Source organism: Impatiens glandulifera, chromosome 1 (assembly GCF_907164915.1).
Source record: "Impatiens glandulifera chromosome 1, dImpGla2.1, whole genome shotgun sequence".
Lineage (NCBI taxonomy): Eukaryota > Viridiplantae > Streptophyta > Magnoliopsida > Ericales > Balsaminaceae > Impatiens > Impatiens glandulifera.
This window is the reverse complement of record NC_061862.1, coordinates 156,201,548-156,273,636: the sequence shown is the minus strand read 5'-3', so window position 1 is coordinate 156,273,636 and position 72,089 is coordinate 156,201,548. Positions and strand designations below refer to the sequence as shown.

The window sequence follows — 72,089 nt, the reverse complement described above, 5'->3', positions numbered from 1 at the left end:
TTATTTAATTCATTATAAATAATAAATAAATAAATTGACGGTTTCTACACATAATAATAACCGTTTCATACCATTAATTACGTGACTAACTAAATAATACTTTAATGATCATTTTATTTAATTGAGTTCCGAATAAAAAATAACCAAAACACATTATTTATATATAATAGTTCAATTAAATCCAACAATCTCCCACTTGGACAATATATATAATTATATGTGTTCATCTTTATGCGCAAATAATGTGGCTATCATAATTTAAATCACTTCCAAATCAATCTCGTTCATTAATCATATCAACATTGAACCAAAGCGGTTTTAATTACATTAGTTCGTAATTCAACCCATCAATGATCACGAATATAAATATAATTAAATGACATAGATCATAGTACGGATGTGTATCATAGAAATGACATCTAATGTGTTCCATCATTTCAACTTCTAACTGATCTCTAATGAGATCAAAGTTTTCCATAAACAGAGTAACAACATTCTTTATTATCCATAAACTGTAGTAATCAATAAGTATGTATAACATATATATAGAAACGAACTCTCACTAAATCTGAATATCTTCAAATGACATAATACCCATTTGAGTAGTAAGTTATAAAAAGACTTTGGGTGATAGTCCATTAGTTAATGAATCCACAATCATAGAGTTTGTACCAATATGTTCTCTATATAAATGTCCACTCCGAACTCTTTCTTTAACAACTAGGAATTTGGTATCAATGTGCTTTGACTTAGTTGAACTCATATTGTTGTTCGAATACATGACTGTTGATTTATTGTCATAGAATAATTTTAGTGGTTATTCAATTCCTTTCATAATCTTTAGCCCAATAACAAAATTCTTCAGCCACATTTCATTATTGGATGCCTCATGACATGCTATAAATTCAGTGGCCATAGTGGAGGAAGCAATGAGTGTTTACTTAACAATCTTCCATGAGATTGATCCTCTAGTAAACATGAAGATATAACCTAAAGTGGATCTCCGACTGTCTTGGCATCCAGCAAAATCCGAATCCGAATATCCAACGATCTCTAGTTGGTCCGATTTTCTTACATGTGAACATGTAGTCTTTAGCCCTTTTCAAATAACGCATAACCCGCTTGACTGCTACCCAATGATCCATACTAGGGTTACTCGGATATCTGCCCAACATTCCGACAATGTATGCCAAATCTGGTCGAGTACAGACTTGTGCATACATCAAATTTCCTACCGCATATGAATAAGGAGTTTTCTGTATTTCTTTAACTTCAAGATCATTCTTAGGACATTGTTGAAGACAAAATTTGTCTCCTTTAACAACGGGGGTATTTCCTGATTTACAAATATACATGCCATATCTCTTTAGTACATTTTCAATGTAACTCTTTTGTGACAATCCAAGTATACCTCGAGAACGATCTCGATGTATTTGATTTCTAATACAAAAGAGTCCTCACCAAGATCTTTCATTTCAAACTTAGTTGAAAGAAATCTTTTAGTTTCATGCAGTAAGCCTGTATCATTGCTAACGAGCAATATATCATCAACATATAAAATCAAAACAATATGTCTGCTCCCATAGAACTTATGGTATACACAATCATCAATTACATTACTCTCAAAACCAAATGAGATAATAATTTCATGAAATTTGTGATACCATTGACGAGAAGCTTGCTTGAGACCATATATGGATTTCTTTAGTTTACAAACCATTTTGTTTGGTTCTCCCACCCCAAATTTTTCAGGTTGGTTCATAAAAATTGTTTCATCAATGTTGTCATTCAGACGCAGTCTTAACATCCATTTGGTGCAGCTCAAGATCAAAATGCGCCACTAATGCTATGATCGTCCTAAAAAAGTTCTTTTGTCGAAACAGGGGAAAAGATTTTTGTAAAATCAATACCTTCCCTCTGAGTGAAACCTTTTGCAACAAGACGTGCCTTATATCTTTCTACATCACCCTTTGAATCCCTTTTGGTTTTAAATATCCATTTACAACCAATAGATTTCGCACCTTCAGGTAATGAGACTAGATCCAAACATCATTGTCTTTCATGGACTTAATTTCTTCATTCATGGCAATAATTCATTTATGAGAATTAGAACTATGCATTGCTTGATGTAAGTTGATAGGATCATCTTCCATCATTTCAATGCAATCCTCATGTTTTTGGAGAAATACAATATAGTCATCTAAAATATCATTTCTTCTTTCTCTCATGGATCTCCGTAATGAAATTTGTTCTTGAGGTTGTTGAGTTTGTTCTTCAAGAATGTTTACCTCATTTTCAATGGAAAGTTTTGTATTAATGTCTTGAAGTTTTGGAATTGCTTTTTGATTAATATCATAAATAAATTCATGAACATCATCAATAGCAATTGCAGGAATTTGAACAAATATCTCTTCAAATACAAATTCTTTAGTATTTTTCCCCTCAAACTCAATATCCTCAATGAACATTGCATTTCCCGTCTCAAAAATAGTTTTGTTCGTGGGAACAAAAAACTTATATCCCCTTGATTTCTCAGAATATCCAATAAAGTAACAACTAACTATTTTGGAGTCCAATTTCTTTTCATGAGGCTTATAAGGCCTTGCTTCTGCTGGACATCCCCAAATATGAAAATGCTTTAGGACTGACTTTTTACCGGTCCAAAGATCATAAGGAGTTTTAGTTGTTGCTTTAGTTGAAACTCTATTGAGAATATATATGCTGCAGTCTTTATTGCTTCTCCCTAGAGAAATTTCGGTAATGTAGAATGAGAAATCATGCTTTTTACCATATCTTTAAGAGTTCTGTTTCGTCTCTCAGATACACTATTCATGCGAGGAGAACCTGACATAGTGTATTGAGGTACAATTCCACATCCTCTAGGAATTTAGCAAATGGTCCTGGACGTTGTTCTCCTGATCCATCATATCGACCATAATATTCACCGTCACGATCAGATCTGACAACTTTAATTCTTTTACCAAGCTGATTTTCTACTTCAACTTTTTATGTCTTGAAAACGTCCAGTGCTTGTGACTTCTCATTTATGAGATATAAGTAACCATATCTTGAATAATCGTCTATGAACGAAATAAAATATCGCTGACCATTCCAAGAAGGCGTAGGGACCCACAAATATCAGTATGAATGAGTTCTAAGACGTCTGTAGTTCTGTTGACACCCAATTTTCTTACGTTTGTTTGCTTTCCCTTAGAATTTTTTTTAATCCTTAATTCATGATTCTAATAACATGTTAGATTTCCTTTTGATCTTAATCTACAATCTTATCTAACATACATCATGAATCATAAATATACTACATAAATCTCTATGTCCATAAGTTAATTACATAAGCAGAAGTGTACCTGAATTCATGATAAAAGGCTTTGAGTTTCTGTTGGTTGATCTTCCAATTCTACAAGACGTTCTCTATCTTCTCTCTAACGATGGAAATTATGAGAAATGAAAACTTATTACTTGTGAATCAGGGACCACAACCCCTTTATCTTATATTTTATTTATTATTTAATCCATCACAAATAATAAATAAATTGACGGTTTCTACACATAATAATAAACGTTCCATACTATAATTACGTGACTAACTCAATAAATAAATACTTTAATGATCACTTTATTTAATTGAGTTCCGAATAAAAAAATAACCTAAACACATTATTTATATATATTAGTCTAATAAATCCAACAGTTGTAAGTATAATCTTCTTCCGCCATTTGAATGTCGGAGGGAGGATATAAATCTATTGCAAAATTCTTTACCATTCTCCTGAATTCTGTTTGAGTCTGTCAGCATAAGATTGAGGAGAAACATTGTTCTGGAGTGATGTATGCGTTAATCAGCATTGGTTGTGTTTTTACGGGCAATGAAGAAGGGAGAGGAGACACCATCTTTGTGGTCACTACTTATTTACTTCTGTTTGGCTAGAGGTAGTTTCTCTATCCCTTGATCATATATATCCATGTCTAACAATATTAATTTTTTATTTTGTGTGCAATGTTTATTGTTTTCTATAAAAGAGTTGATTTATTTATCATGAAACTAGCTAAAGCTGAGGTTTTATCCAAGTTGATGAGCTGGTAGGATGATAATGCCATGATTATTTATTTATTTGATGATGACGTGAAGGGGAGGAGGAGTAGTCTGTGTGATAAAAGAACACTATGACTTTAATTGGGTCACTGTTCACCTTACATGCCTTGCAAGATCACATTGATCTGCCTACACTCTCTTATGATAGGGATAAAGAGGTGGTGAGTATGATTTGGATAGACAAAATGACTTCATGTATTTGTTGACCACCTACAAATTGAATGGTGTGGGTTAGCTAAATGTTCACTGCTTTCTTTCTATTTCAGTTTATTTCTCATTAAACTTTAATGTCGACGCACTTTGTAATTTCTGTTTAAACTTCAACAATGACCGTTGAAACAGTTTGTAGATATATAGACTTGAGATAGAAATTTATTATCAACCCTAATAATCAATGATAGTTATTAAACTTTTTATACATATATATTTTTTTTAGCTAATTGAATAGTTACTAGCATATGTTTGGTTATTAAACTAGTTCTAAATTGATCTTTTTAAATTCAAATTCACAAAAATGATTTAAATATTTTGTTAATAAACTAAATGACTTGAATATAAGATAATAAATGAAATAGTTATTTTTTTGTTTGAATTTAAAAAATAAGTCAAAACAATTCCTATTTTGTTGTCCCACATCGAATAAGAATGATCTTGTTTTTTAAAGATGGTGAGAGGGAGTACAAAGTACAACTGAGACGTGATGGTTGGAAATGATGTTATTATAAAATTTTCAATTGATTAACTATCATTTCCTACACTTATTTCTCTTAGTTTTATTTATTTTATGACAAAATGAAAAAGTCAATTAATTTTAATTGATTTAATTATTAAAATAATTTTATATTTAAAATATAATAATATTAAAATATTTTATGGATAAAAAGTGATATGATTATGATAATATGGGATAAAGATAGAATTGATAAAAATAGAGTTATTAGATCTAGAAACTGATTATGTAGAATTATTTAAATCAAATATATATAATTTTAAATTAGTTAATTTTTTATAATATAAAACTTTTATGGTAATTTTATAAAAAATAATTATCTTATGATTATATATATATATATATATATATATATATATATTTAAAAGAGATTAATTTATTTTTTATTAAAAATTCTTAGTTTTTATTTTTTATTAATTTATTTAAAACTAAATTATTTTTAAAATAAATAAGTTATATAATTGGTTTTATAATAATGTTTATATATTTATTAATTATATACTTAATTATATATATAAAATAATATATTTTTAATTATTTATTTTAATTAATTCTCAATTTTAAAAAATGTATTTTATTTTAGTGTATAATATATTATTTTAATTTATAATATTTATTTGAATGGTTTAATTAAGAATATTTAATTTAAATTATATATATTATATTTATTAAAAGAATGTGTTATTTTAATATTTATATAATATATTTTATTTTATTGTTTATATAATATAATATATTTTATTTTAGTACTGTATAATTTTTATTTTTATTTATAATATTTATTTAAATTATTTAATTTGAAATTTTTAATTTTAATTTTAGATATTATATTTATAAAATTAATTAAAATAAAATATATATTATTTTAATATATAACATTAAAAGTTTAAAAGTGTATTAATATGTTTTATTTTAGTTTATAATATTTTATTTTAATTTATTATATTTATAAAATTAAATTCAATAAAAACTTGACTTAAATTCTATATTAATATATAAAAATTATTATATTAATATACAAAAAAATAAAATAATTTGTATGTAAAACAAGAAAATACTTTCTATTTTTTTATTCATTATTATTCTAGACATTATATAATATATAATGGTATAGATTGAAAAATCAAACATATATATAATTTTAAATTATTTAATTTTTTATGAATATATATAAATAATATATATATATATATATATTTAAAATAGATTAATTTATTTTTATTTATAAATTCAAAACTAAATTATTTTTAAAATAAATAAAGTTATATAATTAGTTTTATAATAATAATTATATTTATTAATTTTATATTTAATTATATATATATAATAATATATAACTAATATATTTTACTATTTATAAATAATTAATTATTTCAATAAATTATTCTGAGAATATATTTTATTTTAGTATATAATATTTTATTTAGTTTATAATACTTATTTGAATGTTATAATTTAGAATGTTTAATTTTAATTATATATATATATATATATATATATATATATATATATATATATATATATATATATATATATATACTATATTTATATAATTAAGTAAAAATAAAATAATTGTGTTATTTTAATATTTATGTAATATATTTTATTTTAATATTTATATAATATAATATATTTTAGTTTAGTTTATAATATTTTTTGAATTATTTAATTTAGAATTTTAATTTTATATATTATATTTATAAAATTAAGTAAAATAATATATATATATTATTTTAATATTTATATAATATATTTTATTTTAATATTTATATAATATTAAAGGTTTATATAATATATTTTATTTTATTTTAGTATATAATATTTATTTGAATTGTTTAATTAAGAATGTTTAATTTTATTATATATATTATATTTATATAATTAAATAAAAGTAAAATAAATGTGTTATTTTAATATTTATATAATACATTTATTATATATATTATATTTTAAATATTAATTAAAAAAAATAAATGTGTTATTTTAATATTTATGTAATATATTTAATTTAAATATATAATATTAAAAGTTTATGTAATATATTTTATATATTATATTTATATAATTAAATAAAAGTAAAATAAATATGTTATTTTAAAATTTATTTAATATTTTTTATTTAGTTTATAATATTTTTTGAATTATTTAATTTAATTATATATATTAATAATTAAAAAAACTTTAATATTTTATATTTTCTTGTTCCCACGTTTCTATATAAAAACAACCATTTATATTAATATTGAAAAATAATTTTATATAAATAAAAAAATATTCTTTTGTATTTATTTATTATATTATAGATTGAGAAATCAAATATATATATAATTTTAAATTGTTAATGTTTTATAATGTAAAATTTTTATGGTAATTTATAAAAACAAATTATTTTATTATTATATATAAATAATATATATATATATATTTAAAAGATATTAATTTATTTTTATTTCAAATTCAAAACTAAATTATTTTTAAAATAAATAAATTTATATAATTGGATTTATAATAATATTTATATTTATTAATTTTATAATTTATTATATATAGAATAATATATAACTAATGTATTTTTATGAATTATAAATAATTAATTATTTCAATTAGTTCTCTATTTTAAAAATATATTTTATATTACTTTATAATATTTTATTTCAATTGTTTAATTTAGAGTATTTAGTTTGAATTATATTAATTATATTTATAAAATTAAGTAAAAATAAAATAAATGTGTTATTTTAATGTTTATATAATATAATAAATTTTATTTTAATGTATAAATTTTTATTTTAGATTATTAAAGGTTGATATAATATATTTTATTTTAGTGTATAATATTTATTTGAATTGTTTAATTTAGAATATTTAATTTTAATTATATATATTATATTTAAAATATTAAATAAAAACAAACTAAATGTGTTATTTTAATATTTATATAACATTAAAGGTTTTATAATGTATTTTATTTTAGTGTATAATATTTTATTTTAATTTATAATATTTATTTTAATTAAATAATATTTAATTATTAATTTTAATTATATATATTATATTTGTAAAATTAAGTATAAATAAAATATATATGTTATTTTAATATTTATGTAATATATTTATTATTTTAATATTTATATAATATAATATATTTTGTTTTAATATATAATATTAAATGTTTATGTAATATATTTTATTTTAGTGTATAATATTTTATTTTAGTTTATATATTTATTTGAATTATATATATTTATAAAATTAAGTAAAAATAAAATATATGTGTTATTTTAATATTTATGTAATATATGTGTTATTTTAATATTTATATAATATAATATATTTTATTTTAATATATAATATTAAAAGTTTATGTAATATTTTTTATTTTAGTTTATAATATTTATTTTAATTGTTTAATTTAGAATGTTTAATTATAATTATATATATTATAATTATAAAATTAAGTGAAAATAAAATAAATGTGTTATTTTAATATTTATGTAATATTTTATTTTAATGTTTATATAATATATTTTAATTTAATATATAATATTTTATTTTTTTTATAATATTTATTTGTATTATTTAATTTAAATTATTTAATTTAATTTTATATATTATATTTATAAAATTAAATAATTTGGAAAAATGGGAATATGACCTAGATTCAATAATTTTTATATTAGATAAAATAATTTTTATATTGAATAAAATAATATTATAAATATATATATATATATATATATATATATATATATATTTAAAAGAGAATAATTTATTTTTATTTATAAATTCAAAACTAAATTATTTTTAAGATAAATAAAGTTATATAATTGGTTCTATAATAATAATAATAATAATAATAATAATAATAATAATAATAATAATAATAATAATAATAATAATAATAATTAAGGAGTCTTGAGTTGTTAAAGAGCCTTTTGGATTGTCCAAGACTCTTAATCTTATCTAGTAAATGAGACTCTTCATGTCTCTTAGTTTAATGTTTAAGTTATGCTTTACTTTATTTAAGTTTTGTAATCGTGTTATTTTTATCAAGTTCAATAGACAGATTTTCATTAAGGTGATTTTCATTCTCTAAATTTTCTATTCACTTTCTAATATATTTCTTCACGGTTCGATCATCGAAGTCCTGATTGTGACTTCGTTACATGGTATCAGAGTTTTGGTAACATTGTTGAAGAAGGTATCGTTATTATTCGATATGGAAAGTGGTGGTCGTGTAGCTGGACTCAGTTTGAAGTTGTTAATCCAGTCAAACTACCGGATATGAAAAAACCTATATGGAATTGTACCTAGTTGGGGAAGATTTGTGGGACATCGTCGTAGACGATGATGATGTAGCTTTTGAGGATGTTGCTGAAAATGCAGAAGCATCGAAGAAGCGGAAGAGACTCAACGCGAAGGCAGAATTTATGTTGAAGAGGTCAATCTCCCACAATCTGTTTGAGCACATCATCGGTTGTGGATCTGCTCGTGAGATCTGGGAAACGCTTGATCATCTTTTCAATAAGAAGAACGAGGCTCGTCTCCAGATGCTTGAAAATGAGTTGGCAGCCGCAACGCAAATCAGATTTGTCTCAGAGTTCTTTCTTAAGGTAAAGAACATATGCTCATAATTTTTTTTATTGAACCTAGATGAGAAAATCTCAGAGGCTTGAACAAAGAGACATATTGTTCGAGGACTTTGACCTGAATATACACCATTCATCACATCGATTCAAGGTTGGGCTCAACAATCTTCACTCGAGGAGTTTGAAAATCTCTTGTTATCTCAAGAGTCGTTGGCCGCACAAATGGCTGGAACGAGTATAAAGGAGGAGTCGAACAATGCGTTCTTCGTGAAGAAATCGAGTTGGAAAAAGAGAAAGTCGAAGAAGGAGGAAACATGTCAGGATTCTTCAAATATCCCTAAAAAGCCCCTTAAGTGTTTCAGGTACGGCAAGAATGGACACTTTAAGAGAGATTGTCGAGTAAATTTGAATGGAAATTTCGTTGGTTCAAATCTCGGAGAAAAGTCTGATCAACGTGTTGAGGAGGACTGGGATAAGGCTTTTCATGTCGATGTGACGACTTCGAAGGAAAAGAAAACAGAGGCTTCTCATGGTAAACAGGAGATCGATCAAAGGTGGATCGTCGATTCAGGGTGCGGACATCATGTTACTGGAGATGATTCGGTGTTATCGTCGAGTCGAGTTCATAATGGGGGTGGTGGCATTGTCACGACAGATAACTCGGTTCACGAAGTTAAAAAGGAAGGATCGGTTGTCATTGAAAGCGACAAAGGAGAATCTATTACTCTAAAGAATGTCTACCACTTCCCAAGAATTCAGAAGAATCTCTTCTCGATTGCAAATGCTGTAGACGCTGGAAATCTGGTGTTGTTCGGTCCACATGATGTGAAGTTCTTAAGGAACGTGAAAGAAATCAAGGCGAATGTGGTTCATACTAGAACTCGGGTAAATGATCTCTTTGCCCTTTCAGCTTCAAATTCGTATATAGAAAAAGTGAACGACAAAAGCACCTCTTTTCTATGGCATGCAAGACTTGGGTATGTCAATATGACTAAGCTCAGTGTTATGTCTCGAAAGAAACTTGTCGAAGGTCTACCTGAAGATCTGAGAATTGAAGAGGGCAGTGTGTGTGAATGATGTCAATATGGGAAGGCTCGTCGACTTCCATTCGACAACTCTATATCGAGAAGTAAGGGTCTTTTGGATCGAGTTCATAGTGACTTGATGGGACCAACTCGAACTGCCTCATACTCGGGAAGTAAATATATGTTGTTGTTTGTGAATGATTTCTCCAGGTTCACTTGGGTGTACTTTGTGAAAGAGAAGTCTGAAGTGTTCTCTAAATTTCTCGAGTTCAAGGAGACGGTAGAAGGAGAACAAGAAAGGAAAATTCGAGTATTGCGGACAGATAATGGTGGGGAATTTTGTTCAAAAGAGTTTGAATTGTTTTGTAGGCAAAATGGCATAAAAAGAGAACTCTCCTGTCCCGAGACCTCACAACAGAATGGGATAGCCAAAAGGAAGATTCGACACCTTACAGAGACTTGTAAGTCTTGGCTGCATATGAAAAATATACCAAGGCAGTTATGGGCAGAAGGCATGAGTTGTGCTGCTCATGTCATCAATCGAGTTCCACTTAGCCCAAATGAGTTCAAATCTCAATTCGAGATGCTTTTTGGTTTTAAGACAAATGTTAAATATTTTAGAGTTTTTGGATCTACTTGTTATGTCCATATTCCAGACTCAAGAAGGAGCAAATTGGATGTGAAGGCAGTCAAATACGTGTTTGTCGGCTATGACCAGAGAAGGAAAGGGTGACGGTGTATGGATCCATCAACCCACAAATGCACTGTGTCGAGAGATGTTATTTTCGACGAAATTTCTTCGTACTATATGAAGGATGTTGAAGAAACTATTCAGACTGATCTTCCCATTCGCACGTCTACGGGAAGCTCCTATAGTAGTAATAATAGTGACAGGGGGAGCCTTGACTTAGCTCAAGATACTTTAGTCGATGAAGGAGCCAAAGGTGAAAGGTTACCAAGAAGTCCACATCAAGAAGAATCAAGTCAACAACAGGATGGGGAATCTCGACCAAAAAGGAGCATTGTAAGGCCCTGTCGATTCAGGGATGATAATTTTGTAACAACCTTTTCTTGTTTCTTGGCAAACGCAATAGACGACGAGAAACCCACTTCTTATAATAAAGCAAAAAATGTCAAGGAATGGGTGGCAGCAATGGAGGAGGAAATGCATGCTCTCAAAAAGAATGAGACATGGGACGTTGTTTCGAAGTCTCTTGATACTCAAGCAGTCACATGTAAGTGGGTGTATCGAATCAAGCGAAAGGCTGATGGAAGCATAAATCGATACAAAGCTAGATTGGTCGCTCGAGGATTCTCACAGAAATATGGAGAAGATTACGAGGAGACATTCAACCCAGTTGCGAAGATGACGTCAATTCGCATTGTGTTAGCCTTAGCAGCAAGTTCTCGATGGAAGTTGTGGCAATTGGATGTCAAGAATACATTTCTCTACGGAGAACTTGATCGTCCAATATATATGGAACAACCACCTGGATTCGAGAAGATTGATGGTCCCTAGTTGGTCTGTAGACTTAAGAAGGCACTATATGGATTAAAGCAAGTCCCGCGTGCTTGGTATGGAAAGATTATAGAATATCTTCAATTTTGTGGGTATAAAGCTTCAGAATCCGACTCAAGTCTATTTATAAAGAAAAATCATGGACAGATGGTGGTGGTGCTTCTTTATGTGGATGACATAATCTTGACGGGCAGTAACTATGATGAGGTTGCTCGTCTACAAGATGAGCTCTCACTTCGTTTTGAGATAAAGAAGCTTGGTGAACTTGGAACTTTCCTTGGTCTACAAATCGAAAATTTCGATAAAGGGTTGTTTGTATCGCAGATCAACTACGCAAAGAAGTTGGTAGAAAATTTTGGTATGACTGATGGAAAAAAGAGTTATACTCCTCTCGACGTAAATCCTAGACTTAGTCGAGACGAAGGAACATGTCTACCAAATCCTCGTCCTTATTGTGCTCTTGTGGGAAGTTTGATTTATCTGACTATAACAAGGCCTGACATTTCTTATGTAGTTGGAGTGGTGAGTCGATACATGCAGGAGCCAAGGAAATCACACCTCGAAGAAGCGAATAAAATTTTGAAGTATATTAATACCTCACTAGATATTGGTCTACTATATGAGAAAGATGCGAAATTTGTCTTGCAAGGATATGCAGATGCTGACTTTGCTGGAGATCGAGACGATCGAAGGTCCACATCTGAGTTTGTTTTTCTTTGTGGAAACACTAGCATATCTTGGAGTAGTAGGAAACAAGGATCGATATCCTTGTCTACAACAGAAGTAGAATACAAAGCATCAACTCACGCAGCACATGAGTGCATATGGCTTCGTAGACTCTGGGAGAATTTTTATGTCAAGTTTGATCATCCAGTTCCTATACATGGAGATAATTTGAGTGTTATTAAATTGATTTCAAATCATGTGTTTCATGCGAGAACAAAACACACTGAGTTTGAACATCACTTTATTCGTGAAAAAGTACTAGAGGGAATCATTGAGATGGTTGCAGTAAAGAGTTAAGACAATGTTGTTGATATCTTCAATAAAGCACTTCCTAAAGGTCCTTTCGAAGATCTACGATCTAAGTTGGGACTAGTTTATCGGACATCACTTTAAGGGGGAGTGTTAGAAATTAAAGTAATAATAATAATAATAATTAAGGAGTCTTGGGTTGTTAAAGAAGATTGTCCAAGACTCTTGATCTTATCTAGTAAATGAGACTCTTCATGTCTCTTAGTTTAATGTTTAAGTTATGCTTTACTTTATTTAAGTTTTGTAATCGTGTTATTTTCATCAAGTTTAATAGACAGATTTTCATTAAGGTTATTTTCATTCTTTAATTTTTTTATTCACTTTCTAATATATTTCTTCACGGTTCGATCATCGAAGTCCTGATTGTGACTTCGTTACAATAATAATATTCATATTTATTAATTTTATACTTAATTTTATATATAATAATATGTACCTAATTTATTTTATACTTAATTATTCGGAGGAGATGGTCATGGCCTCGTTGGCATAAAAAAGTTAAGAAACAATACTTTATCCACCATAAATAAATTCCAAAGTGTGAAAAAATGAAATTTAAGAAACAAGTTCACTTCACTATAATGTAATAGAGGTGATAACCAAATCAATTGTATCTATGATTGTATCACCAATATATAATTTTTACATAATTAATATAATAAGAACTATTTGACCTTAAATATTATACTTTTAATAATTTTATTAACATTAATACCTTATTCTTGATAAAGAAATTAATTTTTATACGCTATAATTAGTCTAGAAAATAATGGACTGTCGGGTCTTTCTAACTGTCAGAAGATGAAATTAATTAATAGTGAAAATGATCTTTTATCATTCTTAACTAAACACAATATATTAATTAATTAATAATAATATAAAGCATTAATGGCCTGCCCTGTCTTTGCATGTTTGATCTACTCCCACATTTTTTTTGGGTGTTAATTTCTTATCAATTTTGTTTTATTTGTGATATCAGAGGATAGTGTTTTGTGAATATTATTATTGAAAATATATAATGTTGATAAATATAATTGTTGACAAATATATAATGTTGAATATTATTTGTATTTTATAATTTTATTGTTTGTGTATTTAAAATTTATATGCATATAAAGTTAAGTCAAGTTAAATCAAGGAACTGGATGTGATATTTAGAATAAATAATAAAAGATTTATGTGATTTATTTTTATTATGTGGATGATTTATTTTGTATTATTAGTTAAATCAATTTAGGAAGTGATAACTTAATTTATTATTTAATTTAATATATTAGGAACTTATTTAAAATAAGTAGGTTTGATAATACATATTTATAATCACTTATTTCTATAGACTATAGACTGAATTAAAAACATATTAAAAATAATAAGTTTAGTTATGAAGCTTATTTTAAAAGGATTAAACACACTATTTTACAAAAATATCAAGACCACTTTATTCTTATAAATTTAATAAAATTATTAATATATATATTATATAAAGTCCTATTATTTTTTTATATTTTTTATTATTACAGTACAAGTATATCTTTTCTTTTTTTCTTTTTTATTATAATTTATTTGATTATTTTTAAAGAGAATTAATACTATATATAAACAAACTCGTATTATTTTTCCATATTTTCAACATATTTTCTTCTATTTTTTTATCACAATTAATCTGATTATTTTTTAAAAATTATTTTCAAATATCCTAAAATATAAATATAATTATATATAAATTAATTATAAAATAAAAAACATAAAAGTGTATATATTTCTTATTATCTCTCATTAGTCACATTTATTTATATATAATCAATATCTCTTATTTATTTATATATGTATATGTATAATTTAATATATTATTTAAAAAAAATATTAATTTTATTAAATATTAATATTATTTTTTAAATTTAATAAAATTACTGCTTGATATGAATTGTATTATTTTTTCATTTTTTTCATTATAAATATTTTTTTTCTTTTTTATCATGATTTATTTGATTATTTAAAAATTATATCATAAAATAAAAATATAATTATATATAAATTATTATAAAATAAAAACAGACAAATATTATATAAATATATATATAAATAAATTTGCTAGTCTCATTTATTTATTTATATATACATATATTAATTAACTAATTATAATTTAATATTAAATTTAAAATTTTAATATATCAAATTTATATTTCAATATATTGGGTTTATATATAATTAGTATATAAGGATATAATAGTCTGGATATACTTTTTTAAATATTAATTTTAGATATTATCAAATTAATTAAAATATTGAATAATTAAAAGGTGACCATAATTTGAGTTTACCCAAATCCAACCCTAACCCAAACCCAAAATATTAATTTGGGCTGATTAATTTGGATTGGGTTGAGTATGGGTTGGAGTTACCCAAATTATATAAATTTAATTTAATTATCTATTATTAATCCAATATAAACTAATCATTTCCAACTTTAAGTCGAACACATTTTTGATATGTTTAACACGTTTTCACACTTATAACACGTTTTTCACACGTTTAACGTATTTTCACATTTAACACGTTTTTGACATGTTTAACATATTTTCATACTAATAACATATTTTTCACGTTTTTGTCACGTTTTTTAAACATGTTTAATATATTTAACACGTTTTTGACATATTTAACACATTATTACGTTTTTGATAAGTTTATCATTATTTTCACGTTTTTGGCATGTTTAACACGTTTTTGACATTATAACACTTTTAACACGTTTAAAAAGTTTTTGATATGTTTAACACGTTTTTCACATGTTTCACACGTTTAACATGTTTTCACGTTTTTTGCATGTTTAACACGTTTTTGACACGTTTAACACGTTTAATACGTTTTGGCTCATTTAACCATTTTTAGCACATTTAATATATTTTGGTACGTTTTTGGCATGTTTAACGCGTTTTTGACATTTTAACACGTTTAACACATTTTTGCACATTTAACATATTTTTGACATGTTTAACATGTTGTTTGCACGTTAACACGTTTTGACAAGTTTTAACATATTTTTGACATGTTTAAAAATAATAAGTTTAGTTATGAAGCTTATTTTAAAAGCGTTAAACACACTATTTTAAAAAAATATCAAGACCACTTTATTCTTATAAATTTAATAAAATTATTAATATATATATTATATAAAGTCCTATTATTTTTTTATATTTTTTTATTATTACAGTACAAGTATATCTTTTCTTCTTTTCATTTTTTATTATAATTTATTTTATTATTTTTAAAGAGAATTAATACTATATATAAACTCGTATTATTTTTCCATATTTTGAACATATTTTCTTCTATTTTTTATCATAATTAATCTGATTATTTTTTAAAAATTATTTTCAAATATCCTAAAATATAAATATAATTATATATAAACTAATTATAAAATAAAAAACATAAAAGTGTATATATTTCTTATTATCTCTCATTAGTCACATTTATTTATATATAATCAATATCTCTTATTTATTTATATATGTATATGTATAATTTAATATATTATTTAAAAAAATATTAATTTTATTAAATATTAATATTATTTTTTAAATTTAATAAAATTACTGCTTTATATGAATTGTATTATTTTTTCATTTTTTTCATTATAAATATTTTTTTTCTTTTTTATCATGATTTATTTGATTATTTAAAAATTATATCATAAAATAAAAATATAATTATATATAAATTATTATAAAATAAAAACAGACAAATATTATATATATATATATATAATATTTTCTAGTCTCATTTATTTATTTATTTATTTATTTATTTATTTATTTATTTATATATATTAATTAACTAATTATAATTTAATATTAAATTTAAAATTTTAATATATAAAATTTATATTTCAATATATTGGGTTTATATATAATTAGTATATAAGGATATAATAGTCTGGATATACTTTTTCAAATATTAATTTTAGATATTATCAAACTAATTAAAATATTGAATAATTAAAGGGTGACCATAATTTGGGTTTATCTAAACCTAACCCTAACCCAAACCCAAAATATTAATTTGGGTTGATTAATTTGGGTTGGGGTTAACCAAATTATATAAATTTAATTTAATTATCTATTATTAATCCAATATAAAATAATCATTTCCAACTTGAAGTCGAACACATTTTTGATATGTTTAACACGTTTTCACACTTATAACATGTTTTTCACACGTTTAACGTATTTTCACATTTAACACGTTTTTGACATGTTTAACATATTTTCATACTAATAACACATTTTTCACGTTTTTGTCACGTTTTTTAAACATGTTTAATATATTTAACACGTTTTTGACATATTTAACACATTATTACGTTTTTGATAAGTTTACCATGGTTTTCACGTTTTTGGCATGTTTAACACGTTTTTGACATTATAACACTTTTAACACGTTTAACAAGTTTTTGATATGTTTAACACGTTTTTCACACGTTTCACACGTTTAACATGTTTTCACGTTTTTTGCATGTTCAACAAGTTTTTGACACGTTTTTCACATTTTTGACATGTTTAACACGTTTAATACGTTTTGGCTCATTTAACCATTTTTAGCACATTTAACATATTTTAGTACGTTTTTCACGTTTTTGGCATGTTTAACGCGTTTTTTGACATTTTAATACGTTTAACACAATTTTGCACATTTAACATATTTTTGACATGTTTAACATGTTGTTTGCACGTTAACACGTTTTGACAAATTTTAACATATTTTTGACATGTCTAACACGTTTTTTTTACGTTTTTGGAACGTTGAACACGTACGTGTGAAAAATGTATTAAACGTGTCAAAATGTGAAAATGTGTTAAACGTGTCAAAATGTGCCAAAAACGTGGAAAATGTGTTAAACGTGTAAAAACATGTTAAACGTGTCAAAAACGTGAAAAACGTTTTAAACGTGTTAAACGTGTCAATAATGGAAAAAACATGTTAAACGTGTCAAAACATGTTAAACGTGTCAAAACGTGTTAAACGTGTCAAAACGTATTAAACGTGCCAAAATGTGAAAAATGTGTCAAAATGTGTTTAATGTGTCATAATCGTTAAAAACATGTCAAACGTGTTAAAAACATATTAAACGTGTTAAACATGCCAAAAACATGAAAATTGTGTTCAACGTGTCAAAAATGTTGCCAAATACGTGATAAACGTGTTAAACGTGTGAAAAACATATTAAACGTGAAAAACATGTTAAATGTGTAAAAAACATGTTAAACGTGTCAAAACATGCCAAAAACGTAAAAATGTGAAAAACGTGTTGAAGATGTCGAAAACGTGTTAAACATGTTAAAAACGTGTTAAACATGTGAAAACGTGCCAAAAGTGGAAAATGTGTTAAACGTGTCAAAAATGTGTTAAACATGTCAAAAACGTGTTAAACGGATAAAACCGTATTAAATGAGTCAAATACATGTTAAATGAAAAAAAATAAAAAAAAATAATTTGAGTTACCCAATTCATACTCAACTCAACCCATACCCAACCCATATTAGTAAATAATATAGGTTGGGTTATGGGTTAAGTAAATTTAATTTGAGTTGAATATGAGTTGGGTTTACCCGTTTACTCACTCCTACTTAAAGTTAAGATGTTTCTATTTGTTAATTTAATATCTTATCTCTAAATATTTAAGTTATTAAATATTTAAAATTCAGTATTTCGTATTGATGTCTTAATCTTCCATTTTATTAAACATAGCCTTAATGTAAAACTTTCATCTCCAAAATAGCTTACACATGACCTAAAACACTTTCTTCATGTCACTCTTTTCTCATTTTATTCTTGTCAAGAATGTAACAATCATATAGTTAGGTTCCGTTTTCTAATCACTACAAAAATCAATAAACTTAAATTTACAGACAAAGCAAGCAAGTTTGGAATAAAACTTACCTCTTTTTTCATACTTCATCTGCTAGGAGCATCCATCTCAATTCCCACATGATTTTTGTCTTATTTAAAGTTTAAATCGTCGATTTGTTAATGATGTTATTTGTGATTTATGATTTATTTAAATAACTAACAATTCAATTTACCATCAATTTTATTATTACAGTATTTAAATCAATCAAAATATTAAGTTATATTTACTTTATAATGTTTTAAAATATTAAATAATAAAATAATTTTGAACTTTTAACAAATAATTCACTCTTTACAACAAAAATTATTATAAAAACAATAAGTTACTTATCTAAATAACTCCCTATCAAACAAGGCCGAACTTCATTTTCCCTACAAGCTCCATTAGCTTAATACCTCGTCATGTTAATGTCATGTTATTATCTTAAAATAATATTAGAAACGACATAACTTAATTATATTTAATACTTGCAATTTTGCTTGATGGGTATCCGCCCTAAACCTGGTTACGACAATTGGGCACCCTAAATTATAACCATCTGATCCCTATTTCTTTTAATAAAGTTATTTTTTATATTTAAGAAAATATATTTTTTTTACTAGTTTTAGTTTTAAGTCATTATTTAAGATTTTGTTTGATATATTTTTATATATTATGTTAAAATCAAGTAAAATATTTTAATTTTTAATTGATTTTATTATTGAGTTTTTTATATTTATTTTTTTTAAATATAATATAATAAAATAAAAATATTATAATATTTAATTGATAAAATATATCTTAGACAGAATGTCAGGAACTCTCTCACCATGAAAACTTTTTGGCCTATCTTATTTTATGTGATAACTTTATTAAATAACTTTATTTTATGTAATTTTTTTTTTAATATTGTGTTATTATTATACCATTTTTATTAACATTATACTAAAAATATTTAATCCTTAAATTAAATGAAAATTTTGAAATTAACTGAATAAAAAATTATGAAAAAGGCAAAATCAACCCATTCAAATTTAGTCATAAATAAATAAGAAGGTAATTTGAAGATTAATTATTAAAATATATAAAATATGTCAATACCAGACTTATTTTAAATTATTAAAAATAAAAAATGTTTCTAATTTGACAACAAATAATTTTTTTTGGATTTAAAATATATACAAGATATTTAACAAAAAAAAAAGTGTTTTCAAACTAACCAAATATGGTTTAAAAATAACCATTCAATTAAATATCTTAACTTTACTATTTTTCACCTAAGTAAACTATTTATTAGTTGAAGAAACACGTGATCATTTCAATGAATAAGATTAACATTAACAATTCACAGTTCTTTCTTAATTTTAATTATTAAGATTTTATTAATAAGAATCAAACTTAAAATGTAATTAATAATAACATATTTTATTTGAGTTACCATGATATCGTTTTAATAATGATATATTTATTAACTTTTTTAATGTGCAGAATTTAGAAATGAAAAAAAAAGTTTTGTTTGATGATATACATTATTATTTGATTGAAATAAATATAAATACTAAGTAATTCTAAAAGAACAATTAAAAAAATAATATTTAGTAAGAACCACAATATTGATAAAAGTATGTGAGAAAGAAGAAGTTATATTATATATTCCACAAATTAAAAGAGATGAAAATGTCCCACATTGTAAAGGGAAACTAGGATAAGCAAAGTAAGTAGTGGATAAGTAAGAGGTTTTGATAATATTATTAGACATACTTTTTTTAGCTGTTTTTTTATATAATTTTCTTAAGATTGAAATGAAGATAATTTGGGTTTAAGTAAGAGTGAGTGGTTCAAATCATTAAAAAAGAATATTGATTATATAGTTTATTTTAAAATTGCTTAGACAATTAATGAAAAACTATTATTATTTAAAAAAAACAAAATTGATTGTATACAAATTTAGTATTTAATATTTTTTTTGAATTGGGTTCAAGTCTAATATAGTTCTTTTTGAACTAACAATACATGCATAAGTCAACATTAATAGGTAGTAACCAAACAAATGGATCCTTACATTTTGTTTTGTTGTTTTATTAGAAATGTTCCACGTTGGAAAACAAGAAGTATATAAGGGAGTATAAATAAGAATTCGGATCTATTGTCCCAAAAATAATGTAAATAATGTCCCACATCAAGTGTGGAGGGTGGAAAGAGAAAATTAAATATTAAAATAAAATTTTATATATATAATTATTTAGAGTTTAAGATTTAGAGTTTATTTCAATCGCAGCCGTATAAATAAAGGCTATCAATAATTCCAAAAATATTATCCTTTTTTATTTTAGGTATTAACAATTCCATTAGATTTAATTTTTCTTAATGGAAATGTCCCACATTGGAAAACAAACAAGTTGAAGTATATAGGAGTATATTATCCTTCATTCCAAACCCTTAATTTACTTCCAATCAGTAACTAATAATATATATCAACCCTTTATATCATATATGGTTTAATTATTGGCTATTAATTTTAATAATAAAATTAAGTTTTATAAAACTTTTCTCACCATAAGGTGGTCTCCTTTTATTGAGAAAATAAAGTAAATACAAGCATATAAGGTTCTTTATCAAAGTTTTAAGTGTATATAAGGTTCTTTATCAAAGTTTTAAGATACACTTACCGGATACTGACTTCATACCGAAAATCATGAAGTCGTAATCAAAATCATCAGTTAAGAACTTGCTTATTTAATGTACAAATTTGTTGTTTTACACTAAACACCATTTACAAACTAATTAACATTACATAGAAAGACAGTAAAATTACAAACCTGTAGAGATTAAACGAATCGAAAACCTTGAAATCAGAAGCTTTTATCATAAAAACCATAGGATACAAATTAAATATAAAGATTTTTTAATCAAATCTAAAGGATTCTGAAACACTTTTATGATACTTGTTTGCTGAAATCATTTTAATATACATAACAGTTTACAAGCAAAAGGGAGGAAGTTAGTTCTCACTCGATCTAAAGAGTGGTTCAGAAATACTTTTGTAACGATACTTCTTCTCTGCAATACCTACAAAGAACTTTATACACTTCCATTAGAAGATTTGGAAACCGGGCTGAGAAATAGTTATTAAAACCATCAGGAATCGGCCCTAAAACTCCCTTAACTTCAGCAGACAGTTCCCTGTAATGATTTAGTTTGTTCCTTATAACCCTAAGCAAGTCTCTCACGCTGTCAAATTTGTATTTTCTGTATCTTCCTAAGTCGTTGATTATCGCTCCATCGATCCTTTCATCCCACTTTAACCCGCCGAAAGCGATTGTTGAGGTGCTCTCCAATGCGCTCAGAACTTCTGATTCGAATTCCCTGTTCTCCAGCTCTACCCGATCACTAGCATCTCGTAGAAATGATAGTCGCATTTCGGAATCCCAGAAGAATGGATGATGCAGCACTTCCATGGCTTTTGGCCTAAAATATGATATACTTTTGTTATATTGTAACAAAATCAGATTCGGGTCAAGTATCTCATTTAGATGTTGATTTAGAAGAGATAAGGTTCTCCTACATGTATTCATAAATTAATCTTATACCAAACAAAAAAGAAGAAGTGATTTTCCAATGTGATCATGACAAAAATTGTGAATAATAACAGTTTAAAATAGGCTTGTGAAGATTGTTTGATGTTGATTCTTTTGAAAAATAGTATTTTAATATTTGTTTTGAAAATATCTATATAAAAGACATTTATTCACTGTTAAAGAGAGTATGACAACAAGAAATACTACCGCGTCGGATATCAGTACTAGCAGTACTAGCACTATCACCAAAAACGTGCTTATGTTTAGTCCATAAACAAAAAAGTGGGTTGATTTAACAAGATTACGAGAAATAATAGTGTTTAGTTAATTATTTGAGTTATGATAGGATAAGGGTAAATCCAAATAATCCTTCATCAAACAAGGCTCACGTTTTTCCAAATAGTCCCAATAGTGTTGTTATGCAACTGATAGATATGTTGAATAAAAAACTACCCATCACAATTCACAGACAAAAGAATCCATTTTGGGGACAATAAGAGCTTGTCATGTAGGGTTATTTGAAAGAAAAAAAACATTGTATTTAATATTTAAAATGTTGAAAAGTAAAGTAAGGGTGGTTTGGTGTTTAGTTGATGATTTGAATGATGATGATAAATGGTTATCAAGGTCGAAGACTGTAATGATGACGAGGATGATGAGGAGATATGTACCTTAAATCAGGGTTGGAGTCTACAAGATGATCAATGAGATCTGTAGCCTCTGGGTTACTTTCCAATATAAAGAGGTCTTTACGTCCATTCACAATGTTAACATCGCGCTCAAGAATGTCACCGAACGGGTGTTTACCTCCTGTTAGACAGAAAAATAATACACATCCTAAACTGAATAAATCTATGGCTCGGGTCTGTCGTCCACGATTAAGTTGTTCAGGTGCTTGCCAGCCTGAACTTCCATAACCTATAGAAAAAATTTCGACAACGAAAATTAAAATCAGATGAAGAAACAAAAATGATTAGAATAGATCTTTCATTTGCTAATTCTCACCCGTGCTACTTTGAGTTAAAGATGACATATTCTCAGAAAGGCATTTGCTAATTCCCATATCGGAAATCTTGGCACTTATTGATCTTTCATTGACTATGAGGATATTTTGAGGCTTTAGATCCCGATGAACTATACCAAGTTCGTGCAAATGAGCAAGCCCGGAAACTATATCCCTGCAAATAATAGAAAAGAACAATTCTATTCAGATAAGATAATCGTTGCAAACCTTAAAAGCAACTAATCATTTGTGCAAACATTAATGAAGAATCTACAGTGTGAGTGATGATTTGTAAAGTGCTCAAGAATAATTTGGACATGTCAAAGTCAGTTGGAGAATTTATTTTCTTTTTATATTAAAGAGTTTATTCTATGGAGAAAACTAGCATGACCCCCAAAATCATGACCCACTTCAACTTAAAGCGTTCTTAGTGTCTCTTATTCAATACTCTTTCTATTTGAGTTAACTTGAAAGGATACCAACTCAAAGGTTTAAACAATCCAAGAAGAGAATATAAATGAATTTTCATATTTAACAACAAATATTTGTTTATCCATGAAATAAATAAGGATACAAAGACATTGACTAACCTTAACAGTTTTAACAACTGAGCTGAAGGTTGACCATTTGGTTTCCACAGTTCAATATCTTGAAATTGCTTCATTCTTTGTTCTTGATCCTCTCTAGGAGCTTGATTTTGAAAAGAGGCATAGCATAAACATATCAATTCACCTAAGTTACAAGTGCATCGTTCTAGAGACAGGTAAATAAAATATTGGTCATGCTCAACTCCAAACCATCGAACAATATTGGGATGACAATCAGACGCAATAAGATTCTGGATTTCTTTCAAAGCTACTTCATGATGACTTTGCACAAGTCGCTTAATAGCCACTGGACGGCCATCATGCATCCCCTCAAGTATAACAGTACCATTACTTCCCTTAGCAATTTCTTTATTAGAGATCAACAATTTACCAACTCTATGGCTATCTATACCTTCTTCATCAATCTTCTGAGTTATTAGACTATTTTTTGTCCCTGATCTTCTAGTTTTCTTCTTTTTCACTGTCACAGCCTTTACATTTTGTTCAGTTTTTCCTTTACCTAATTTCCCAAACATAAACATAAGAGGAATAGAGTATATAGAGAATGCAACAGTAGCTGCAAACACGAGGAAAGCCCAAATAAGAGATCCACTCGGAAATTTTGAACCAGCTTTAGTAGACCTGATTTTGCTAGAATCATCTGCAGGCAAAGCTAAGACTCCAGACTGCACTTCCGAAGGGGGCAAAGCGAGTATGTCAGTTTTGAAACCAGGCATTGCATCAGGTGCGGGAAGAGGCAATATAGGGAGGCCATTGCGCATAAGAAGTGATTCTAGCAAATTGTTATCACGAATTTTGTGGACAACTGGACTACTTGCGTAGTTGAATGGCCACTTAGGACAGTCTTTTACGTCGTCCTCAGGACTAATGTCTTGACACTGTAATGATGCCTCGATATCTGAAAACGTTAAATACCATAGGTTTTTACCTGTCTTTTTCGAGAAGTATTTCAATGTATAGTCTTTCCTCAAGATATAGAGGGACTGATCTTTGTGCTTGAAATCTAGAGTACGAGACTCGAGCAATTCTTTGAAGTCTTCCTTCAACACAATTGGATTCTCTTCAGCATTTAAAGTATTTTCTGATGGATGTTCACCTGAATTAAACCCATAGATAACTTTTCCAGTCTTCGGGTCTATAAGGAACACAGTTGTATTTTTCGATCCCACTACTACACCGCCATCTGTTACGAATGGAGTGCTACTGATAAATTCTTCAGTCAATGAAATTTTCTGGACAGAAAAGACGGCATAAGGATGATAAGCAACAATTTTCAGGTTTAACATCAAACACATATCTCATGTGCGAAAGACAATAAAATAGCTACATGAAACCTTCAAACGAAGCAAAAGCAGACATTAGGAAAATTTGTTTTACTTACCATTTTCTCATCGTTAGGGCCCTGCATATAAAGATTCCCATCCTCCCCATAGTCCATAAAGAACTCAATAGGTTCAGAGGCATTATAATTATCTCCCTCATCATTGTCATAGTTATTAAGAGCCTGAGATGAAGCATAGATTGGAGGACCTGATTTAAATGACCAGAGAATATTTCCTGAATTTACTTCCACTAAGTAGATCACCCCATCTTGTGCAGCAATTAATGCTGTGTTTGGTGTGCTGCATCAAACAAAGAACACAATTAGAGAAACTAATCAAGACATATAAATATGAGTCATTATTTAGACAAGACCACTCAAATGTGTCAAAAACATGGCATTCACATCCAAAGGTTCTTCTTTCTTAATTCCCTAGAAAAATGAATTCAATACAGTTGTTGATTCACTTTCAATTGAAAGCAGGAACATGCTTAATTGATCTTTCTCAGCTAAAATACTAATCGGTTCACTCAGACAGCAAGGTCAGATCTTGTAGTTCAAAACATCAATAAATTACTCTTAAAGCTATAATAAAGATGTTGAGATTCAATCGCAAAGAAGCTAGTCAGTAATTAATTATCCTAGAATTCTCAATGAAAACTGTATCCACATTATGTCGTGAATTTGAGTACTTACGATGATGCGACGGGCGAGAGAGAATTGGTTGGCGGCTGACCGATGACCTTAGGTCCTTCACCAATTCGACCAGAGAGAGAAGGTTCGGAGGAGGGCTGACCGATGACCTTAGGTCCTTCAACAATTCGACCAGAGAGAGAAGGTTCGGGGGTTTCTGATCTGGATAGGCCGCCGGAGATAGCAGAGAATATCACAGAGAGACAGATCACTAGACGTTTCATTGGATGGATGGATGGATTGAAGACGGAGAATTTCGAACCAGAAACCTCCAGCAGCGAAAAATGTGGCGTCGAATCTAACTAGGGATCCATATTTCCATTCAATTTTTCCTTATATCCTTCCAACTTTCTTTTTTCAAATTATTTAAATTTATATATAATCATATAAAATTAATTAATTAATTAATTAAAAATATATTATATAATAAAATAATATGAAAAACAAGAAAGGAAACAAATTTTCAAAGAGACAAAATAATATCTTAAGATGGTTACAAATAATATTAAATGAAAATGTGTCAAAGGTCAAAGTTTATCTATAAAGATAAAACTTGTTGACACATAGGGTTTAATGTATTGGTTTCGTAATTGTTTTTTTATTTTTTATATTCCACGTGGAGCTAATCAAATCAAACAATAAAATTAAGAATGCAGATCCATATCAATTTTAACGTAAAAATCTAATAAGGATAAAAAATGATAAAGAAGGTAGACATCTTACAAATATATTGTAATAAATTACACCAAAAAATCTTCATCGTTATACGCTTATTTTTTTTGTCCACTCTTCGTTTTTCGATTTCAAATATTTTACCCTAATATTAAGGACAGTTTGTACCTCGCAATTGGTCTGAACTCTATGCCTTACCTTTTGCTCAAATGCTCTCGCGGTAAGAGAGGAGAGATTTTAATAGTAAGCTCGATCCGAGTATTTTTTTTATAAATGTTTCGTCAATTTGGCTTGGCTACGTTATTTGCTTACATTTCTCTCGAATCTTGTAAAACGAAACAAGAAAACGATCCTTTTAAGAGTCGTCTCGTCTTAAATTGAGATGAGAAACCGAAATAGACTTAACAAAGTTCATATACGGTTGACTCTTTTTTTAAAGTCGTCACTTAATTTACTACTTGAGAAATTAAGAAATAAAATTTGTTTGGGGTCGGTGCTTGATTACGTGTGGGAAAGGACCTCGACTCTGTGACCCAAAACTTTAAAATCAATGCCATGTGCTCGTTTTCAACCTTAGCCTTCATTTGATTTTTTTTTTTGGCAAATCAACACCAAAACAACATTTGACTATTCTTGAATTCGTGTTCAATCAGTTCTCTAAACCTAACCAAATCAAGAAGTAGCAAACATGTCCAATATTGATGACTAAAGATCAAATTGAAGTATTGGATTTCAGCCAAAATATTTTTGATAAATTTGTTTTTCTCATTATGATTAACCAAAACAATTTCTAACATGATACATGTGATTTAGAAGCTGACTGAATAGACTAGAGCTCCTAATTCAACTTGGAGCCTAGACCAAAGCTTCGTCGGACAAACAAAAAAGATGACCGAATTATTTTGAATTCTTAGACTCCATCTCCACCTTCCTCTTCATAAAGAAGTTCGCCATTACCATATCCATATGGTCCTTCACAAATCGCAAAAGAATCTTCAATATCATTCTCGTCAACGAATCAATGCTTCGAGAATTGCAGATTTGTTAAAATCTTGAAGAAGAAGAAGTGTAAACTGAAATTGTATTAATGAAAGTTATTATTCAAACAATTACATGTCTCCCTTATATAGGAATTCAATACTAACTAATTAACGAAACTAACTAATTAACGGTTTAATAAACTGTTAGTTATTATTTTTACATCCTCCCTCAAGGAGAAACGTAGTAGAAACAAAGTTTCACCTTGACAAAACAAGTCGATGAAACATCAAACTACGATCATGCAGCCATCGTCTTCAGTCAGCCAATTCAGCAAACTTCAATTTTTTAACAATCCAATTTAGACAGCTGAGCAAACCTAATTCAGTAAGCTCCATTTTTTTCAGCTACCCAACATAGACAGCCGAGCAAGCCCAATTCAGCAAGCTCCATTTTTTTCTGAACTACCCGATATAGATAGTTCAATCTTTGTTAGTCCAATTCACAACAATCATTATGAATTGTCTTTTCTTCATTAGCCACCAGCTTTCAACCTTTGCAGCTTTCGTTTATTTTTCAAAGAAAACTAATTTAGCAATCTTCTTGGTATTGACGAATCATGTCGACAAACTCATTTCTTTTGGTAATTGCAAGGGAATCTTTCTCCACGGCTTTAAGACCTTCAAAATCTCATTTTGATTCGACAAAACCGTCCTTGCCTCCACAAATATTTTTTTCATAGAAGCCAATTTAGCCTTCTTTTATTTTTAGTGATCCAGTAAAGCTACCTCTTAGATGGATCAGTCAACCAGTAACATGACAACCATACCAGCAGCTGTACATTCTTCATCAAGACAGAATATCCATACATCCACCAAGAGGATCACCAAAAGCTGCTATGTAGTCTGTATTTCACAAGGAAAAGTATTATCACTTTCCCATAGAACATTGATATTATAACCTTCATCTGTACATGGATAGAATTTTCCAGAATCGTACTTGTGCACAGAGAATTGGTCTTACACAGTTTGGTAATCACTGTCTAACCCTAAATCTAGATCTCAAGTCGGAGAAAGAAAAACCTGATCATCCTGAATCATCATCGTCCGACCAGCATTACATCTCATTGATATTAATCCCAAAATAAGCCCATCAAATCAATTGCAAACCAACCCATCAAAAACATCCACCCGCCGCCGTTTCCATTACTCCGACCACCACCAATTCCGGCGCCATCTTCTCCCCTCCTTTTACCGATGAAGAACAAGAAGAACAACAACAATGGTTGCAACAACAAGGAACAGAAGACAGAAACCCAGTATTATTATTCTCATCATAACGAGACGAAACTGACGATTTCACTTCAAGTTCTTGAGCATCATCATCACTGTTTTCTCTTGAATCGAAAAGCCCCCGACCCATAAATCTTCCTCCACTCTCAATTGCAACCAAATTAGGAGATCGTCGTCTGATCTTTTGTAGAGAAGACATTAGGTTTCTCGGTGAGTTATCAAGAAGACGATATAAATCGTTTTCAATTGAGACAGATTCACGATGGGTTCGTGATCGCGAGTTTGATGATCGCTTAAACGCCTCCCAATCCTTTTCAAGATTATGAAGTTTTTGAGTTAGCAAATGATCTTGATTTTCTACCATCGTTTTCTTCGTATCTTCTTCTTTTCTTCTCCTTTTAGTCATTTCATCGAACAGTTTCCGTGCATCTACTATTGGATTCTGAATATCTTCTTCAACAAGAATCTGAAGAAACACTTCCAAGGTACGTAGTTGGAACAAAACCCTGAAATGTTTTTCAAAAAACAACTATCATTTGGTCGCCTAAACATGTTTGGAACCGGAAGGTTGGGTAGTCTAGTTGATGCGGTGCGAGTCGAAGAGGCGTTTATGCGAAAGTTGCAGCATCCGAAAATATCTCGCAAGTGTCAGATTTCGACGATTGCCTAGTGTTTTTCGGGCGGAAACGTTTAGGGGCTCAAAATCGCATTTTTATTAGTTTCGGGTGTTTTTTTGCAATTTATTAAAAGTTGTTTACTTCTTTTGCAAGCTAGGGTTTGAGTATTTAAAAGAATCTTAAAACACTTTGTGAGGGGAAGATTATTAATCAGAAAACGAGGTTTCCTTAATATCTATCAACTTTCGGTATTCGTAAGAATCAACGAATCTTGATAAAGGTTCATCCTAGCCACGCACGCTGCATCAGTTGGTATCAGTTTCCAGTCGACCCTGAGGTATGCCGCCCCGAAGACAGCCGCGCAACCCTACCCCTGGTGCTGATGATGGTGACCTTACTGAGTTGCGACGTGAAAACGCTGAGTTTCGCAGTGATAACGACGATTTAAGGCGGCAGGTTGAATGGTTGACGCAACGGATGGATGCATCTATGCACATGCACCACCCTGAAGATGATGTTACGATGACAGATGAAAACCCTCTCGGTGGTCTTCGGAATCGATCCCCTGAACGCTCCAATCATCGCTGGGAGCAGGCTTTCAGGGTGGACATCCCTAAGTTCGATGGTAGTCTACCACCGGAAGAGTTTATTGATTGGCTTTCTCAGGTTGAAGAGATTATGGATTTCAAGGAAGTTCCTGCAGATCGTCGTGTACCCCTTGTAACGATCCGCTTACATGGTCGTGCACAAGCATGGTGGCAGCAGTTGAAACAGACACGTGTTCGTAATGGTAAGGCAAAGCTCACGAATTGGGACAAATTCAGGAAGCATATTAGGGTTGCGTTTCTACCATATAATTACGAACGTAACCTGTACCAGCGGTTCCAGAATCTTCGTCAGGGTTCTCGTTCCGTGGATGACTATTCCACTGAGTTTTACACCTTTGTGGCTCGTGTTGACCTGTCTGAGTCCCCTCTCCAGTTGGTTTCTCGCTATATTGGTGGCCTTCGCCTCCAGTTGCAGGATATTTTGAATATGTTTGATCTCTTGACTGTTTCTGAGGCACATCAGCGTGCTTCACAGGCTGAGAAACAGCTAGCCAGGCGCGGTTCGGGTAGCTTTGGAAAACAGGTTGTCCCCACTAGTGGCATTGGTTCTTCTTCCCAGCCGGCCCATCCCACCCCAGCCCCCCCTCGCAGCACTACAGCCCCCCCGCAGGGACGTCCCGGTGGCTTGCGTTGTTTCAATTGTGGTGAAGTTGGCCATCGCCAAGCAAAGTGTCGTAACCCAAAGTCCACCAATCGTGGTCTTTTTACTGAGGTGGATGATCCTGACTCTGCTCTTCCTTCAGATTCAGCCCCAGTGTATGATGTTTATGATGATGAGGCAGCGGAGGAGTATGTTTCTGGTGATGTTGGCCCCCTTTTGGTGATTCGTCGATCATGTTTAACCCCTCGTGCTCCTGACAACGAGTGGTTACGCAATAATCTGTTCCATTCCACTTGCACCATCGGTGGCAAAGTTTGCACCTTCATCATTGATGCTGGGAGTTGTGAGAATGTGATTTCTGAGGTTGCAGTTTCGAAGCTGGGTCTGTCCACTGAACCTCACCCCAAGCCTTATCGCCTGTCCTGGCTGAGTCAAGGTACGGATGTTACAGTTTCCAAGCGCGTACTTGTTAATTTTTCCATTGGTTCCCATTATCGTGATGCTGTATATTGTGATGTGGTTCCTATGGATGCTTGTCACCTTTTACTTGGTCGCCCTTGGCAGTTTGATCATTCTGTTATACATGATGGGCGTGCTAATACCTACACGTTCTTATTTCATGGTACCAAGATTGTGTTGATGCCAAATCAGCCCAAGAAGGGTGCTGCCCCCACTCATCATGCGTCCCCCCCTACCACCTTGTTGTCTCGGGGTCCTTTTCAGACCGTCATGGTCGAATCGGGCATGGTGTTTGCTCTATTTTGTCCGCTGATTACCTGTGGTGCTAGTTCTGAGGTGCCTATTCCAGTGCAGCCGCTGTTACAGGAGTTTGCAGATGTTTTTCCTGAGAATCTGCCTTGTGCCTTGCCTCCTTTGCGTGATATCCAGCATCACATTGACTTGGTTCCAGGTGCTGCCCTACCCAACCGTCCTCATTACCGCATGAGTCCCAAAGAACATGAAGAGTTGCGTAGACAGGTGGAGGACTTGCTGGCTAAGGGACACATTCGAGAGAGCCTTAGTCCCTGTGCTGTCCCGGCCCTTCTTACCCCAAAAAAGGATGGGTCTTGGCGTATGTGCATTGATAGTCGTGCTATCAACAAGATTACAGTGCGTTATCGGTTTCCTATTCCCCGGTTGGATGACTTGTTGGATTAGTTGGGTGGTGCTTCTGTGTTTAGCAAACTGGATCTCAAGAGTGGATACCATCAGATTCGTATTCGCATGGGTGATGAGTGGAAGACTGCCTTTAAGACTCGTGAGGGCTTATATGAGTGGCTGGTTATGCCGTTTGGTCTGTCGAATGCTCCTAGCACCTTTATGCGTGTGATGAACCAGGCTCTTCGCCCTTTCATTGGGAAGTTTGTAGTCGTTTACTTCGACGACATCTTGATTTACGGGCTGTCTCCGCGTGCTCCTCTTGATTTGTTAGCGCTGCCCAGCAAGGTGCGTCCTCATTCCACTGCTGCGGATTTTGTTGGTCAGTTGGCTCAGGTTCATCAGACCACTCATGACCGTTTGGTTGTTGCTACTGCCAAGTACAAGGAGAAGGCTGATTCGAGAAGGCGTGCTGTTGATTTTGAAGTTGGTGACTTTGTGTGGGCTATTCTGACTAAGGATCGTTTTCCAGCTCATGAATATAGCAAGCTTGCTGCTAAGAAGATTGGTCCTGTTGAGATTGTGGAGAAGATCAACCCCAATGCTTATCGTTTACGCCTTCCCAGCCATGTGCGTACCTCTGATGTGTTCAATGTGAAGCATCTTGTTCCTTTTGTGGGTGAGTCTTCTTCTGATGAGGATGATGCGGTTCCAGATTCGAGGACGAATCTTTTCTACCCTGGGGGAATGATGCGGTGCGAGTCGAAGAGGCGTTTATGCGAAAGTTGCAGCATCCGAAAATATCTCGCAAGTGTCAGATTTCGACGATTGCCTAGTGTTTTTCGGGCGGAAACGTTTAGGGGCTCAAAATCGCATTTTTATTAGTTTCGGGTGTTTTTTTGCAATTTATTAAAAGTTGTTTACTTCTTTTGCAAGCTAGGGTTTGAGTATTTAAAAGAATCTTAAAACACTTTGTGAGGGGAAGATTATTAATCAGAAAACGAGGTTTCCTCAATATCTATCAACTTTCGGTATTCGTAAGAATCAACGAATCTTGATAAAGGTTCATCCTAGCCACGCACGCTGCATCACTAGTTGGGTTCTTCGTTACCCAGATTAGGGTTAGGTTTTTTTTTTGGCAGCGTCATTCTCAAAGGAGCAATGTAACATTGTTGGTAAACAATCATTTACAGTGTCTTATCTCATGTCTTCTTTAGGGTTGTCTTCAAAAGACTCTCTGTCTCTATCTCAAAAGGTACAGTAGAGAAGCCGGATTCGGTCATTTCACTATTCAGAAGCCATGGATTCACTAATACCCATATCATCAAACTTGTGAAGTCATGCCCGTATATACTCTCTTGTAATCCATCCAAGATCCTTTTGCCCAAGTTCAATTTCTTTCTCATTGGGCGTCTCAAGAACTGATCTTGCATCTTTCATGTCGTCCGGTGTGAAACTTCTGCGAATGAGTCTTGAGAAACGGATCATGCCGTTGCACAGTTTTCTGAAATATGTGATTGGTTTAGATGATATTAAAATCGCAGAAACTATTAGGAGAGCGACACGGCTGACAACAAAGACCGTCTGGGGAGACTGGCTATCAATATTCACTGCTTAGACAACCTAAAGTCCCTGAATCATTCTTGCTTTCAGAATGTAACCCAGGAAGAAGATAATCAAGAAGAAGAAAACCCATCTCCTCCTTTGCTTTATTTTAATTAATTCTTGAAGACTTTTTCTTTCACGCCATCACCTTACTCTTTACCTTCAAGAATAACTTCAATATCAACACCGTTCGTTATCAGAAAAACATGGATCTTCCTCCAACTTTTTTTCAATAGTAATAATAGAATAAAGTCCTCCATCAATGGCTGCTCCGGCCACCAATAGAGGCAGCGGAAAAATACCAAGATCCTTAACCTTGGTGCTCTGATACCATGTTAAAATCTTGAAGAAGAAGTGTAAACTGAAATTGTATTAATGAAAGTTATTATTCAAAAAATTACATGTCTCCCTTATATAGGAATTCAATACTAACTAATTAACGAAACTTTACTAACTAATTAACGGTTTAATAAACTGTTAGTTATTATTTTTACAAGATTCCATCAATTAATCACGTCTCGCTTTCAATCTCTTCTTTCAGGAACTTCCTCAACCGTATCACCTTTCTATCTTCTTCGATATTGATTCTTCTTATACAATCAGCAGATGACGGGATCAAATTGTTATCACGAATTTTGTGGACAACTGGACTACTTGTGCAGTTGAATGGCCACTTGGGACTGTCTTTTACGTAGTGTCGTCGTCCTCGGGACTGATTTCTTGGCACTATAATGATGCCTCAATATCTTAAAACGTAGATTTTCAATCTGATTGATTACTTAGAGTTTAATTTTGATTTTGAATTTGATTATTATGATGATTAATTTGATAAATCTGTTTGATTTGTTGAGTAGAATTAAGGTATTAGTGATATTGTTTGACTTGATTAATTAGGGTATTAAATTGGATTAATCAGGGTATATTAATGGTATGTGTTTACATGATAGACCGTGGTCGCGGGGATACTTGGATGAGTTTACAGAAACTCCAAACAAATTTAAAGAGTCATTCCAAAACCTGCTTGCACAGGCATGATGGATCGTGGTCGCGGGAATACTTTCGGTATTTTCTCTTGGGGTAATACCGATAAATTTTCGAATAACCTTCGGTATTTTCTCTTGTGGGAAATATCGAGAGAGAATAAAAAATCTTTTGTTTTTTTCTCTTGGGAGAAATATCGAGAGATATACGAATCTCGGGAAACACCTAAAAAGATTTACCGAAAGCCTCTATACTAACAAATGTCGATAGTTTTCTAATCTTTTAGTATTGAGTTATACCAATATATATGATTAATACTGATAGTTTTTACTCTCGCTAATGAACCCTTTTTTCACTAGTGATCATTGAATGCATTAAGGTCCTTATTTTCCTATCCTATTAGGTTTACCATTGTATTTTACATCTTAAGGATATCAATGCTACACGCATATTATTTCACACATACATATTTTGATGTTTTTCTCTACCATTGCGAGCAACATATTTGATGCTCTTCCTAGGCATGAGAGTAGCATCTTTGGGCTCTCAATACTACAATTATCTATTAAAAAATTCATCAAATAATTCACATGCTAGGCTGAAACATCAGCAAAAGATTGCATTAAGGCCCTTATTTTCCTATCCTATTAAGTTTACCATTGTGCTTTAAATCTTAAGGATAACAATTGTTGGATTTATTTGTTTGGGCTGCCAACTATTTAATAAAAAACTCAACCTATTTAAGAAACCCATAAGTTCAGAAACTCAGAAGCCTAGAAGTCTAAAAGCCAAGAAGTCCAGAAGTTCAAGAGTCCTTTTGTGTTAAATAAGGGCATGGTTGTATTAGAAAAAAGACTATTGAACTCTCTTCGTTCTATTATAAAAGGTGGAGGAAGTGACATTATCAAATCACATCTAAAATTCATTTAACATACACTTGTAGAGAGATAGTGAGATCTCTTATAAGTTTAGCTCTTATCTTTATTTGTTTCGTTTTTAACATTTGATTATATTGAAATTTCTTTTGGAGAAAAGTTCTGTGGTTTTACTCCTTGATTTGAGGAGATTTTCCACGTTAAATTCTTGGTGTTCTTGTTTCATTTATATTTCCTTTTATGTTTGTTGTTTGTCGCTCTTAAAAATCCAATCAAGTGGGGAATAGTTTATTATCATAAGTGTGATGATTATTCCGCTTTATTCCCAACATAGTGGTATCAGAGATTGGTTCTAAATTTTTTTATTTTGATTGGTTTGTGGAGATTAACACAAACAAAATAATTTTATTGAATGGTTCAAGATATCATATTTGGAAGGGCAAAATGAAAGATCTTCTATTTGTGAATTCTTTGCATTTACCTATTTTTGGTAGTGAGAAACTCATCTCTAAATCTGATAAGGATGAACTTTTGAGCATTAACATGTATGTGGTTTCATTCGTCAATTTGTTGAAAAGAATGTTTATAATCACATACAACATGAGACAAATGCACCTACTTTTTGGAGTAAGCTTGAGAATTTGTATGCTTCAAAAACAGGAAGTAACAAATTATTTTTGCTCCAAAAGATTATTAATTTGAGATATAGTAATAATACTTCTATGATTGATCACTTGAATGAGTTTTAGGGTGTTCTTGATTAGATGTCAGGAATGGGTATAAACTTTGACGATGTCAAGGGCTTTGATTATTGACTACTCTAACTGATTCATGGGAGACTTGTAAAGTTTCTCTTTGTAACTCTGTTTCTAATGGTGCAGTAACATTGAAGATAGTCAAAATTGGTGTCTTAAATGAAGAATTGAGACGAAAATCTCAAGGCTCTTCATCACAGTCAAATGTGTTTGTTGCTGAAAACTGGGGAAGACATAATAGTAAATGTGAGAAAGATAAGTCGAGACATAAGAATCGAAATAAATCTAAGTCAAAATATAAGCCAATTGAATGTTACCATTGTGGAAAAAGTGGACACGTGAAGAAGAACAATTATAAGCTCAATGAAGCGAACAAATCTAAGCAAAAGAAATATGATTGTGAAGATCGTGTCTCAGCAACTACCTATGATCTCTTCACTGTTCACAATGAGAATACAATTAACCTTGTATGCGATGAGTCAACTTGGGTGTTTGACACAGGAGCTGCCATACATGTTGCGTCAAAGAAAGATTACTTTAAATCTTATACTTCTTGTAATTTTGGAGTGTTGAAGATGAGTGATAATGTCGTAAGTAAGGTTATTGGCATTGGCGATGTTTGCCTAGAATCTAGCAATGAGTCGAAGTTGCTGCTTAAAGATGTTCGACATGCTCCAGACATGAGATTGAATTTGATTTCAACTGGAAAGTTTGATGATGATGGTTTCTTAAGCTCTTTTGGTTCTGGAAAATGGAAATTTTCGAAAGATAACCTCGTTGTAGCTCGAGGAGATATGTTTTCAAATTTATATTTAATGCAATCTTTAATAAGTAAATATAATGTGAATGTTGTACGCAATAAAAAAACTTCAAAGTTATGGCACCGAAGACTTGGTCACATTAGTGAAAAGAGGTTGAATTTGCTAGTTAAGAAAAATGTTATTCCGGGTTTGAGTGAGACAAATTTCGAGAATTGTTCTCATTGTCTTGTGGGAAAACAATCTCGAGTATCGTTCAAGCATAATCCTCCCTCAAGAAAGTCAGATCTCTTAGAGTTGGTACATTCAGACGTTTTTTGGATTTTTAAAGGTACGAACTAATAGTGGCGCTCTTTACTTTGTAACGTTTATTGATGATCATTCCAGGAAGCTTTTAATCTATGTTTTAAAACCTAAAGATGAAGTTTTAAGCAAGTTCAAAAAATTTATGCCCTAGTTGAAAGAGAGACTAGAAAGAAGATCAAGTGTATTGCAGTGATAATGGTGGTGAGTATTGTGGTCCATTTGATGCATACTGCAAACAATATAGGATCAAACACCAAAAGACACATTCAAAGACTCCTGAGTTGAATGACTTTGCAGAAAGAATGAACATGACAATTGTTGAGAGGATTAGATGCTTGCTTTCAGAAACAAAGTTGCCCCCAACGTTTTGGGGGTGAAACATTACACACAGTGGTACATGTTATTAATTTGAGTCATACAATTATTTTGGACGGTGAAGTTCCAAATATGGTATGGATAAATAAACATATTTCTTATGATCATTTACGAGTATTTGGATGCAAGTGTTTTATTCAAATTCTAAAGGATGAAAGATCAAAGTTGGATGTGAAGAGTTGTGAGTGCATTTTTTTGGGTTATGACCAAAATGAGTTCGGCTACAGAATGTATGATCCAGTTGCAAAAAAACTTGTCAGAAGTCGTGATATTATAAATTAAACCTTTTCATAATATACAAATTCATTATTAACTTATTAAGTAGGAAAATAAACATTGAAGAAAAAGCATGCATATGACCTGCCTATTAGGATCCTTAGACCGCTCTACAGATAAAAATGCAATAGCCATGAAGTAATCATCCCACAACAAGTACCTACAGATAGAATAACAGATCAAAGTGGAAAAAAATATAAATCTGTATGATCTCAAAAATTAATCGAAACATGTAGAATAACATTATAGAGAACTGTATATCTGTACGATCTCAAGAATTAATCGAAACATGTAGAATAACAGATAAAAGTGGAAAACAATTTATAAACAACACGTAGATCTGTATGATGTAGAGTGTATGATCTTGAGATTTAATAAAAACATGTAGAATAACAGATAAATGTGGAAAACAATTGATAAACAACACCTAGATTTGTATGATTTGTATGATTTGTAACATCATTGATATGTGTCAAATAAAAGTGGTAAATAAGTGATAAACAACATGCAGATAGATCTGTATGATGTCAACTACTTCCTGATGTATATCCTATCCAAATTTGTTAAACTCAGATTTCCGAACTTCATTCTCTCTCTCATCTCAAAATGCAGTTTAAGTTTCAATTAGATTTGCAAGAATTAAGTAACCAAACATAAGAAATCGAGACCGAAACATAAATTGATTAGATCAAATTACTAATCAATTTATATCTTCATTAATAACAAGGCACAAATGTCCTCATTAATAACACATTTAAGATTTTCGTTAATATTACACGCCCACACTCTATTTAAACATTCAGATTTAGTAAGTTTTGCAACCTCATTGCAAATTTGTTACCCTCAAGCTTATGGCCGCTCACGAAGTTTGGTTGCTTTAAAAAAAATAAAATATTATTATTTTTTATTTAAATTGTATGTTATATTACAAACATATAATAATTTAACATTACCATCTATTGTAGAGGGTCTTTCTTTTAGGGTCCCAGAGAGATGGCCCCTTGCTTAGCTCGCCTCACTTCAGAGTCATGTTAAAAGATGGATGCCGACTTGTCATATATTTAACATTCATTAAAATATTTCTCTAGAGTCTAGACCCATGATACTATCTTTGACGATAAAAAACAAGATCAATCGACATTTTTGAATTCGATTTGATGATAACCTTCTAGACTCCTAAGTTAAAAAAAAAGGGAGGTAACAACCTCCAATTAAAATGGCTTGCCTTGCTTGAATTGTTTGAACAAGAACATGATATAACTAATAATATTATTTATGTTTAGTTTATAGTATTTATCTTATATTAATTTATTTATAAAAAAATGTTTTATTTATTTATATTTATAATTTGCAATGTAATATAAAAGAAGTGAAATTGAATGTATAAATGCACATAAGAAGTGATTTGAATGTATAAATGCTAATGATTTGCAATGTAATATAAAAGAAGTGAATTAATTGAATGTATAAATCCTAGCTAATGATTGAGCATAAGAAGTGATTCTAGCACATTGTTATCACGAATTTTGTGGGAAGCTGCACTCCTTGTGCATCTGTCTTCTATGCTTTTCTTGTCTGAAATGAATTTTTCACACTGTAATATTGACTCAATATCTGAAAACTCTAAACACCATAAGCTTTTTGTAAATGAATTTTCCGATAAGGTATCCAAGAAGAATCTAAATCTATAGTCTTTCCTCACGACATAGAAAATGGAATCTGGAGATTCATTCAATTCTTTAAAGTCTTCCTTCGGCGAAGCATTTAAATTATTTTCTGATCCTGTATAATGAAGCCTATAAATAACTTTGCCAGTCTTCGGGTCTATCAGGAACACAGTTGTATTTTTCGATCCCACTATTATACCACCATCTTTAAAGTGTGGAGTGCGACCTAAATATTCATCAGGGGTATTTGGAATTTTCTGGACAGAAAAGGCGGCATAAGAATGATAAGCAACACAGCATATCTCATGATGTAAAAAAAAAGACAATAAAATAACTACATGAAACGTGTTATACTTAATTACCTCTTTCTTATTGTTAGGGCGATGCATATAAAGATTACCATCCTCTTCATAGTCTATATATGAGGCAAAATGATTATCTCCCTTATCAAGAGAATAGATTGGAGGACCTGAGTTAAATGACCAGAGGATTTTTCCTGAATTTAATTCCACTAAGTAGACCATCCCATCCTGTGCAGCCAATAATGGTGTGTTTGGTGTGCTGCATCAAACAAAACAAACAGAGAACACAATTATTTATTTATTTATTTAGACAAAACCACACACACAAATGTGTCAAAAACATCTCATTTACATCCAAAGGTTCTTTTTTCTTAGTTCCCTAGAAAAATGAATTCAATACCGTTGTTGGTTCACTTTTCGATCCACTATTGAAAATTCAGTTCATGCATAAGCAGGAACCTGCTTAATTGATCTCTCTCAACAGGCAACAACAATTAATGAGCTGAAATGCTAATCAGTTCACTCAGACAGACAGACAGCAAGGTCATACTCTTGAGGATGATAAAGTAATGATCCTATGATAGAATCCAGGTCTCATTTCCAATAACAACTATAATAGACTAAATAACAAGAATCTCATCACATCAACAGAAACCAGAAAAAGAAACAACACTAATAACTGCATGCATGCATTCATGCATGTTGTCCAGAGAGATTCCCCTATAATAGAATTCAGGTCTTATTTCCATTATTAACAAAGAACTGTGATATAGACTAAATAAATAACAAGAATCTCATCAGCAATGGAAAACGTGAATTGAGATTAATCAATCACGAAGTTAGTAATTATCCTATAATTCTCAATGAAAACTCATTAATTACTTACTATGGCGGCGAGGGAGAATTGGTTGGCGGATGACCAATGTTGGGTCCTTCATCAATTCGACAAGAAAAGGGAGAAGGCTCGCCGGAGATAGCAGAGAATAACACACACAGACAGATCACTAGACCTTTCATTGCCAGACCCTACAGCCTACATGAGATAGATCTGGATAATATTGCCATTGCTTGTGTGACTAATTCTCTGAAAATGTGAACCCTTCTTTATCTCCCTCCCTTACAAAATAAACATATATATATATTTAAAATAATATTTTAAAATTATCTAAGAATTAAAAAAGAAAAATATTAATTACAACCATTTTTTAACATGTTTTAGATAATTTATCAAATGGGTGATAATATTTGAGATGAAATTAATAATATTAGAGATTGGAAAAATGATATTAGTAGCTAAAAATGTAGAGTTAGTTTGACATGTTCAATAAAAATATTTTAAAAATCTATTAAATATTAATTCTTTAAAGATATTAATATTAATATTTTCTTAGAACACAAATATTTTAAAAAATTATTTAAATTATAATAGGTTAAGTTTTAAAGTAATTAAAATTATTTTAGATTTATTTTTATAATAAAAAACAAAATGAAACATTATATATTTAAATTAATATTTTAGAATCGAGTGAGATTAAAATAATTGCTAGAAATGAAATAATATGAGATTTACATTTAAAAAATATATATACACAAGTACTTACGGATTATAATATTTAAGTAAAAAATGCCAAAAATATACATATTAATATTTAAGGTAATTAATATTAATATTTTTTAAAATAAAAGTTTAAATAATTTATTTTTTAAATTAATAATATTATTTTTAATAATAAAATATTTTATAATAAATAATTATTAAGTAAATTAATATTTTAAATTAATTAATTAATAAATATTTGAATACAAAATAATATATTTTTTGTTTTAGTTTTATTATTTTTAAAATTATTAATTAATTATATATATACATACAAAATTCTATATAATAGATAATATATATATATATATATATATATATATATATATATATATATATATATATATATATATATATATATATATATATATATATATATATATATATATATATATATATATATATATATATATATATATATATATATATATATATGAGGAGTGATAGAGTGAGGGAATTTGGTGTGGAAATGACGTGACATTAACTTCATTGGTTGGAAAATGTAAAAGTGGGAGGAAAGAGAGAAAAGAGAAAAATTATTTGATTTTTTCAGCGAATAAAATTATGCCACATCATTCCCTCACCAAATTCCCTCACATAATCATTTCTCTATATATATTATCAAATCTAAATCTAAAAAACTATATTTAATATTATTATTTGACATATTTTAAATAGTCATTAGATATTCTCTATTTTAATTTATAATATTTTATATATTTTTTTATAAAATATTATTATAAAAAAATAATGTTATTTTTTTATTAAAAATAATAATTATATATTTTAAAATATATTATTAAATAAAAATTGATATAAAAGAAATAAAAAATATTGCATAAAAAAATAAATAAAATTTAAAATAAAATAATAAAAAAATATTTAAATTTTTAAATAGATTAAATTAATTATGACAAGTTTTAAAATAATTTAGTAAGTTATTTAAAACTTATTTATTATTATAAAAAATAAGTCAATATACTAAGAATTATTATTTAATTAAAAATAATAATTTCATATAAATATATATGTAATAAATTAGAAATTAAAAAGACTGAATTAAAAAATATTTGTTATAATTTAAAAAAAAATTAAAAAAAATTAATAAAAATATTTAAATAAAAATATATTTAAGTAAATATTGTTAAGTTTTAAATTTATTTAAAAATATATTTGAGAGTTCTTTATTATTATAAAAATCAAATTAAAACACTTAAAAAATTATTTTCTTATTATCACATATTTTTTATTTAATTATTTATATATATATATATATATTAATTTTTAATAATTTTAAAATTATTTTAAACAACAAATTAAGATGGTATAAACAATCCTTGTATTAGTCCACATGTTTTTATTTAATTATTATATTAATTTTAATTATTTTGTTCAATTATATATTATATTAATTTATTTATTTAAAAATAATTAATTATATTAAAAAAAATATTTTTGATATATTTAAATTTATTAAATTTAATTATTAAATAATTAAAATTATTAAAAATATAAAATATATATAAACTTAAATTAATTGATTAGACAATTGTTTAATATTCTAAATTCTAGAAATTTATATAAATTAATTAAGATTTGATTCAAAATTTAATGTTTTGGTGATTTTTTTAAAATTAATTTTTTTTCACACTTAATATATCGTTGTCAATATATTAGTGTATACATTATATATTTCTTTTTTTAATGTTTTTCAAACTTTATATATTTAATAAATTTAAATATATATATATATATATAAATATTAAATTTGGATTGAATTTAATTTTTATAAATTTGGATTGAAATTAATTTTTATAAATTAAAAATCATAAATTTCACTCTCGCCTATTTTCAATTTTTTTTTAAATTTAACTTTAATTTTTAACATTGACTAGTTCTTACAAATGTTAAATTTTAAAATAGAATATTTTATTTTATGATAAATACCTTTATTTTTTAGTTTTGTGTAACATTACTACACTATATTTAAAGTATACCAAAATTAAGATAAGGTAAATGTATAAATTATTGTATATACCGAAATGTTCGATAAAATATAAAATATGGATAAAAAATTAAGATATACCTCCATACCTAATTTTTCCATTCAAATTTTCTTTATATTATCTTTTTATTTTCATTTTCAATCTCCCTAACTTTCTTTTTCCATTATTTATTTTTAATAAATAATTAAAACTAAACTTACAAAATTAAAAATTAATTTAAATATTATTAATTAAAATAATTTATTTAAATATTTAGTTTCATATATATATATATATTATTAATAATACACTGTTAAATTGATATTCAAATTTCCATGCTACAACTATGAAGCTTATATTTTTATAAGCTTACATGTTCATGACAAGTTAAATCAATTGATTTGAAAATGACTTTAAAATAGTACAATTACGCCCAAGATGATAAAGTTTGTAATAATGATTTATCCATAATTGAAAATTTGAAGTAAAAGATAATTATTGTTTCTCATAATTTCTTCATCGGTAACATTTCTTATTCATTGTAAATCTAGCTTTGACCCTATTTTTTTTAATTTTTTTTATTTTCTCTATGTAACAATCTTTTGTTTGATCATTATCATTTTATTTTATCATCAGACTTTTATTTTACTTTTCTTTGTTTTTTAAGTCAAAATTGTCCGAGCCATCAGAAGATGAGCTGGACCCACCCAACATATTGATCACTAATATTAAAACTTTGATATTCTATAATATATAACATTCTAATTGAGAAACAAAATAATAATAATAATAATAATAAATCATAAATACATATGTGTGGAAAAGAGAATGTGGATTATTTTGATAATTAGAGGCACTAAGGGTAAAAAGGGAAAAGAGATAATAATAATAAAGCAATTAGCAACAGAGAAAGAAAACAGTTTATGTCCGTTGAAATCCGGTTCAATTCTGTTACAGAGCATACGAGGAACCAACCACTTTCCTCTTCACAAACAAGTTCGCCATTACCATACCTTCACAAATCGAAAAAGAAATCTTCAATATCATTCTCAACGACGAATCAATGCTTCGAGAACTGCAGATTCCATCAATTAATCACGTCTTGCATTCAATTTCCTCTTCCAGGATCTTCCTCAACCGTATCGCCTTTCTATCATCTTCGATATTGATTCTTCTTATACACTCAGATGACGGGAGCAGATCCCGGTGCAAGGCAACTAGATCAGACCCCTACTTGGGCCGTCTCTCTTGTTTGCGCCGTTATTGTTGTCATTTCTATAGGCTTGGAGAGCATTCTCCATCATGTTGGTGAGGTATTCATTCAATCTTTCAATCTCTTCTTTGTTTATTCTAGAAAAATCAACCAATTTAGGATTATATGTGTTGATTATAATCAATTTCAGTGGTTTCATAAAAGAAAAAAGAAAGCTATGATGGAAGCCTTAGAGAAGATCAAAGCAGGTAAGAACGGGTTCAAAATGATGATTCTACAAAAAATAAAATGATTCTGATTGTTTGTTCATTGCAGAACTTATGGTACTTGGCTTCATTTCTCTACTATTGACATTTGGGCAAAACTTTATTGCGGGGATTTGTATTACCGAAGGAGCTGCGAACACTATGTTACCATGCCCAGTTAGACATGAGCAGACAGGAGAGCACCAGCCTGCTTTAGAGCACCAACCTGCTGCTTTAGAACACCAGCCTCCATCAGAGCATCAACCTGCTGCTGCTGATTTAGAGCACCAACCTGTACCTACTTTAGAGAGCCAACCTTCACCTACTTTAGAACACCCGGGTCCTTTAGAGCATCGTAGGAGGCTTCTGTTGTATGAACATCGACTCTTATCTGCTGGTGCTGCAGCTGCAGCATGTAAGCCGGTATGTGTATTATGGACATTTTCTATGTTTGATCAAAAGAAGGAAGATCTATGATGCTAATTTTGCATTCCTATTTGTTTGTTTGGTTTCTGTACCCACAGGGCCATGTGCCACTCATATCCATTAACGGGCTACATCAACTGCACATCTTCATCTTTTTCTTGGCTGTTTTTCATGTTGTATACAGTGCCATAACCATGTGTCTTGGGAGATTAAAGGTGCGTTGCTTCAGAACATTGTGTCCTATTTGTGGATTCTGTTATGAGGTTTCAAGTGCAGACGGATTGGATTTGTGTATTAAACTTATAGAACACTTTGATTCTTGTTCTGATTTGAGATAACAAAACTAGTATGTTGTCACAATCATAATCTCATTGGAATTTGCCCAAAATTAAAATTCATTTTAAGGTTACCTTTGGGATTATGAACTACATTGTAGTGTGATCTTTGTTCCTTCATTTGGTATACAAATTATTTTTTCACATCATTGCAATCTTTGACAAACATGATACCAAACAGCTTAATATGTCACCATCTAAACCAAAAGCATTCTTCTTGCAAAACAAGCAAACAAAAGCATGAGCCCATTAGCAAATATTTGTTGATGACCACTCTAGATTTCTTGAAATAAGGAACATTGTCCTTATTTCAGATTTTAACTTGTGAATTCTGTATTTTGAATCAATGTGTTCCTCCTATACAGATACGCGGATGGAAGGCGTGGGAGCAGGAAGCTGCTGCTAATGAAAACTCGTTAAATGGTATATTACACCTGTTGAGGTTCAAGTTTTAATGCATCTTATGTGGTTTAGTTTTGTAACCTTGATATTTCTTGTTTTTCCTACTTGAACAAACAGATCCTACAAGATTCAGGCTTACCCATGAAACCTCTTTTGTCAGGGGTCACACAAATTTCTGGACCCAAACACCATTTCTTTTCTATTTGGTGAGTATTGTCATTTTGTCTTTTGATAGTACATAGGAACAAATGGACTTTCATGATTAGAAATGCTTGGTTCATGTTGCCTAGTTCGGAAATGAATGCAAATAAACACAAAAACTTGAAGTTTGCATTTTAAGACTATTATGAACTAACAAGCAATCCAATCATTTCAGGCTTGCTTATACCGACAATTCTTTATGGCTGTACGCAGAGCTGATTACATAACTATGCGCAATGGTTTTGTGTCTGTGAGTTTACATATAAGAAAGAACAGATTCCATCAAATGCTAAAGCGGTCGCTATAATTTATTTTCTCTTTTTTTAACATTCTTATAGGTCCATTTGGCGCCTGGAAGTAAATTCGACTTCCAGAAATATATCAAAAGGTCATTAGAAGACGATTTCAAAGTAGTTGTAGGAATCAGGTAAACTAATTCATTATTTTGCATCTCCCTAGGGTAAAATATTCTAATGGTTTTTATTTGTGTTGATCACAGTCCTGTATTATGGACTTCTGCAGTCATCTTTTTGTTCGTCAACGTTGAGGGTGAGTGATTCTTCCCATTCCTTTAGTATTTACATTCAACTAATCTCTTGTTCTCTCGTCATCATGCAGGGTGGTACGCTATGTTTTGGCTCTCGATGATGCCTCTAGTTGTACGGTTTCTGTACCCCAAAACTCTCTTCAATGTTGATTTGTTTTTTCATGAAATAAAAACTAAACTTCTGAATTGGTAAAAGGTTATTATAGCAGTTGGGACAAAGTTACAAGCTATAATAACTCAAATGGCAGTTGAAATCCAAGAAAGGCATGCTGTTGTACAAGGCATACCTCTAGTTCAAGTGTCAGATAAACATTTTTGGTTTGCCTGGCCTAAATTAGTACTCCATTTAATTCATCTAACTCTCTTTCAGGTATTATCCATATACTCATCTCCATTTCTTATACCCACCAACCATAACTTGTTAACATTGCACCCCTTTTCATTTTGTGAATAATTCAGAATGCATTCGAGCTTACTTACTTCTTCTGGATATGGGTAATGATTTCATTATATCATTCTTCCACTAGTCAATTCTCGCGATTAATGGGTTGTTGTTGTTGTATTGTGTTGCAGTATGAGTTTGGGTTGAGGTCCTGCTTTCATAAGAACTTTAATCTTCAAATATTGAGAGTTATTGTCGGGTAAGTTGTTAAACATAATTGGCTATCATTTGTGACTTATATATTTTTATTGACAATTTCTCATTTGTTTATTTGTTTGTTTGGTTGTAGAATAGGGACACAGTTTCTGTGCAGTTACATAACTCTTCCACTATATGCACTTGTGACACAGGTTGTTATTTACTTGTATTTAAAATAAAATCATATAAATTGTGAGAATATGGTATGATATGGGAATTTGGAATGATATCAGATGGGATCAACAATGAAGCAATCTATATTTGATGAACAAACATCGAAAGCATTAAAGAGTTGGCACAAGAACGCAAAGAAAAAGCCTGATGGAAAGAATCCAGGAGACGGTAATGAGCCTGTTGTCGCTACCAATGGTGATAAATCGGCTCCATCTGGGGGTGGTCAGACAAATAGCCGTGAAACTACACTAGATGTTGCTGGGGGAAATCGTAGTTCAAACAAAGAAGATAAAGAGGCTGAACCTGGAAAACAACCACTTGACTTACTTACAGGTTCATGAAGAAAGAGATCTTCTGAGATATTTATACATATTTGTTTAGTTATGGTTTAATCATAGTTTTTTTTGTTTTGTATATGGCAAAAAAAAAGGCAAGCAACTGTCTTTTTATCTTTTTGTTGTAGTTTAGGGTAATCATAGTTAGCTTGTCTGATATAGGTTTATTTGAAAATAATCTGAGTTATTTAAAAAACAATTGTATTTAATGAAATAATGGATTATTTAATTTAAATGAGTAGATTTTGTTATAAATTAATGATATTTTAGTTGTGGAAAAAATGAGTAGATTTTGTTATAAATTAATGATATTTTAGTTGTGGGAATGGAGACTTGAAGTTGGAGAGTTCGTTTCATGATTCGTAGTGGAAATTTTTATTATAATTATTCAATTATTTAATTTATCAATAAAAATATTATTTTATTTTTATTAAATTTTAAATATTTTAATAATTTATTTTAAAAAAATTCAAATAACCTAATTTCTTAAAAACAATCCTAAAATCCCAAAGGTTTTTTTATTTAATATTTGGATAACTAATATATTGATTTGTTTAGAATTATTTGAAATTAAACTCAAATAATTCTACTTTCTTGGAACATCTCCAACCGATACCTAAATTCAAATCCAAACCATCTTTTTCCTCCAATCAATACCAAACGCAAATTCAAAATGAGTTTTTCAAAATTTGTAAGGGTGAACAAACGGATAAACCCAACCCGTATTATCCAACCCATAATTCAACCCATATTATTTATTAATATTGGTTGGGTAACTCAAATTATATTTTCATTTAACATGTATTTGACTCATTTAACAAATTTTTATCTGTTTAACATGTTTTTGACATATCTAACACGTTTTTCACGTTTTTGTCACGTTTTGACATGTTTAACACCTTTAACACGTTTTTAATACGTTTAATACGTTTTTTATACGTTTTCCAAAATTTTGACACGTTTAACACATTTTTTTATGTTTTTGTTTAACACGTTTAACACGTTTATGACACGTTTGACACATTTTTAATGATAATGACACATTTTGACACGTTTAACATGTTTTTTTTTATATTTTTCACATTCTTGACACGTTTAACACGTTTTAAACATATTTAACACGTTTTTTTTTACGTTTTGGCACGTTTTGACACATTTAACATATTTTTCACGTTTTTTTGCCACATTTTGACACATTTAACACGTTTTGTTACATTTTCACGTTTTTGACACGTTTAATACGGTTTTCACACGTTTAACATGTTTAACACGTTTTTGACACGTTTAACACGTTTTTGACACGTTTAACACGTTTTTGGCACATTTAACACATTTTTGACACGTTGAACATGTTTCTCATGTTTTTGACATGTTTAACACGTTTGACACATTTTTTCACAAATATGACACATTTAACATATTTTGACATGTTTTCATATTTTTAGCACGTTTAACACGTTTTGACATGTTTAACATGTTTTTCACGTTTTCACATTCTTGACACGTTTAACACGTTTTTCACGTTTTTGGCACATTTAACACATTTAACACATTTTCCACATCTTGGCACGTTTTGACATGTTTAAACATGTTTCTCACATTTTGGCACGTTTAATATGTTTTTCACACGTTTAACGTGCCAAAATGTGAAAAATGTGTTAAATATGCCAAAAATGTGAAAAACGTGTTAAATGTGTCAAAATGTGTTAAAAACTTGTCAAAATGTGTTAACGTGCAAAAAACATGTTAAACATGTCAACAATATGTGAAATGTGCAAAAACGTGTTAAATGTGTTAAAATGTCAAAAATAGGTTAAACGTGCCAAAAACGTGAAAACATGTTAAATGTACCAAAACACGTTAAATGTGCTAAAAATGTGTTAAATGAGCCAAAAACGTGTTAAACATGTCAAAAAATGTGAAAAATATGTTAACGTGTGAAATATGTCAAAAATGTGTTAAACATGCGAAAAACGTGAAAACATGCTAAACGTGTGAAAACGTGTTAAACGTGTAAAAAAACATGTTAAACATATCAAAAACGTGTTAAAATGTCAAAAACGTGTTAAACGTACTAAAAACGTAAAAAAAACGTGTTAAACTTATTAAAGACGTATTAAATATGTCAAAAAACGTGTTAAACGTGCCAAAAATATAAAAAACGTGTTAAACGTGCCAAAAATATAAAAAACGTGTTAAACTTGTCAAAAACGTGTTATACGTATTAAATATGTCAAAAACGTGTTAAACACGACAAAATTGTGTTATTAGTGTGAAAACGTGTTAAACGTGCCAAAATGTGAAAACGTGTGAAAAACGTGTTATAAGTGTGAAAACGTGTTAAACATGTTAAAATGTCAAAAACGTATTCGACTTAAAGTTGGAAGATGATTGGTTTATATTGAATTAATAATAGAGAATTAAATTTATATAATTTGGATAATTTGGGTAACCCTAACCCAACCCAATCCATACTCAACTCAACCCAACCCAAATTAATATTTTGGGTTTAGGTTAGGGTTAGGTTTGAGTAAACTCAAATTATGCTCACCCTTATGCGTTTGTAGTGTCCATACATTCAAAACTTTTTTTCCTTCTAATAATCCCTAAACTTAATTTAGGTAATTTTATACATTAAACTTATTTATATAATTTATTATTTTAATTTTTTTATTTAGTTTATTTATATAACTTAATTTATTTATATAATATTTTTGATATAACATAAATTTATAATAATATTCAAAATTGTTAATAATGTTCAAAAATATATTATAATAATTTTTAGAAAAAATTATAATAATATTAAAAAAAAAATTAGTTTGTGTATTTTATTTTTAAAATTTTTAATAAATAATTTATAATCAAATTTAAAATATTGGAGTGATATTAAAATATTTTAATTTAATTTATAAAATTGTAAAATATATGGGTCATTTTAAAAAGTTATAAAAATTAAGGTAAAAAATAATATTATAAGAATAATATTCTTTTAGGTTTGAGAATGAGATTTTCAATAAAGAAGAATTACTGTTTGATGTGATATTTACACCAAAATGAGTTTGAAAATAAATTTTTCAGAAGATGATCTTATTAATCACATATTAAAATGCTACAAAAATATATTTTCATTATATATTAAACTTAAGTTTTGTTTGAATGATTGAAATTAACATTGAAAGTTTAAGATAAAAAATTTATCCAGACATATGTTTATTTAAACATAGATTTTATCAAAAATTGGCTCATTCAGCTTCTTTATCTGTGAGTAACATAGTTAATTTTTTTTAAAAAAAATAATATTTATTTATTTAATATTCATTTTTTTCTCTCCTTTTTTATATTAATTAATTTATTATCTCTTTTTATTATTTTTTATTTTATTTATTTTTTATTAATTAATTAATTTTTTTTATCTCTTTTTACTAATTATTTTTTTCATTTGTTATTTGATTATTTTATTTTTATTTTTATTTTTTTCTATTATTTTGTTTCTTACTATAATCAATCTAGAGTGTTTTAAAATTATTTAAATTACTTTATATATTATAATATTTAAATATTACTTTCTAAAAAGACTAACTAATTTTAAAACAATTTATTTTTGATATAAAAAAAACAAAATAATAATAATAAAAATAAATAATAAAAAAGAAATAGTAAAAATAGATAAATAAATTAATTAATTAATAAAAAAGAAATAAAAAAAATAATAAAAGTAGATAAATAAATTAATTAATTAATAAAAAAAAGAGAAAAATGAATATTTAATTAATAAATATTAAATTTTAAAATATAATTAACCATAATTACTGACCAAAGATGAGTCAATTCTAAATGAATTTTTGTCCAAATTTTAATTCAACTAATTGAAATTAAATTAGAATTGAATTTATATTTAAAAAAAAAAACTATAAAATTATAATTCCTTGTTCTTGTTGAATGAGAATATTATTTTATAAATAAATCAAATATATTTGTTAAAATTTTAAACTAAGTTAATAATAAAAATAGAAAAGGAACATGGGAAAATTAGTGTGTTTGGATATCGTGATAAATTTGAACTTTTAAATATTTTTTAGATAATAATTTAAATGAAATAATTTTTTAAAATATATTTTAATTATATATTAACAAATTTAATATTTAATAATATTTATTTCGTTCGCACTCCGTCTAGATATTTCTAAACATGTCCTTCAACCAAAAAAATAAAAAAAGACATTTGATTAATTGTATATCTGAATGAATTGAAAATAAGTATCAAGAATGAATTCAAGTCTTATAATTCCATCAATACATTATTTATAATTCTTTCAAAATTTAAATTTTAAATCTAATTCTATTATATTTAAGTCTCTTAAATAACAAGAATTGGAATGGACCCTCTATCCTCCAATTTAGGGTAAGTTTGTTAAAGGTATTTTGGATTTTAAGATATTTGATAAGGATATGAATGATTGATTGTCAAGAATAAGGGTAAGTTTGACTGGTTGTGCCCTTGTCTACTTTTACTTAATTTATTCGAGATTAATTTATTCGAGAAAAATGTGTTTAAACGCAAAATATGTTTATTATAAATTTTTACGTTAGTTTATTACACAATTATTATAAAAAATTATTATATAAACGTTAAACATTCAAAATTAAATGTTGAATCAAACGCACCCTAAACCAAAATGAATAGGCATTGGTAGGTGAAAGGAAAGGCAGACAAATAAAAAGAGTGTGTAGGTTTCAAAAAGGCATTGAAACCGCTGGTCCTATTTACTGATGTGTAATGAGAGGAAGATAGCAACGTAAATGAAGTTTCCTTCACTCACTCGAATTTCATGTGATCTACGGCCCACCCCATTTACTATTATTTCCAAAAACTCCAACAAAAACCCCCCCATCATCATCATCTTCCTCATTTCTCAAATTTGCATTTCCAATGACAACAATGGCGGATACAGAATATTCATCTACAAACAACAGGAAGAACTCCAATACACAGCTCTTAGAAGAACTTGAAGCATTAAGCCAAACCATATACCAATCCCACACTTCCACTTCCACTTCCACTTCCACTTCCACTACTACTACTACCAAAAGAAGAACACCTTCTCTAGCTCTTTTACTTGATGATCCAAAAAACAACCACAATCCAAACCCTACTAAACCCAGAACAAGGCGCATGTCATTAACCCCATGGCGATCACGATCCCACTCTCACTCCCAGACCCGTCCTAACGATCAGATCAAAGATCAACCATCTCAGAATGAAGTCAACAGATTTACAGACAACAATCCATCTTCAGATAAGAAAGGAAGTATCTGGAATTGGAAACCAATTCGTGCTCTTTCTCATATTGGCATGCACAAGATGACATGTTTGTTCTCCGTTGAAGTTGTTACCATTCAAAACCTTCCTGCTACTATGAATGGTCTCAGGCTATCTGTTTGTGTACGAAAGCGAGAGAGTAAAGATGACGCAGTAAACACTATGCCTTCACGGGTTTCTCAAGGGGTGGCGGATTTTGAAGAGACTTTGTTTATAAGGTGTAATGTTTATTGTGGAAATGCTCATAGCAAATTCGAGGCTAGACCGTTCTTGATTTATGCTTTTGCTGCTGATGCACCTGAGCTTGATTTCGGGAGAACCTCTGTTGATCTTAGTCGAATGATTGATGAATCAGTTCGAATGAGCTCGGAGGGCACAAGGGTTAGGCAGTGGGATGTGAGTTTCAATCTAAATGGGAAAGCTGAAGGAGGTGAGCTTGTGTTGAAGCTTGGATTTCAGTTGATGGAGAAAAATGGGGGAATTGGGATTTACAGTAGTCAATCTGGTAATGGTAGAAGAAACTTGGCTTCTTTATCTGCTCGTAGACAGTCGAAAGGATCCTTTAGCATCGCGAGTCCCAGGCTATCGGAGGATTGGAGGCCGTCGAATTCTGCAAGAAGAGCCGACTTACAAGTGATAGTTGATGATCCAGCACCCGAAGTTGATTTACTTGATTTTGATGTAGTGGAGAAAGGGGTGGAGATTCAGGAGAAGAAATTGGTTTCCGGGGAGATTGTAAAGGAAGTTGTTCAAGATCGAGTGATGTTGAATAGGCTGTCGGAGCTGGATTCGATTGCTCGACAGATTAAAGCTCTTGAATCATTAATGGTTGGAGAAGAAAAGTCTATGAAGAAAACAGAGGAGGCGGAGTCACAGAAATTGGATTCAGACGAAGAAACAGTAAGTAAAGAATTCCTTCAAATGCTTGAAGATGAAGATGCTAAGGAATTCAAACTGAATCAAATCGATCATGTCTCTTCAATGAAACTTGACGATTCGGAAGAAGGAGAAGAATGTAAGGTTTTCCTCCCTGATCTTGGCAAAACTTTAGGTTGTGTAGTGCAAACTAAAGATGGAGGATACTTAATCTCAATGAATCCTCTTGACAATGAAATGGAGAAGAAAGACACTCCAAAACTCGCAATACAGACATCAAAACCATTAGTTCTGACATCAATGAACAAATCAGTAGAAGGATTTGAGCTGTTTCAAAGAATCGCAGGATTAGGATATGAAGCCCTAAATTCCGAGATTTCATCTCTAATGCCAATGGACGAAATCATTGGAAAAACCGCCGAACAAGTAGCGTTCGAAGGTATCGCTTCCGCTATAATCAACGGAAGAAACAAAGAAGGCGCTAGTTCAAGCGCAGCCCGGACTATATCCGCCGTCAAAACCATGGCAACGGCAATGACAAACGGGAGGTCCGATAGAATCTCAACTGGAGTTTGGAACGTTGGAGAAGATCCACGTTCAATAGAAGAAACCCTAGCATTCTCAATGCAGAAAATAGAGGAAATAACAATAGAAGCATTGAAAATACAAGCAGAAATGGCGGAAGAAGACGCACCGTTCGATGTTTCGCCAATGAATCAGATTCAGTCATTAGCATCTTTGGTGTCATCGGAGATATCCGATAGTTCTTCATCGTCGATTAGTATAATCGTAGTCTTGCAGTTGAGAGATCCGATTAGACGATACGAAGCGGTTGGAGGTCCAATGATAGCGTTGATTAATGCAACTAAGGTTGCTGATGATGATGACGATGATGAACGGGAGAGGAGATTGAAGATTGGAAGCTTACATGTTGGAGGAATGAAAGTGAGAAGTGGAGGGAAGAGTGAGAAGCAGAGGTTAACTGGTATGCAATGGCTGGTAGGTTATGGATTGGTGGGGAAGAAAAGGAAGCAGATTCCGCCATCTTCGTCGTCTTCTTCTTCTTCAAGAGATGAAGATTTATTTTGGAGCATATCATCAAGAGTTGTGGCTGATATGTGGCTCAAACCTATTAGGAATCCAAATGTCAAACTCACCAATTAGAACTTCTCTTTTCATTAAATACCATATCTTTCAAAATTCAAATAATTTTGTGAGGACCTTTATTTTTCTTATTATTGTTTTTGCTAGATTAAATAAAGAAGATGTTGAAATAAATTGTGGACACAAAAAGAGTGTAACATCAAAAAGAATTTTAGTTTTACAAGTGAATTGATTTGGCTAAGTCTTTTAAGAAGAATAATGTTGATACGCGTAGACCCGATCAACCAACGCCGAACACACCCGTCGCAGCGCTAACGCCCATTGGAGGCCTTGTTCTCTTCTTTGCGGGATCACGACGAAAATGGAAACAGCTAAGGCAAAAAGGAAAAAATGTCAACTTCGTCGATGCAACATCAAATCTAATATTCGAAAACTAAAATACTAAAAGATCACCAATTTAGGGGATCATTTTGACTATAGACATAAGTCATCGTTCTACCATAAACGCATAGATTTCGGCGGGAAAAGAGAAATGCCATTAATGCCATTTGCTCAAATATGTCTTAGTCACTTGCTCTACTAAGGCCGGCTATAAAAAGGATCATGAGTTCACGAGTTCATTTCGAAGGCCAAGTAAAAATGAGGAAGAACAAGACTTCCAAAATAAAATTCCGCCTTTAAAGCTTGAAGCTTCAAGTTTTTGTATTTTTAATTCTTGAAAGAATGTATTAGAGGTTGTTCTAATCCATCCAAAGCTTTCTACATAGCTAAAAACAATTTCTTAGATCCACTATCAGTGTTCAAGTCTACTTCTAATACAAATTTCAAACAAATTTAAAATTTTACAAAACTAAGTTCTTGGGTTCTTTACCTACTGTTTTACCTTTGAATTTAAAGGTTGTGAATTGATCTTAGAAGCTTAGACTATCAAATCAAATATGATCAATTCATTTTAGGTCGGAAAAAACACAAATTTAATTTCAAAATTTTGAAAAATTGAGTTGTTTTTGAGCTATAGTTTAATAACGACAACTCAATAAACTTCCGAACACATTATAAATAATGTTAGGAGCATTTTTCAATCAATCTCCGGATTTTAAATGTTAATTTGATATAGAACTACCCTAGGCTAGCCTCAATTCAAGTTTCGGCTTTTCCGATCTAGCTCTGATGAGGTCTTCGCATGTTGATCGTCAACTTCACGAGACTGCGAATAAGTTCTAAATGACGAGGTGAAGCTCCTCCCTATATGATTTGTTTCGAGTTTAGAGGCCCTTAATGAACAACCCTAAACCGAACAAGGCCTTTGATTCTTTTTAAATATTTCACTTGCTATTTATACATTCAAATAACCTTTTAAATTTTTAAAAAAATTAAGAATTCTCTTTTTATATGATATATATAAAAACTAACAAAGTTACCTAGTTTGTTTTTTAGATTTAAAATCCAATTTAATCGTTAAATGTAATACTTTTATGATTTATACTTAAATAAAAGTATAAAACAATAAAATTTTAAATATGAAAAAAAATATTAAAATGAAAACTGTCATTTTGACGGCATAGAAGAGTACGCGAAAATTCTTTTCTAAGTGTAATAATTAAACCTTGAACCAAAACAAAATATCTAAAATGTGTTTAGTTATTTGAAATATTTTTTTTTGAAAAATTAGATGGCAACTCCGTAGTCTAATGTCGAGATTTTCGAATATTTAAAAATATTTTCTAAAATTAATTCGGAAATTAGATGACATACCTTACAAATAAAAAAAAATAGAGAGTCAATAAATCAAAATATTACATCTTTCTTTTGGGAGGTGTTCATCCTATAATCACAAAAGTTTTCATCATGATAAAATATAAAATAGAGAAATGATATGAAGAAAGATTTTAGAAGAGAATGAGAAATGAAAATCTTAATTTTAATTTCTGAAAATATAAATATTTTTCTCTTTACTCTCTCATCATTTTTTTTTTTCTTTCAGCTAATAATGTAAGTCATTTTATTCCCTCTTTTATCATTTTCTCAATTTTCCTTGTCTGTCACACCCTATAAAATATAATAAAGAAGTTATTGACTTTAGAATTACTAGCATGATTTCTGTGCGATGCAAACGGACAAATTTAAAAATAAAAATAAAATTTTATATTAAAATAATTTAATCACACTATATACTATATTTACGATTTTCATATTGTGTATATATTATTTCACATTTCCATTTTTATTAATATTTTGTGAAGTTATCTAATCTCAAATTTATTATAATTTTTCTTTATAGATTTTTTTTTTTTAAAATACAACTAAAATAAAATAAAACAGATATGGTCATTTATTCAAAAATTTAGTTTTTTAGTTTTATTAATTTAATTAAAAAATTTAACGTGAATTATCACACTATCTTAAATTGGCCAAAATAATATTTGAGAAAAATATGTTGGTATTTTTTTTTTTCTCTTTTGTACATAATTATTTCAGCTTCATTATATCCTCTCAAAAAATATATGTGAAATGTCTATTAAAAAATAATATTGAACCATCTTTTTTATATCAACACCAAAAAACTATTTTTTCAAAACTATATATATATATATAATTTTATTTTGGTTAAACAATATCACTAATTCAATTTTATAATATTTTGTATAAAAATATATATATTTATAATAATATTATAAATTAAATTAATAAATATTTATCAATTATTTAAAACATATCAAAATATAGAGTTAAATATATTTTATATTATTTATATATATAATATATTTATTATATTTTTGTATTATATATATAAATAATTAAAATATTAATATTATTCATTAAAATACAATTTTATTTATAGTTTTCTTATAAAATATCTTATTAGGTTTTGTTATATAAAAAAAATTAATAATAAAAAAAATCTAAATCTTTGGAGAAAGAGAATTATCGGGTTCCTCTTGATTTCAAATCATCGTCTTCTTTTGCTTCCCATTTTTCTTCAAATCAAGATTGAATTTTTTCTTCTAGGTCTCTCTTACATCGTCGTCGCCCTCCTTTGTCGCGTCGTCGTTGCCCACCTCCACGTCTCGTGCAACTTATACCTAAGGAGAAATGAAAGTCAATTTAAGAAATACCTAAAATTAAGAAGAAAGGAGAGACGAATTTGATGAGAAATTTATATAAAATGTGTAAAAAAAAAATAAATTATTTTCTTTTCTAAATCTACGGAGACAGAGAATACTCGTCTTCCTCTTGATTTCGAATCTTCGTCTTCATTTTCTTCTCATTTTTTTCAAATCAAGATCGAATATTTTCCTCTATGTCTCTCTTACGTCATCGTCTCCCTCCTCCGTTGCATCATCGTCGCTCATCTCTATCACGTCGGCGTCGCCCTCCTCCTCTTCTCATGCTACATATACCTAAAGAGAAAGGAGTGTCGATTTAAGAAAGACCTAAACCTAAGGAGAAATAAGAGATAAATGTAACGCGAAAATTTGATAAACCGTGAGAATTTGATTAGAAAATCATATAAAATGTGTAAAAATAAAAAAATTAATTAATTTTAAATTTTTTTAAAAAAAATTTAAGAATCCACGGAGGTAGTGAAATCCTCGATTTCCTTTTAATTTTCAATCCTCGTATTCATTCGCTTCCCGTTTTTTCTTCAAATCAAGATCGAATATTTTTCTCTGGTCTTTGTTCCGTTGTCGACACCCACCTCCTAAGGAGAAAAGAGAGATTATTGTACTGCGAGAATTTGATGAGAAATTTATATAAAATGTGTAAAATTTTGGTAAATATCACCCTAAATTTTTTGTTTTAAACATTTTTATATATATTATCTTCGTTTACGTAAGGACTCAAACATGCCATCTTACCCTTACTTTTGGTCTTCCCTATCAATCACAAATTCACATACGCATTTACGTAGGGACTCACACATGCCATTTTACCCTTACTTTTGGCCTTCCCCGTTAATCACAAATTCACATACGCATTTACGTAGGGACTCACACATGCCATCCACATCGACCACAAATTCACTCACTCATACCCACTACGTAACTCACACATGCCATCCACATCGACCACAAATTCACCCACTCATATCCACTATGTAGGGACTCACACACGCCATCCACATCGACCACAAATTCACCCACTCATACCCACATGCACAATCATTTATAAATTCGCATAAATTGAGACTCGAACTCTGGTCTCTAATATGAAATGTGAACACTTTAACCATTAGACCACTTGTGTTTTTTGAATTTAATTTAAAATTTTATGTATGCATAAATATTTAATCATTGGTAATTAATAATAGATAAAATATATAATGAATAAAAAAAATAATTAATTAATTATATAAATAATAAATATGTGAACACTTTAACCATTACCACTTGTATTTTTTAAATTAAATTTAAAATTTTATGTATGTATAAATATTTAATCCTTATTAATTAATAATAGATAAGATATATAATGAATAAAAGAAAATTAATTAATTAAGTATATAAATAATAAATATGCATTGAAGGATCATAGGAAGAAAAAAATATATATTTATATAAAATTAATGATAAAATATACTATATATAGATTTTAGGAGAGATGATAAAATATACTATATATAGATTTTAGGAAAGAGAAACGCTTAATATTAATTTTTTAATAAATTAAAATATTTATAATTTTTATTTATGAAAAAAATTATAAAAATGATGTGTAAGAAAATATGAAATATATATATATATATATATAAATGAGGAAAAAAATAAAAAATAAATTAATTATTAGTGTTACAAAATGAAAATTAATTAGGAAGGTATATTATGAATATGAGAGAGAAATGAATATAAAAGTAAAATTTGTAATTTTATTTAAAGTTTAATAAATTATTTAAACGTTATTATATATTATATATAGTATTATTATGTATATTATAAATATATATATAATATTAAATATAAGTTTATATAAAATTAATGAAGAAAAATAATATGTATAATTAGGAAAGAAAAATTAGTAAAATAAAATAAAAATTAATTAGAAAAGATAAATTAATAATTATGGTACGAGAGATAAATTAGTAATTATGAATATGTAATTATGACAAAAGAGAGAAACAGTTATAAAATATAATAAGTCTATGTGATATGTGGTAAGAGCGTGAATATCACCCTATATTTTATTTCTTAAGCATCATTAGATATATATAGATTTATTAAGAATCAACCAAACATTCAGATTATCACATGGAGTATTTCAAATTATTTATTTATTTTTTATAAGTAACTTAATTTATTATTTAAAATCAATTACTATATTTATTTTAATATTATAATTTATTATTAAACACATTTTAAATTTAATTATTTACATTTTTATAGGGATATTTGTAGACCCATTTTTTTCATTAAATGGATTCGATATATATTAACTAATATTTGTGTTTTCTATGTATTGTAGAAGGAAGGAAAAGAAGAAGGAAAATGTGTTGTCCAATGGTGGATTATTCGTGGCCTATGTAATTGGAGATGCAACATATGAGTAATTGGAGATGCAACATATGAATAAATAGATTATTCGTGACATATGTAATTGGAGATTTTGTGGTTGGGAGACTCTTAATTCTATCGGGGCATCAGGTGGGATTTTAGTTACATGGAATGATGATTTATTTGAGAAAATTGACGTTAATATATGTCGATTTTTTTGTTAGTATTCAGTTTCGTAACCGTGGAGATAATTTTCGTTGGGTGTTTTCAGCGGTGTACGAACATGTGCTTTCTAACCTTAAGTCTGATTTTTTCAATGAACTTGTGGAGGTGACAAGTATTTGGGATCTACCTATTATTTTTGCGGTGATATGAATGAAGTTAGAGTTCCTTCCAAGAAAAAAAGGGTACGAAGACTCACAAGACATATGCGTGAGTTTTTGAGATAATCGAAAATTTGGAGCTCGTTGATTTGTCTTTGGAATGAGGGAAATTCACATTTAGAAGAGGTAACGGACACGGCGGGAGTGTGCAATCCCGCATTGATAAATTTCTTGTGAGTAACTCAATTTTCCGTGGTGTATTTAATGTATTTCAGAAGGTCTTACCGTGAAGTTGTTCTAATCATCGTCATATCGTTATTGAGCGGAGGGAGGTGGTTCCAACTAGTCGGCCTTTCATATTCGAGAACAAGTGGTTGATTAAAGATGATTTTATCTAGAAGGTGGAAGGATGGTGGGTGAGGGAGGTCGTGTTTGGTTCCCCATCCTCTAGGATATTTATTAAGCTTAAAATCTACGAAAGATGTTAAAGTGTTGGTTTGTGGGGATCGTGCATTGTTTTGCTCCAAGGTTGAGGTTCTAAGTCGTGAAATTTTATCAATTTATGGGGCGGAGGAAGTTCATGATCTCTCTAGTACGAAAATTTTTACACGAATTCATCTAGTGAGTGAGTTGCTTGAACTATGTAAAGAGGAGGAAATTAGGGCAAGACAACATAATAGAGCGATTTGGTTGCGGGAAGGTGATAAAAACACCAAGTATTTCTATGGAATCTCTAAAGCACAAGCGAGAAATAACACTATTAACTCGATATCCATTGCTAGTGTCGTGCATGAGAACGAACCAACTATATCTAATAATATTATTCAATTTTACAAAGATTTGTTTCATGAACCATTTCGGGTTAGACCAAAGCTGAATAACATAAGTTTTGCATCTATAAATGAAAATGAGAAATGCATGTTGGAAGCTCCTTTCTCTATCGAAGAGGTGGAGGCGGCAATAATGGACTGTGGTAGTGATAAGTCCCCCGGGAGTGACGGTTTTACTTTGAGTTTTTTTAAAAAAGTTTGGGAGTTCCTTAAGGATGATATTATGGTGGCTATGAATTACTTCTATCAATTTTTATTTTTGAGAAAAGTTTGAATTCTACGTTAATTGCCCTAATTCGTAAGCCACTCGGTATTATCGCTGTGAAGAATTTTCGACCTATCATGACGTAAGTAGGTCATTAAAGATTATTCACAATGCCATTATCATGACGGTGTCAGAGATTAGATCCGGAAAACCCGTGAATTCGTGTGGAAATCTTATTTCCCTTCTTGAAGATTTTCGAGACAACTAATTATTCTAATGTTATAAATTTGCACATAATCTTTTTTATGTAATGCTTTTATTGTTGTGCTTAAACCATTTTTTTATTAAATGGATTATTTTTAAAAAGTATTTTAGTTGATGAGATGAGTTAGGTTAGGAATGATTGTAGTTAAAATATTTGGTGTCATAAAGAAAAACTAATTATTTTTTTTAATAAAAATCAAATATATAATTATAATATATTATATAAAAAAAATTCTTAATGATTTTTAAGTAGTTCCACTATTTTTTATGGCTAAAATTGATTTTCATTACTGATTTTCAAAGTTCTTTGAATATATTTTTTTAATAAAATTCTTTGAATAAATAAAGACACAAATATTTAATATTTGATACAAATTTTGTATGCACGAAAATCAACTATGTGAACTTCATTTTGTTTAATTTTTAAATTATGCACTTGTGATTATTTACTGAGTTTTATTCATTTATGTAGTGTAACGTGTCTAAATTTTAAGAGAAATTATAAGTTATAACTATAAATTTATTAGATATATATGAACTAGATTATTAAGATATTTTTTTTTTAAAGGAATTAAAACGGTATTGTGTTAGTCACCTTGAAAACAAAGGATATATAAATAAGATGGTGAATAATTTAGTTTAAGGAATATAGAAATTTGGAATAAATATAGAATATATAACAATTGATATATATATATATATATATATATATGGAGAGAATGATAATATAACATTTAAGTTGGATATCCACCTTACTCATATTTAAATGTGTTAAGATAATGATGACAATTTAATCTAATTCCTGATCTAAATTATTTAGTTGGTAAAATTTATCAGTTTCTTCAATTATGTCTATTTTATTGGGGTTATTTTGTCGGAAATTATAACGAAAATGACTGACCCAATAGCAGATTTCGCAGATGATACCATTGGAACCAATGAAGCAAATATTGAGATGCATAACTAGAAAAATTATCGTGAGATGCACACGGATAAAAATATAAATAAAAATAATTTAAAAATAATTATAATAATATGTAATAAATGTTTAAAATTCTCAATATATTAAAATAAAAACTAGAATACTCTTATTTCAAATTTTATTCACTTCAGTAAAATAACTCATCTTCCCACATATCTTATCACATATTTTTTTTTTCTAATGAATCTCTCATCTCCTGACCTTACACTTTTACTTTGGTCTATAAAATATTTAATTAATATTTTTTTAACATTTAACATCATGACCTCACATTTTGGTTAATCGAATATTTGATTTATATTTTTTAACCACTTTTAATTATTACCGGCCTATTATCCCTCGGTAAACCACATCCCAATGACACTTGGTTAAAAGGTTGTACTTGTTTTGTTGGGTTGCAAGTTCGAAACATACCTATAGTATTTTTAAATTCTCAATATATTAAATAAAAAATAGAACACTCTTATTTCAAATTTTATTCATTTCGGTAAAACAACTCATCTTCTCACATATCTCATGACATATTTTTTTTCCAATGAACCTCTAATCTCGTGACCTTACAATTTCACTTTGGTCTATAAAATATTTGATTCATATTTTTTTAACATTTAGCATCGTGACCTCACACTTTGGTCAATCGAATATTTGATTTATATCTTTTAACCACTTCAATTATTAGCGGCTTATTATTCATCGACAAACCACATCCCAATCACACTTGGTTAAAGAGTTGTACTTGTTTTGTTATGTTTCAAGTTCTTAACATACCTATAATATTTTTAATTTTATTTTTAACTGTTTTAAGTTTTTGACGGGTCAACTCAAAATTCGATCCAAGTATACTTTTATTTTTACATATATATCCAAATTAAGCATCATTTCACATTCATATATATATATATATATATATTATTTAATTTAATATTTTTTTTTTTGAAAAATTAATTCATGATCTTTGTTATTTTAGGCACGGATATTATTATTTAAAAAAAAGAGTTTTAATAAGATATTTTTCTTAAATTTCTAGTATGAAGTATAAAAAATGATATTAGTTGTAAATTTCTAGTATGAAGTATAAAAAATGATATTAGTTGTGTATATTTTATATTTTGTGATATATATATATATATATATATATATATATATATATATATATATATATATATATATAGTTTATGAATAAAAATTCATTTTTTTCTCAATTAAAATGATGATATAAATTAAAATGTTTTGTTACTTTTTATTTTTAATTTTATTATATATATATTTTTACTGATATTGTTATTTATAGCATTATTAAATAATGATATTGTTATTTATAGCATTATTAAATAATTTTAATTTTAATAATTTATAAAATTTAAATTTAATAATAAAATAAAATAAATAGTTTATTCTGTGTTAAGATATGTATATTTTAATTAAGAGAAATAATTGGGAGAGGGAATTTGAGGAAGAGAATGAGGGAGAGAATGACAATTTGATTGGCAAAAAAAATAACAAAATTTCTCTCTTTTAACATTTTATCATTTTTCCAACCAGTGATGTAGTTCCCTCCTCAATTCCCTCCCACTATAACAAAAATGACTTTCGGCGATGCTTAAAAAGACTTCTGCCAACCTTTAAAAGCGTCGCTAAACACATTACCGACACTTATTTTTGCGTCGCCAGAAGCAGGGTGAGCGCAAGTTTTTACCACGCTTATTTAAGCGTCGGTACAAGCATTGCCCAAAGGCGAAAGTTTTAACAACGCTTATTTAAGCGTTGGCAAAATTAAAAAACGTCGCTAAAAGTTTATTTTATTTTTAAACTATTTTTTTTCTATTTTCATTTTAGATGTTATTTTTTTATCTCTACTATTATCATATTTTCCCTTCATCTCTTAATGTCACGGCCCATTAGAGTCACGACCCAATCCAGGGGATGTCGAGGCTCATTAAGGTTTGGGCCTGATAGTGCGCTAATCTTCTTAGCCCAAAAGGAGACCCATTTGCCTAAGTAGGCCCAATAAATCTTCTAATTAAGGAAGAGATTAAAAGATATTTTAATTAAGGAATGAATTAGAAGATATATTCTAATCAAGGAAAAGATTAGAAGATATATTCTAATTAAGGTAGAGATTACAAGAGATATTCTAAATTAGGTAGGGATATTCTTGTTATGGAAGGGATATCTTAAATTAGTATAATTAAATTGTAATTAGAATGCAATTCCTAATTTAATACGTGTAAGCCCTATGAATACCCTGAAGGTATTCCATTGTAATCACCAAGTATTCGAGTAATATACTACTATTTTTTTGTAAGAGTTACTCTCTCTCTAGAATTCTTGTGTCAATCTATTAAACGCCGAGTGTTGCGTCGAGTAAGGCTGACTAGTTACTCGTTCTTGCGAAGATCGTAACTAGTGCCGCACGGATCGTCAGTGAAAAGACTGAACCCGTGACAATTGGTATCAGAGCTAAAATGACGAGGAGATCGGAAGAAACTTCAAAGGTTGTGGACGAAGTAGAGAATCTTCCCCATGAGACCGGAGAAGATGGTAGGAACTCTCGCAAAGTTCAGGCGGGAGGAATCAAAACTACCAAAGAAAGAGAAAGATCAAGAGACGCTATCGTTGGCATTATCGCCAGGTTGGAGAAGGTAGAACTCACCGTGGCGTACGGACAAGATAATGCCGGGGACCTAGAGGAACGCATTGCCGAGCTTGAGAAGGAGAGAGACGAGCTCCGAGAAGGAATGCAAGGTGCCCTGAACGAAGGCTTGTTCAAATGTCAAGAGCAAACTCGGATCGTGGAGTAGACCCTCCTTGGTGAAATCAATACCTTGACTGAGAAACTCGAGGTAATGACTTCTAAGTTACAAGCCACCGAAGAGGATGTGGCCTTACTCAATAAGGCGGTTGCGCAAGAGTGCAGACGTGCGCCTGTAGGAGTCCCCAATCCGATAAGGATAGACATTCCAAGGCCTAAAGCGTATTTAGGCGAGAGGAACGCGAAAGAGATTGACAACTTTTTATGGAGTCTGGACCAGTATTTCAAAGCACTCGGCCTAGTAGAAGAGGCGAGGAAGATAGATACTGCCACGACATACCTGGAAGACATCGCAATGCTGTGGTGGAGGCGAAGGAGTAGCGATATTGAAAGAGGTACATGTTCTATCAATACCTGGGGTGAATTCAAGGATGAACTCAAGAGACAGTTCTATCCTGAAAACGTCATTCGAGAAGCAAGGGCCAAGTTACGGCGGCTCTCACAAAGAGGGAGTATCAAGGAGTATGTCAAGGAGTTCATCGCTACTCTCCTTGAGATCCCTAACTACTCAGACGATGAAGCCTTGTTCGCCTTCACTGATGGTCTACAAATGTGGGCAAAGTTGGAGTTGGAACGACGTGGTGTCCAAGATCTAAGCTCCGCTATTGCTGTGGCTGAATCACTCGTCGAAATGAGAAGGCAAGAGAAGCCGAAGTCGACCTATGAGAGGAACGACAAGGGGGGAAATGGTGGAAACCATATCTACAACAATGAAGACCCAATTAAGTCTACCAAACCCAATGGTAGAGAAGATCGGGATGAGAAATGTGGAGAGAAACCCCGGATAAAGTGTTTCTTTTGTGAAGGGCCACACAGGGCGAGAGAGTGCCCTATGAAGAACAAACTATCAGCATTGATGGAGGAGCAAGAATGCCTCCACGATGAAGCTCGACTGGGGTCGTTAAACCTAATTAGTGCCGTTAAAACAAAGTTTGATGAGCCAAAGTCCGTGAAGAAAGGACGACTATTTGTGGAAACTAGAGTAAGAAACCACATGGTTAAAGCTTTATTGGATACGGGAGCCAACGACAATTTTCTAGAGGTAAAGGAGGCGAGAAGACTGGGGATTAAGTACACTAAAGAGAAAGGGTGGCTTAAAGCAGTCAACTCGGCACCAAGTGCGACTTATGGAGTTGCTCGTAATGTAAAGATCAACTTGGGAGAGTGGACCGGCCTTCTGGATTTCTCCATTATCGACATGGATGACTACAAAATGGTTCTCGGCATAGAGTTCCTAGACAAGGTAAATGCCATCCTACTCCCTTCTGCCAATATGATGTACATTCTAGAGCAAGGTAATACTCGCACAATACCTTTAATAAGAGAGGGCAAGAGAGAAACTAGGAACCTATCTGCCATGCAACTCTCAAAAGGTGCGGAGGACACCTACCCATCATCTTTTGTCACTGTGAAAGAAGATGAGAAAACTGCGTCTAAAGAGAAGATACATCCAAAAGTTACAATTGTCCTAGAGAAAGGTCATGATGTAATACCCACTGGATTATCAGAGAAATCCCACCATAAGAGAGAGGTGGATCACAGAAAAGAGTTAGTCAAATGTACTAAACCATCGGCGGCGGTTCTTTATCGCATGAAACCTCCCAAATTGGAGGAATTGAAAAGGCAACCGGAGGAGTTTCTCTTCAAGAAAGAGAAGTGCGAAGTAGGAATGACCGCCAAAAGAATGAAGCAATGGGAGGACAAGAAGAGAAGACACTTGGAGTACGGAGGAAACCGAGTTATAGTAAAACTTCTCCTCCATCAAGAGAGACGATTTTCCAAAGTTCACAAGGGGCTTGTGAGGCAATACAGAGGCCCTTTCTTAGAGAAGAAACGGGTTGGAAAGTCAGAATTTCGCTCAAAACTTCTATCTTGTGTGGAGACATCATTCAGGCCTATAAGGAGGAAGCAACGAGGACGTTGCCAGATTGAGTGGGGGAGAATGTCACGGCCCATTAGAGTCACGACCCAATCCAGGGGATGTCGAGGCTCATTAAGGTCTGGGTCTGATAGTGCGCTAATCTTCTTAGCCCAAAAGGAGACCCATTTGCCTAAGTAGGCCCAATAAATCTTCTAATTAAGGAAGAGATTAGAAGATATTTTAATTAAGGAATGAATTAGAAGATATATTCTAATCAAGGAAAAGATTAGAAGATATATTTTAATTAAGGTAGAGATTACAAGAGATATTCTAAATTAGGTAGGGATATTCTTGTTATGGAAGGGATATCTTAAATTAGTATAATTAAATTGTAATTAGAATGCAATTCCTAATTTAATACGTGTAAGCCTTATGAATACCCTGAAGGTATTCCATTGTAATCACCAAGTATTCGAGTAATATACTAATATTTTTTGTAAGAGTTACTCTCTCTAGAATTCTTGTGTCAATTCTATTAAACGCCGAGTGTTGCGTCGAGTAAGGCTGACTAGTTACTCGTTCTTGCGAAGATCGTAACTAGTGCCGCACGGATCGTCAGTGAAAAGACTGAGCCCGTGACATTAAGTATGTGATGAACATAATCCTAAACCCTTAGGGTGAACCCATAGTCTAGCACATTATAACCTTAAAAACACTTTAGAAACTAATGAACTCTCTCATATTTTATATATACCAAAAACTTCTTCTTTTTCTCCGATGTGGGATAAATGTCATATTAACACTTCAGCAACTAATGAACTCTCTAATATTTTACTTTTAATTTAATTAAATTTAAAATAATAATTAAATAAAAGACATATATTAATAATACTATAAAAAGTTTAAAAATTATGTTATATAAAAAAAATTAATTAAATTTTAATGTTAACAAAATTTTAAGTTAAATTTAATTTTAAAAAAATTAAAAAATTAAAATAAAATACTACAAAGTTTAAAAATAAAACATAAAAATTATTAAAATTTAGAATATTTAAATTATAAGGTTTTAACAAAGTTACAAAGTTGGTATATAAAAAAAATAAAGGTGGTTGTACATATATAAAGGTTGGCAAAAAAAATTTTTCTTTTAATTTTTACTCACGCTTAATATGGGTTGGCATATAAGGGTCGCTGAAAGTATGTTTTGTGGTAGTGTCCCTCAAATTCTCTCTCTTATCACTCCTCTTTAATTAATTTCAATATATTACTTAAAAATAAATAAATACTATTATTAACTTATAATTTAATAACAATAATAATGAAAATGAAAATATTTGTAGGAGCTATAAGCCTATATCATTTGGATTAGGGATGTTCATCGGTTCGGTTTTCGGGTTATTCGAGTCCTCGATTCAGTTTATTCAATTTTTATTTTTGTAGTCAATTTGAAAACCGATTTCGAATTTGATATTCAGTTTGAATTTCAAATAATTCGAATTCAAACCGAATTCGTTTTTTTTAATAAATGAGAACTAACATAACTCAAAATAAATTGCACAAGCCGGGTCTGTACCGTGGTAGGGTACTATTCTACCACTGGACCACTGAATACTTTTTTTTTTCTTTTCAAAATATTCTAATTTAATTATTTTAAACTTTTTCTTAATCTAAGTTTGGAAAAATAAATAATAAAAAATGAATTCGGTTTTCGATTTAATTTTCGAGAACCCTATTTGAATTCGAATTGATTTGAAATTCAATTTAAAAACTGAAAATAAAATTCGAATTCGGTTTATTCAAATTCGGTTAGATATTCGGTTTAAACCAAATATTGAACACCCATAATTTGGATAATCATCTTTCAAAATATAGTTTGTAGTAGGCAGAGCCGGCCCCGAGGTTTGGGTTGCCCCAGCTCCCAATAGAAAAAAAGTCGATATATTTTTTGTTAACCTAAGTCAAGTTTAAAAAATTGATAAAAAACAATGTTCTTGGTGAGGTTTGAACCCATAACCATACAAAATTTAAGTTTAAATGTTGAACTACTAAACTATACCATTTTATATTTAAAATTATAATAGATTTAAATAAATACCTTAATATTTTTAACTGCCCTAACACGAGGGCTTGCCGGGCTTACCCAGGACCGACCCTGGTAATAGGTTGGCATCTTAAGAGTTCTATCAACCTAATACATTTTCATATTTGACTTAAGAGCTAATTAATATTTGTGCTCACTTCCATTTTATGCAATAATTTTAATTAATTTTAAAAATATAAATATTATTATGTAATAATTATTAAATGATCTTGAACTAATGTTTTATGAATTATTTACATAATTATAGATTTTATGTATAAATATTAATTGAAAATTGAAAAATTATTATTAGAGTAATTTTTTTTATTTATATTTGAATATTTTTTTTAAAAAAAATATACATTATTATTTTTTGGTGTCTTTTTATATATAATATAATCTAAACTTAATTATATTAATTTTTATAATTCTTTATTTGTAACAATAATAATTACTCTTTAAAAAATAAGTTATTAAAGTAATTTGTGATAATGTGTTATTTGTTATACATAAAAAAAAAATATTAAATATAATTTAATCATTAAAATATAACTATTTAAAATAAGATTAATATAAAATGACAATAACAATTATCTAAGTAAATTTAATACTGTTCTAATTTTTATTTTAGTTTTATAAAAAAATAAAAGTAATAATATAATTATAAATAATATCACATTATTACTTATTGGTTGAAAAATTCAAAGTATTACGTTAAAGTGAAATAGTCTATTCTACTTTAATAAATCGACTTTATATATTCGCATTATCTTGACTAAATTCTTGTAATATTTTTAAAGTACAAATAATATTAATTAAAAGTTTAAATACTTATCTATAATTTGATACAAAATATATAATATTATTAAAATATATTTTATACAAATAAACAACAATAGATTTTATATTATAAAATATTAGAAAATGTAAGATAAATATTATAATATTAAACAATAGAACGAATAGCCCTAGAGTGATTTGTTTATAAAAGGATGCACCCAAAGGAAAACTTAACAGCAGTGATTGAACCCTAAATAACATTAAAATATAACTATTTAAAATAAGATTAATATAAAATGACAATAACAATTATTTAAGTAAATTTAATACTGTTCTAATTTGTATTTTAGTTTTATAAAAAAATAAAAGTAATAATATAATTATAAATAATATCACATTATTAGTTATTGGTTGAAAAATTCAAAGTATTACGTTAAAGTGAAATAGTCTATTCTACTTTAATAAATCGACTTTATATATTCGCATTATCTTGACTAAATTCTTGTAATATTTTTAAAGTACAAATAATATTAATTAAAAATTTAAATACTTATCTATAATTTGATACAAAATATATAATATTATTAAAATATATTTTATACAAATAAACAACAATAGATTTTATATTATAAAATATTAGAAAATGTAAGATAAATATTATAATATTAAACAATAAAACGAATAGCTCAATAGAGTGATTTGTGTATAAAAGGACGCACCCAAAGGAAAACTTAACAGCAGTGATTGAACCCTAAATAACATTTTTTTTACTGTCTGGCCGTCTTCTCTCTCAATTTTTTTAATGAACCAGTTATGCCAAGATTCAAATACGAAGTAGCTGCTAAAGAAGTTGATTTCTATGATGGTTTATATAGAGCTATAGGGTTTTGGGTGTATTCAGGTAAGTTTTCATCGAATCATTATTTTTATTAGAACACTTATTTGGTTGATTTCTTAATAATTTTTTTCATTCTTTTGTTAATGAAGGTCCATTAACAAATTTGAAGGAGTTGATTTGGATTGAAGAAGAAGAAGGATCATTGAAGCTCAAAGATCTCCTAAAATCTAGGTTGATTTGAGGGATTGTCTCTTAATTATCTTCTGATCAAATATAATTAATTATAATATTGTTTTTTAATATATATTAATAAACAATTGACATAATCCATGACTGGACCCGTTGGTTTTC

General features: G+C 29.4%; 6 protein-coding genes across 6 annotated transcripts; 4 read left to right on the top strand and 2 right to left on the bottom strand.

The window, feature by feature from the left end:
• The first annotated feature begins 9,139 nt into the window (after positions 1-9,139).
• On the top strand, positions 9,140-11,188 carry LOC124912456. The gene is made up of 4 exons (XM_047453084.1): positions 9,140-9,454; positions 9,510-9,581; positions 9,638-10,493; positions 11,112-11,188. The coding sequence occupies exons 1-4, from the start codon at positions 9,140-9,142 to the stop codon at positions 11,186-11,188; spliced, it is 1,320 nt and encodes a 439-aa protein (XP_047309040.1).
• Positions 11,189-21,784: 10,596 nt separating this feature from the next.
• On the bottom strand, positions 21,785-26,419 carry LOC124920335 (serine/threonine-protein kinase/endoribonuclease IRE1b-like). Its single transcript, XM_047460802.1, has 6 exons — positions 26,109-26,419; positions 25,473-25,713; positions 24,074-25,323; positions 23,486-23,658; positions 23,152-23,398; positions 21,785-22,370 (listed from the first exon to the last, which is right to left on the bottom strand). The coding sequence occupies exons 1-6, from the start codon at positions 26,327-26,329 to the stop codon at positions 21,932-21,934; spliced, it is 2,571 nt and encodes an 856-aa protein (XP_047316758.1). The 5' UTR covers positions 26,330-26,419; the 3' UTR covers positions 21,785-21,931.
• Positions 26,420-39,379: 12,960 nt separating this feature from the next.
• Positions 39,380-40,918, bottom strand: LOC124912428 (serine/threonine-protein kinase/endoribonuclease IRE1b-like). The gene is made up of 3 exons (XM_047453049.1): positions 40,758-40,918; positions 39,932-40,130; positions 39,380-39,826 (listed from the first exon to the last, which is right to left on the bottom strand). Exons 1-3 carry the CDS (start codon positions 40,886-40,888, stop codon positions 39,380-39,382), a joined length of 777 nt encoding a protein of 258 aa, XP_047309005.1. The 5' UTR covers positions 40,889-40,918.
• Positions 40,919-44,388: 3,470 nt separating this feature from the next.
• On the top strand, positions 44,389-47,641 carry LOC124920334 (MLO-like protein 5). The gene is made up of 15 exons (XM_047460801.1): positions 44,389-44,766; positions 44,857-44,914; positions 44,982-45,156; positions 45,268-45,334; positions 45,436-45,552; positions 46,038-46,095; positions 46,192-46,280; positions 46,451-46,525; positions 46,614-46,702; positions 46,775-46,824; positions 46,894-46,934; positions 47,019-47,192; positions 47,282-47,317; positions 47,396-47,463; positions 47,554-47,641. The coding sequence occupies exons 1-15, from the start codon at positions 44,641-44,643 to the stop codon at positions 47,639-47,641; spliced, it is 1,311 nt and encodes a 436-aa protein (XP_047316757.1). The 5' UTR covers positions 44,389-44,640.
• A 54-nt stretch (positions 47,642-47,695) lies between these two features.
• On the top strand, positions 47,696-47,988 carry LOC124920333 (MLO-like protein 5). Its single transcript, XM_047460800.1, has one exon. It carries the CDS (start codon positions 47,696-47,698, stop codon positions 47,975-47,977), a length of 282 nt encoding a protein of 93 aa, XP_047316756.1. The 3' UTR covers positions 47,978-47,988.
• A 4,753-nt stretch (positions 47,989-52,741) lies between these two features.
• LOC124920332 (protein PLASTID MOVEMENT IMPAIRED 1-like) lies at positions 52,742-55,468 on the top strand. Its single transcript, XM_047460799.1, has one exon. The coding sequence runs from the start codon at positions 52,905-52,907 to the stop codon at positions 55,332-55,334; it is 2,430 nt and encodes an 809-aa protein (XP_047316755.1). The 5' UTR covers positions 52,742-52,904; the 3' UTR covers positions 55,335-55,468.
• Positions 55,469-72,089: the final 16,621 nt, after the last annotated feature.

What these genes read in the sequence shown, in the direction of transcription:
- LOC124912456 (XM_047453084.1), top strand. Translation starts at nt 9,140, where the DNA reads ATGGAATTGTACCTAGTTGGGGAAGATTTGTGGGACATCGTCGTAGAC. An exon ending in TCTCAGAGTTCTTTCTTAAG is followed by an intron (nt 9,455 to 9,509) that starts GTAAAGAACATA and finishes AGAAAATCTCAG; the next exon opens with AGGCTTGAACAAAGAGACAT. An exon ending in TCTGAGAATTGAAGAGGGCA is followed by an intron (nt 10,494 to 11,111) that starts GTGTGTGTGAAT and finishes TCCATATTCCAG; the next exon opens with ACTCAAGAAGGAGCAAATTG.
- LOC124920335 (XM_047460802.1), bottom strand. Translation starts at nt 26,329, where the DNA reads ATGAAACGTCTAGTGATCTGTCTCTCTGTGATATTCTCTGCTATCTCC. An exon ending in CAGTTGTTAAAACTGTTAAG is followed by an intron (nt 23,659 to 24,073) that starts GTTAGTCAATGT and finishes TATTATTTGCAG; the next exon opens with GGATATAGTTTCCGGGCTTG. An exon ending in GACTCCAACCCTGATTTAAG is followed by an intron (nt 22,371 to 23,151) that starts GTACATATCTCC and finishes ATCATATTTTAG; the next exon opens with GCCAAAAGCCATGGAAGTGC.
- LOC124912428 (XM_047453049.1), bottom strand. Translation starts at nt 40,888, where the DNA reads ATGAAAGGTCTAGTGATCTGTCTGTGTGTGTTATTCTCTGCTATCTCC. An exon ending in AATTCTCCCTCGCCGCCATA is followed by an intron (nt 40,131 to 40,757) that starts GTAAGTAATTAA and finishes TGTTTGATGCAG; the next exon opens with CACACCAAACACACCATTAT. An exon ending in GCCCTAACAATAAGAAAGAG is followed by an intron (nt 39,827 to 39,931) that starts GTAATTAAGTAT and finishes TTTTCTGTCCAG; the next exon opens with AAAATTCCAAATACCCCTGA.
- LOC124920334 (XM_047460801.1), top strand. Translation starts at nt 44,641, where the DNA reads ATGACGGGAGCAGATCCCGGTGCAAGGCAACTAGATCAGACCCCTACT. An exon ending in TCTCGATGATGCCTCTAGTT is followed by an intron (nt 46,935 to 47,018) that starts GTACGGTTTCTG and finishes AATTGGTAAAAG; the next exon opens with GTTATTATAGCAGTTGGGAC. An exon ending in CTTACTTCTTCTGGATATGG is followed by an intron (nt 47,318 to 47,395) that starts GTAATGATTTCA and finishes ATTGTGTTGCAG; the next exon opens with TATGAGTTTGGGTTGAGGTC.
- LOC124920333 (XM_047460800.1), top strand. Translation starts at nt 47,696, where the DNA reads ATGGGATCAACAATGAAGCAATCTATATTTGATGAACAAACATCGAAA.
- LOC124920332 (XM_047460799.1), top strand. Translation starts at nt 52,905, where the DNA reads ATGACAACAATGGCGGATACAGAATATTCATCTACAAACAACAGGAAG.